The sequence below is a fragment of the Pituophis catenifer genome, unplaced genomic scaffold (genome assembly GCF_029215685.1).
Source record: "Pituophis catenifer annectens isolate HBS135680 unplaced genomic scaffold, rPitCat1.0.hap2 SCAF_1, whole genome shotgun sequence".
NCBI lineage: Eukaryota > Metazoa > Chordata > Lepidosauria > Squamata > Colubridae > Pituophis > Pituophis catenifer.
The window spans coordinates 27,352,404-27,424,492 of record NW_027256881.1 but is presented as its reverse complement, the minus strand read 5'-3'; the positions used below and the strand labels follow the sequence as shown (position 1 = coordinate 27,424,492).

General features: G+C 40.7%; 2 protein-coding genes across 4 annotated transcripts; one reads left to right on the top strand and one right to left on the bottom strand.

The window, feature by feature from the left end:
- The first annotated feature begins 39,062 nt into the window (after nt 1-39,062).
- Nucleotides 39,063-54,373, top strand: CTSB (cathepsin B). Of its 2 annotated transcripts, none has more exons than XM_070932215.1 (10): nt 39,063-39,166; nt 43,287-43,439; nt 44,832-44,917; nt 45,880-45,994; nt 46,897-47,015; nt 47,760-47,845; nt 48,856-49,002; nt 50,167-50,283; nt 52,487-52,615; nt 54,128-54,373. In XM_070932215.1, exons 2-10 carry the CDS (start codon nt 43,314-43,316, stop codon nt 54,223-54,225), a joined length of 1,023 nt encoding a protein of 340 aa, XP_070788316.1. In that variant the 5' UTR covers nt 39,063-39,166; nt 43,287-43,313; the 3' UTR covers nt 54,226-54,373. The 2 variants fall into 2 exon arrangements, with proteins under 2 accessions (XP_070788316.1, XP_070788317.1); XM_070932216.1 differs by lacking the exon at nt 39,063-39,166 and adding an exon at nt 41,348-41,372.
- Nucleotides 54,374-57,319: 2,946 nt separating this feature from the next.
- On the bottom strand, nt 57,320-71,015 carry FDFT1 (farnesyl-diphosphate farnesyltransferase 1). 2 transcript variants are annotated; one of them, XM_070947422.1, is made up of 8 exons: nt 70,865-71,015; nt 67,970-68,067; nt 66,843-67,026; nt 65,126-65,254; nt 64,329-64,520; nt 61,205-61,381; nt 59,308-59,460; nt 57,320-57,966 (listed from the first exon to the last, which is right to left on the bottom strand). In XM_070947422.1, the coding sequence occupies exons 1-8, from the start codon at nt 70,964-70,966 to the stop codon at nt 57,745-57,747; spliced, it is 1,257 nt and encodes a 418-aa protein (XP_070803523.1). In that variant the 5' UTR covers nt 70,967-71,015; the 3' UTR covers nt 57,320-57,744. The 2 variants fall into 2 exon arrangements, with proteins under 2 accessions (XP_070803523.1, XP_070803515.1); XM_070947414.1 differs by lacking the exon at nt 70,865-71,015 and having other exon boundaries at nt 67,970-68,427.
- Nucleotides 71,016-72,089: the final 1,074 nt, after the last annotated feature.

Below are 72,089 nucleotides of genomic sequence, written 5' to 3'. Positions count from 1 at the left end.
ATGTGTCCAGAGTAGGATAATTTGAGTCTTGTCCTTTGTGCTTCAAAGGAGAACTGTGAGTTGATTTGTTCGATGATCCATAGATGTGTTTCTTTGGTTGTCGACAATATTCTCAGGAATCTTCTTCAACAGCAAAATTCAAACACAGCAATACTCTTCCTATTCTGCGTGTTGAAAGTCCAACGTTCACTTCCATAGAGTGTCACAGTGAATGCCATTAGCAGTGGAGTTTATTTTATATAAGGAGGGGTTAAATTTGGGCTTTGCACCAGTACCAGCCCAATCTAGGAACAATCATTCCCCCAGTTTTCCTGCAAGTTTCCTTTCCAGACTAATTAAAAACCTTTTTTGTTGTTGTTGTTGTTGTTTTAATAGCAAAGGGGGATCTTTATGACAGCCTGACGTGCCGCGACAATCATGGACGTTGCCGGAGACTTTGTTTTCACCATGAACATGTGATCGGCACTTGCACAAATGGCCGGCAACGCTGCTGCAAATGAAAGGAACTATATGAGGTTGTGGAATTACAAAGAAGCAGCAGAAGGAACAATGACTAAAAGCACCTGGAATACTGCAGAAGATAAATATTGCCTCTGAAGCATGACTGTATTATAATGGGCCTGTCCAATGGAATAGGAAAATCATGACCGTTTGCTACCATGAAGTGAACTGTCCGTGAATAGTTTGAAAACCAGACACTGCTTCTCAATGGTTGTACTTCTTTATATTTGTGGAGAATAGGATAGGGAAAGATTTTGTGCCTCTCTGATCTTCCAAACAATTTTCAGGCAGAATGTAGAACCAGCAGGTGGCAGCATTCGTCCAGTTTATTTTACCCATCTGTAATTTGTTCAAATTTTTAAAGCAAGGTTAAGTCTCTGAGTTCAGCTGAAATTATGGAAAGCAATATCTTTAATAAAAGTCAAAAGCATTAATCAGGACAAACAATATTGTAAAGCAGAAAGGTGTGTGTGTGTGTGTGTGTGTGTGTGTGTGTGTGTGTGTGTGTGTGTTGCATTCAAGATTGATTGAAGCCATGTGGTATGCATCTTTTGTCACACATACAAAACACCTAAAAAAGTGTGGAGCTTCAAAGACATGATTCCACCATGCCTCCCCTTCGACAGCCCTGGTCTGCATCTTCTTTCCAATCTCCAGCCTTCCTACTCTAGACTCTAGATTGTGGACTCTAGATTTTCTACCTTAAATTGTCTGTTCTGGGGGAGTAGAGAAAAGAGGCTTTGTCATGACAACAATCATTCCTACTGCAATATCGTTCAACAATATCTTTCAACCGTACATTTTTATGCAACAGTTGTTTATTCAAGAAATCACTTCAACAATCAAATGATGTTGTATATGTGACTGAAATTGGCTAATATTTTTCTGGGCTTAGAAACTAAACTGGATTAGCTCTAGGTAGTGCTCCTGGGAATATCAAAACTGGAAAATTTTAAGAAGAAAATTGTCCTGGAAGAAAGCAATGGCAAGTCCGTTTCTATACATAGGCAGAGTAATTACATAGGCCTACCCATCAAATCACCACGTGGGTGAAAGAGGCTTTTTGAAAATGCATTATTCACCCCATCCCTTTGATGGTAAGTAAGTGGATGAGGTGGCCGAACGGTTAAGGTGAGGGACTATTAATCCATTGTGCTCTGCACGCATGGGTTTGTATCCCATCCTTGTCGGCATTGGGTGGGGAGGATCAGGGACAGGTTCCAAATCCTGTTGCTACCAGTTCACTTGTGCACATGCGCATGCTTGCGTGCAGGGTGCTTCTGCACATGTGCAGAAGCGTCCATGTGGTGGGCGGGGCCTCCCGCCACTGCCGCTACCGGTTCGCCCAAACTGGTGCGAACTGGTAGCAACCCACCACTGGTGAGGATGTTCATTATTCTGTGGCCGCTCTTCTTATCTCTCACTCCCATATTGAGGTAGGACTGGTAAGAACCACAAGAGTTGGACTTTGGAAGTCTAACAATTCAAGTTTGTATTACAATCTCTGCAGATAAACACAGGCAGTGCAGTTTGGTTCTGGGGCTATTTATTGATTTTAATTTATTTCCCAATGTTTATAGACTCTCAAATTACAAAAAAAAAATGGATGGTTCCTATTTACTGAGAAGCAAGGTCTTACTATACATAATATTGCTTAAGAGCCCAGTCTGTAACGTGAAGTTGCTCTATGGTGAACTCGGGCTCAAGATTCCAACCAGCTAGGATTTTCCCCATTTCATTCCATTTCCAGAGGAACTGTGTTGGAAGAAATATCCAGGTCCAGTTCCAAGCTGGAAGAAAGGCACTGGAGACAAAATGGAGTCTGGAGCTGATTGGAAAGAGAGTCCGTTTATTGATGAAGCAGAACCACATGAGTTCTGGACACCTGACCACATGGATTTGAGAGTGGGGGGGGTATTTATCCCTTCTCTTGGGCTTTGAACTTGAGCTTCCTGTTCCTGTGCAAGAACATGTATTCTATTGGCTGTTGTAGGGGTCATGGCTGGCTCCGTAGGTTGTCTGAGCTAAGTTTGGTTGAAGTTTAGAGGGTGGTGCAATGAAGGGGCTTGTTGGGCAATTCCTATTATGGCTGAGAGCTAACCCTACCTATGTTCAGACCTTGCTGCAGAGAATTTGCTTATGAATAGAGCTAGCTATCTCTTTATCTCTTAAGTGCTGACACCTGCTGAGGGCTATTAAGAAAGGTGGGGACTAGTAAGAGTGAGTCTGTTTCCTGCCTCTAAAAAAACATGTTTCCAGGGAAATATAATATTCTGCCTTTTTAATATTTCTCAAAATATTTTTTTTCTAGGAGTGGGGTGGATGCTAACTTTCTACAACTGAATGTCTAGCTTATATGAATTTGCAGTAAGTAATAGAAGATGTGATTCCTTTTTGGAGCTCCTCCATGCATCTTCAAAATATTCCCAAAATTTACTAAAACCCAACTGCTTTCCCTCACTACTGGCAGTTTCCATATACATCTAAGCAACAAAACAGCTTGTTTTCTCACTTAGCGAATGGTGCAGGAAGCACAGCAGTCAGCTTTTCTTACAATTGGAGAAAGAAAGATAAGAGGAGAAAACCCAACAGGTGTTAATATCTTGGATAGGGACACAAAGAAGGCATGGATGCTGTAGGTCAGGGGTCACCAACCTTTCGGACCTCAGGGACCATTAAATTCATAATTTTAAATCCCGCAGATCACTAATGTGATCTGCTCTAATGACTGGCTGGGTGGATGTGGCTAGGTGGGCATGTGACTGGGTGGGCATGGCCAACTCGATGACACTTGTGTCAAGAGGCGCCTCACTGGCCTCTACTCACCCCTCCCCTCCCAGCCACTCCTCGCCTGCCCACCTGGGTTCCTTAGGGCCCAACAGGAAGCAGTTGTTGGAGCTAAACAGTCACCATGAGAAAGAATTGGCAAAACAAATGGCTCAGTTCAAATTGGATCTGGCCGAGAAGGAGGCTCAGCAGAAGTACCTCATTGAGGACTACAAGCATAGGCTTCTCAAGCAGAGGGAAGACCTGCAGGAGTGCAAGGCCAGGTACTGGCACCTGGAGGCTCAGCGGGCTGAGATGGTCAGCCAATTCCAGGCCATGAGCCAGTCCCACGGGAACAAGGCCCTCTGGCTCTTCGCCACCAGCAGTGCTTCCCTCCAGTCTTTGCCAAAGCTCCACACCAGGAGGCTGAAGCAAACACAGAGCTGGAATTTCTGCCCCCCTCCAACCCACACAAAAAAGGCTCCCAAAGGGGGGGAGACTCTCTGTAGCAACACAAATGCTCATTGTACATATCCAGCCCAGAGGCCATAGTTTGAGGACCCTTGATTTAGTGCAATATAAAAAATGCAAATAGTTTTTCTTTGGACCACCAAAATTTTCTTGCAGACCACCAGTGGTCCACGGACCACCAGTTGGTGACCGCTGCTGTAGGTGGAGACCAGAATCCAATGTTGTGCATCTCAGTGTCACTTTCTAGTCAGTGCTATGATATGAGTGCTGTGTGAGGAATTGGGTATGTGTAGTCTAATGAAAAGAAGGACTAGGAGGGACATGATAGCACTGTCTCAATATTTGAAGGGCTCCTATAAAGACAAATGAGTCAAACTATTTTCCAAAGCACCAAAAGGCAAGACAAGAAACGACAGAAACTAACCAAGGGGAGGAGCAATCTATAACTAAGGAGAAATTTCCTAACAGTGACAGCAATTAACCAATGGAACAGCTTGCCTTCAGATGTTGTGGGTGCTCCATCACTGAAGGCTTTCAAAAAAGACTGGACAACCATTTGTCTGAAATGATAAAGGTCTCCTGCTCAAGCAGGGGGTTGGACTAGAAGACATCCAAGGTTCCTTCCAACTCTATTATTCTATGTTTTATGAATATACAACTTTATCCAGCAACAGATGTGGATGATGAGACTGTAGTCTAGTTATTTCTGTCCCAAAAGAATACTGCAGTTATATAATATTCACCAAAGGTCTTTCCACAATCTGATCCCCAACCCAAACCAAAGCAATCTCTTCGAAGACTATTCAATCAGTGTTCAAAACATGATCTCAAGGGGATGGGATCCACTTGGTACCAATTGGCCAATAAACTAACACAGAAATATTTCCTCCCTTCCACACCAGGTCACTATCTTCCAAGGCCATTCTACTTTGGGCAGTACTACAAAGTCTCCAATCCAGTCTCTGGCTGAGAAGCCTGGATCAGCCTGAACACCAATTGATCCAGTGGAGGGAGATTAAAGCAAAAGAAAACCAGTTCTCTCTATTCTTTCATGGTTCAACTCCCTGTGCCAGTCAAGTGTGGCTATAACAGCTGTGATTCTGAATTCTGTGTAGGCTTGCAGTTTCTTTGGGATAGGTTATACATGCTGTACCAGAACAATATTATTCCAGGACAGCACTAATCTCCATCCAGGGGGATAGGATATCAACCGATAGTCATGCCCCTTTGAGCATACTTATAAAGTACACGCATTAATCTATAGTAATGTGAAATTTGACAAATGGCATTACCTGATGCCAGCTATCAACACTTGCCGCCTTCCCATTCCTATTCCCATTCCCCTTACCCTTAACATCCTATGCCATGTTAAGGATACTGGTTGGTGACTATTTTCTCATCCATTAGTGGTGTTTTGTGAGTGAGGAGAGAAACAAAGTTGGAGAATTCATCAATACCTGTACTTAATACACCTGCAGATAAGGTGCACTACAAATAAGGAGAGCAATATGGCAGAATAGGGATTGCTGATGGAAGAGTCTGCTGATATAATTTTCTGCCTGGAAAAGAATAGGTGGGTGGCAGTTAAAGATTCATCCATGAGGAAGAGCCCAATGCCTCTTTTAAACATTCCAATAGAAACATCTAACTTGGTCTCAAGGAGTAATTTAAAAGAGGATTATTACTGTTGAAGTATGAACAACATTGCAATAGGACCAATTGATACTCATTGCAAATACAGCCTCAAGGATTATGACTCACCTAAGGCAGAATTTTCCCAATTGCATTCATAACTGTTTTCTCACTTCTGCAGCTTAGAATCAATAGTGATGTAACGATTCATATACTGAGCTATAAATCTAGCCACTTGGCTCAAGTTCTTTCCCTAAAGTACATAATTGCTTGTCCATCTCCTCCTTTCTCCCCATCTGCAACATGGGATTAACTACCATATTTAGTAGTTAATCATTTACATAATACCGCAAAAAGAGGGTGAAAATCTGGGTGCATCTTATACTCCAAATCTAGCCCCGCCCAGCTTCTCAAACGGAGGTTTCAGAGGCTGAAAAAAGCATCAGATATGAAGCTTCAGAAAGAAAGCCTCCAAACAGAGCTTCAGAAAAAAAGCCTCAGAAACAGACCTTCAGAGGCTTTTTTTTAAGGTGTTTTGGAGGCTTTCAGAGGCAGGAAAAAAAGTTTTTTCTGAAAGTTTCAGAAGTTTCAGAGACAGAAAAAAAAGCAGAAAAAAACAAAACAAAACAAGGCACATAGCTCACAACCAACCAACCTGTTGCCAAAATTCACCTCTGGGAACAGTTGATTGGGGGTATTCCGGGAGGCCGATCTACCTGCCAATCAGCTTTTTTCTTATTTTCCTCCCCAAAAACTAAGGTGCATCTTATACTCCTGTGCATTTTATACTCAGGTGCGTCTTATACTCCAAAAATACAGTATGTTGGTTTGTCTTAGAGAAGATGTAGGACACAGATACATCCAAAGCATATATATGCATTCTTATCTTGTGGAGGAAACAAAGGACACTAGAAGGTGTTGAGAAAATAATGCTCGACTTCATTCTACCTAGAGTTTGTTCCTATGACTGTGAGATATAGACCTCCAAGAAAGCAATTGTACTATCAAGTACATATTAGGAGAGACACCCTTACAAACCAGCCTGCTTGATTTCTTCAACCAGAAGATATGAGCCGTGCTCGACCAGACTAAAAGCCTCATAGTCTGCCTTCTATTCTCCCATTGTTAAAACAGATGTTTTTGGGAAGCCCCCCAAGCGGGACATGAGATCAGTAGTATGGCAAACTGACAATTTTTTGCTCAGCTTAGTTTGGAATCATTTTGTGGCCCTCTTGGCCAGCATTCAGCTGAAGCCTTATTAAAGTAGCCCAGGGTTTTCTTCACATACATGACATTCTGACCTATTCTTTTCATTGGCCAGCGCTCTCCCTCAGGAGTTTGGCAGAGCAAGAGAGAACGAATGAATGACGCTAGCCACAGAGCCAGCCACCATTACGACATGCTGGGATCGCACCAAGGTCAGCAGTCAAGATAAGCCTCCTGCTGGAAAACAAGGAACTACTGAAAAAGCAACTTTTGAGATTTTTCATCTGAAGTCTGGGCCAGTGATGTTCTGCAGAACAGGACATTATTGCCAAAGTAACCAAATCTCCAGCTTGTTTCCTCCAGCTTTGCTGTGCTAACGTTTTCTTAAGAACAGGCCTCTATATGTACAGGCAACATCAACTTTTCCCATGGAGAGGGGTTGCACACATGATATCGTGAGATTTCAGTGCTGCAAACAAACAGTGCCTCCATCAAATGTAAGGTGTGAGAAATGAAAGAAAAAAGGGACACTAGTTTTGCATCTGGAGCAAATAAAAGGTTTGGTGGAATTCTTGATGGTCTCTGAGCGTGATTGTTTTTTGTAGGCGTTTCATTACTCAAGTTCAGTAACAAAATGTCTGCAAGAAAACAACCTCTCACCTTGACTACTGCAACGCTCTCTACATGGGGCTCCCCTTGAAGAGCACCCGGAGGCTCCAACTGGTCCAGAATGCAGCAGCGCGGGTAGTGACGGGAGCAGCATGGTGCTCCCATGTAACACCGCTCCTGCGCGAGCTGCACTGGCTCCCAGTGGTCTTCCGGGTGTGCTTCAAGGTTCTGGTTATCACCTTTAAAGCGCTCCATGGCATCGGGCCTAGCTATCTTCGAGACCGCCTGCTGCTACCGACGACCTCCCATCGTCCCGTGGGCTCCCACAGAGAGGACCTCCTCAGGGTGCCATCAGCCAATCAATGTAGGCTGGTGACCCCCAGGGGGAGGGCCTTCTCTGTGGGGGCACCTACCCTCTGGAATCAGTTGCCCCCAGAGATAAGGAGAATCCAAGACCTTAGTGCCTTCCGCCATGCCCTTAAAACCCACTTTTTCCAGCAAGCCGGGCTGGCTTAAGAAGAAATTTTAAATGTTTTAATTGGTTTGTATTTTTAATTTTGGGCCAAATTTATATATATTTTAATTGTTTTTTAATATTTGTATTTTATGTTTTTTAATTCTGGCTGTACGCCAGAGTCCTCAGGGAGAAGGGCGGTATATAAATTTAAAATAAATAAAAAAAAAAAAAAACCAAGCTCAGAGAGCACCAAGCAGAGAGCAGCAGTTCTGGAGAACTGGTAGTGGAAATTTTGAGTAGTTAAGAGAACCGGTAGTAAAAATTCTGACTGGTCCCATCCCCATCTATTCTCTGCCTTCCAAGTACTAGCTGATTGGGAGGAAATGGGGATTTTGCAATAACCTTCCCCTGGATTGGGGAGGGAATGGAGATTTTACAGTATCCTTCCCCTGCCACGGGCACCAAGCCATGCCACACCCACCAAGCCACACCCACAGAACTGATAGTAAAAAAATTTGAAACCCACCACTGGCACCAAGGACTCCACAGTTCAATCCTGAGCTACATATATTCTCATCGATCATAAGGTTTTGTCTTGTGCAGTCTCTTCTAAGCTAAGGTGACCAGATTTTAACATTGGTAAAGAGGGACATTGTGGGCGTGGCTTATTTTGTGGGCGTGGCTAGCTGGTCATGTGACTGGGTGGGCGTGGCTAGCTGGTCATGTGACCGGGTGGCCATGGCTATGTGTATAGGGACTACTCAGAGGGCTGGAAAGTCATTTCTGACAGGTCCTCACACTTTTGACTGGTCCTCACACTTATGACCATCCTCACATTTATGCCCGTGCAGCATTCTTAACATGTCACTCATTTCACAACTGCTTCTCTTCACCATGATGACAAGATAGGGCAAAAATGTAAAATGTGAGGACAGTCGTAAGTTCGAGGACTGGTCAAAAGTGTGAGGACCAGTCAAAAATAACTTTTTCAGCCCTCTGAGTAGTCCATATGCATAAAAGGATACAGTAATAGAGAGGGATGAAGGAAGGGAAGGGAAATTAGAGTAGGAGTGACGGTAAGAGAGGGAGGAAGAGAGGAGGAGGAGAAGGAGAAAGGAAGAGTAAATAGGGAGGAGAAGAAGAGGGTGGGGGGAAGAGAAAGTAAGAAGGAAAGAAAAGAGAGGTGGTAGGTTTGAGGAGAAAGATTACTGTACAATAAAAAAGATGAAAGGGAAGAAAGCCAACCCCAAACAAATATAAAGATATTAAGATTTATTTTATTTTATTTTATTTATTTTATTTTTTAAATTTGTATACCGCCCTACTCCCGAAGGACTCAGGGCGGTGAACAGCCATAAAATAAAACATGTAGATACAAAATTTAAAATAGAGATAAAACTAATTAAATAAATTTGGCTGAGACATTTTAAAACCCCAATAAATTAAAACCAAATTTAAAATTCCATTTAAAAAGAGGAAAAGTTTAGGTCAGGCCAGCTTGATGGAATAAAAACGTCTTAAGCGCGCGACGGAAGGCACGCAGATCCGGGATCCTCCGTATCTCCGGGAGGAGCTCGTTCCAGATCGTAGGTGCCCCCACAGAGAAGGCTCTCCCCCTGGGGGCCGCCAGTCGACATTGTTTGGCCGACGGCACCCGGAGGAGCCCCTCTCTATGGGAGCATACTGGTCGGTGGGAGGCTATTGGTGGCAGCAGGCGGTCCCGTAAAGATAAAGAATGAATTGTTAAACTTTAAAGAATAAAAGAGAACAAATATGAATAAATAGCAATAATTAGAAACACACATACAAACATACAATGTATTTTCTTTGAACAGAATATTTGGCTGGTTCACAAATTTAAACAGTGTTTAGTCATTTCAATTAAATTTACAATTTCTATATTTCCTTTTTGCCATATTTATTCCTCATCTATTTTTTTAAAAAAACAATATTACCCTTCATCCTCATCTCTAATCTTAATCAAATTCAATTTTTCCCTTCTATTCTATATTATACCCCTTCCCATTGTCATCTATTTTTATATCCATCCTCACATTGGTTAATTATGTAATTATGTAATACAGTTGTTTAATACAAATTCAACATTTTAATATAAATCAATTAGTTATATAACTATCTTTTTTGTATATTAATCAATATGAACATGAATATTCCAATTGCAATCCAATTTCTTACAATTTTTTTTTTTTAATTTGATTTATATGCCGCCCTTCTCCGGAGACTCAGGGCGGCTTACAATGTGCTCAGCAATAGCCTTCATCCTTTTGTATAGTTATACAAAGTCAGCTTATTGCCCCCACAACTGGGTCCTCAATTTACCTACCTTAGAAAGGATGGAAGGCTGAGTCAACCTTGAGCCTTGGCGAGATTCGAACCTGCAGTAATTGCAGGCAGCTGGTCTTAATAACCAGCTTAATAACAGGGTGCCTTAAACCACTGTACTACCAAGGCTCTTAAATCAAATCAAATCAAATCAAATCAAATCAAATCAATTAATTATACTTACCAATAATAATAAACCAAATAATTTCCCCCATATATTCCTCCAAACCACAACTTAACCATTTCTGCTTTCAACACAGTAATAATTAATAGTATCTCAATTATTACAATTCCCTAGTTAAAAAGAGCTTTTTTTTCTTTTGTGTTTTAAAATCTTGAACTCTCCTCTTTTGCCCTAAATAATTTCCCATTGTTTCCCCCTACCTTTTTTGGTGAGGAAAAGGAAAATAAATCTGCTGCCTAATTTTCCAACGTTGCAAGCAAACAGCAAAGCCAACAGCCTGTTTTACTTTCAGTTTCGTTTTGAGCTTGGTTTGCACAAAGAGAAAAAAAACTGCTGAGCAATTTAGCAAGAGCAGAGCCCTGCGCAAATCAGCTGAGAGGGGGAAGCCGAGCTAATCAACGTAGGGCGGCCCTTTGAAGCCCCGCGGCAAGAGTTTAAACAGGTTTTTTCCCTCTAGCCATCAGCCAGGACTCAGGAGGCAGAATGAAAAATCGGGACTTTTTTAAAACGCCACGGGACGCGGGACAAATTGCTCAAAAGCGGGACTGTCCCGCCAAAAGCAGGACGTCTAGTCACCTTATTCTAAGTGTTATTATGTGTCAATCTCTCTTTTCACTACTTTAGGTTGCAGTGGCTATTACCCCATTCCATCATAGTCTTTTAACTTCACTGCAGGTAAAGGCCAAATTTCTGCAAAGGCATCATGTAATGCATGACCAGCGCTCTCCATAGTGCTTATTGTGATAGAAGCCAATTTTTTTATAAACACAGGTTTGGTGCTCTTCTGGAAGACCAACACATAATATGATCCACAATAGGAAGATACGGACAGCAACTTTTACTTATCGTGTTACTGTTGTAAAATAGGGATCAATACTGAGATAGCACAATTTAGAACTGTTTTAGATCTACTGAGTAGCACTTTGACACAGCAGTCTGGAAGAGCCCAGAAAATGTTCAGAACCACAACAAAGCTGGGAAAATGTGAATGTATGTGACTCCTGGCAGAGAAATACTTTGCAGGGAGCAGATTCTAAGAAGCATATTTCTGCCACTAAATAAAAACAGGATAAATTTTCCAGTACTATTTCAGTAGATGGTATTATAACAAGATAAATTTATCCCTAAAATGGAGGAAAAATAACTTTGAAATGATGATTTCTAAATTGTCAAACATTGTTTTATATCCATATGTAATCATCTCCTCTTTCAATGTACATATGGTCATATTGTAGGTCTCTGGATGCTTTTTTTACATGAATTTCCAACGCTTCTGTTTAGTGATTACGTGTTGTGTGGTTGATGGCACTCAGAAAACCCAGGAGATCCTGAAAAATTAAGATAATGGATTGTTTGTTATCTAGAATTTTAAACAGAGCATGAGACAATTGAGATGTTGTAGGGAAAAGTCAATATTGTTTTAAGGAAATTGCAACTCACCAGTGGATCACATTTTGTGCAACAAATTTCAGAGAATTGTTGATTTTTGCTGCACTCATAACCTATTATGAAACATGGGAAGAAGGTCTTCACCTGAAGAGGCCACAGTTCACATACTGAAGTGTGCAGGCTCAGTTCTTAATTTTTTCCAGAAGCAATGTGAACAAACCTCCGTAGACAATTTTCCTGTACAGCCACAATGAAATGGATACAAATATACAAATCCATGATGTTAAACAATTGTGCAGAAGAAACAAAGGATTCTGACACTCGGAAGCAGTTATTGATGACAATAGTCCTGTCTCTGACATTAAATGTTTAATGATGGAGAATCAAGATTCATGTTTATTTTCCTTCACTTTTATCCCAATTGTTCTCTCTCCAGAGACTGGTATAAAAACTGGAGATTTGTCACTGTCCAGTTCTGCCATTTTTATCAATGGCTCCTAAATACAGGAAATGAGATCACTTGTGACAATGTTTTCCCACCCTCTGACTATTCACAGATGAGGAAGGCAGTCACTGGCAGGAACATCCACCCTGCAAAATGCCCTATTCCACACAAAAAGAAATCTGCATAGAAATATCCAGCACATATGAGTTGAAACAAACCTATATGGCATTCAGGATTTTTTTGGGGGGGAGGAAATTGTCTATTACAGGAAGATTAAATGAAATGCCAGGCATGGCTGGGATTTCATTCCTTTTTCACTCTAATAGAGGAGATCTGTCTCTGTTTTGTAGCTTCTTTCCCATAACCCACCCACCCCCCTCCAACAGTGTGGCAGATTGGGAAATTATCTCTGGCTGTCCCATTTCCAGTTCATAATCTAGGTTTGTCCAAGCATAACTCTGCAGAGTTAAGGTTTGAGCTTTGGTACTAATGCAAACCCCTATGATAACTATGAAAGGTATAAAAAAGATCATCCCCTTTTACACATTCCAATTATTTAAGTAGCAAGAATTCCCTGAGGTATATAGCAGGGGTGTCAAATTCAAGGCCCGGGGGCCAGATTCGGGCCATGGGGTGCTTAGATTTGCCCACGGGGCTGCCCTGGAAACAGCAAAGGACTAGCCCACGATGCCTCTGCTGTGAAAACAGAGCTCGGGAAGGTCGCATGCGGCCCTCCCGAGCTCCGTTTTCACTGGCAGAGGGTTGCAGGAGGCCGTTGCAGCTGAAAACGGAGCTCAGGAGACTGTTTTCTGTGGCAGAGCACTCAAGCCACCACCTGCGCCCTTGACATGAGTGACGTCGAGCTAGCCATGCCCACCCTGGCCATGCCCCATGCCCCCCCAAAGGTCAAACACAAGCCTAATGTGGCCCTCAATAAAATCAAGTTTGACACTGCTAGTATATAGCATGTTTCTAATTTTTGCTCCCTCTACAATGAGGTTACAATCATATAGGATTTTGTAGCATTTAGACAAATACATGTGAAGGCAGGCTGAGCCTACGTGGAGGTACATCATTAACCACATGGACAAAGGTCCTGAAATTCATTGTTCCCCCATCCTCAAATATTTTCAAGAGCTCCTAAAGAAACAGACCTTGGGTCTTTTTTTCACTAAATCATTGCTATCTATACTTTAGCAAGCAAACAAAGTTAATGGTTTTATATCTTGAGAGACAAAATGGGAAAGAAAGATACAGAGATGAGGAGAGAAAACATTTCTCTTCTCCCAATGACTCATATTTACAAGAATCTTTGGCCACTTGCAAACTCCTTAGGCCCTCTATTGGGATCAGCTGTTTATCAAAAGAGGTGTTTGGAGATGGTGAGATTCCCCAATTCAGGATAGGATTGAACAAAGTATTATAACCTTTTAAAGCAGCCAATTCCTTTAAATTAGAAGGCTTGAAGTTCCCTTGGCTTGAGGACTATATTACTGTGGTTTCTTTTTTTAAAAAAAAGTTTTCTTTTTTTGTTGTTATTTAGTTATTATTGTTCTTGTTTTGCAGCATGTCAATAGTGACACTACAAGATGTGTGAAGCCAGGTCCATTTGTGGGAATTTTGTAGAATTTTAAGAAGTAAATTTTTCACTGAATCCCAAAACTAAAAACAAATGCAAAAGAAAAAAAAACTGAAAAAAAATGCCCCCACACTTTCTAGAAGGGGCTATTCCACATCTCTAGTTTAAGTTTATCTAGAATCAGAGGATAGGAAGGGATATCAAGATTTTTCCACATTCTAGTTGAGAAATCACGCTTTGTATCTCCATACTGCGTCCTCACTTGGATCTCTTATTCTAGGTTGTATGTCTATGGAGCAGGGGTGGATTTCAAAACCCGTTGCTACCAGTTCGCTTATGGGAGCACATGCAAAGCATCCAGGTGGATGGGCGGAGCCTCCTGCCGCTGCCGCTACCAGTTCGCCCAATCCATAGCAGTGGTGGGTTGCTACTGATTCGCCCTCAGATCGGGGGCGAACCTGTAGCAACCCACAACTACTATGGAGATCCTCAGTCATCCAGATCATAGTTGTCCCAAAGATGCTTTTTTTCAAAATCAGAAAGACCAGTTACCTCTTGAAAAAAGCACATTCTAGGGTTGTAGTTCAACCTAATATACCTGGGAGGCAGGTTAGGGTGACAAATGAGGTTTTGTCCAATGTTTCCAACTTCTGGACTTGTACTTAAAAAGTGTTTTTTAAAAGACAACTGGACTTTCTTGGGTTTTTTTTTTCCTTGAAAACATTTTGCTTCTCATCCAAGAAGCTTCTTCAGTTCTGAAAGAGAACTTCTGAAGAACAGAAGAAAAACACCTCATGACCTGGATGATTGAGAATCTCCATAAACATTCTGGACTTGTAGTAGCTCAGTATGAATAGAATTCCTTTCTAGTCTGCAACAAAGCTCCCACTTTTCACTCCAGACAAAACCTTCAAATGGAGAGAAAATAGAAAATCTAATTTTCCAGTATAATTCTTCTACCCGAGGCAAGACTGCAAGATAATTTTTTCTGCCAACTGTAGAGCAATTATAGTGTCTGACACTGATTGGTTCAAAAGAAATCAACCACTAAAATCAAAGAACTCTTGTCAAAAATAGATTGGTCACTGATGCAACTACCTGTATTTTCCACTAGATGCCACTATTTACATAATATGAACCCAAATGCTGACAGGAATTTCTGGCTAGATGTGAAGAACTAAAGGACTGCCTAAAGCACCCTCCATTTCACACAGTGCCACATTGCTAAATCAGGGAGAGGTGTTGACAAGCATAGATGTCAATAAACTGAAGGCAGCAGAAGATTGATAGCATCTCAGCATGGTATGAAAATAGATGCTGAAAGAAAGAATGGCTGGAATCTGTCTTTGCTACCCCAAAGACTATCTGAGGCTAATTCGTACATCACTGTGTATCATTCACTGACTATCAGAATCCAATAGAAATAACCATCATAGCTTTTTGATAGCAAGCTTTCAGCACTGTGAGATAGATGGTCTTTACCAACAAAGTCTATATTCAAATTCTTTGCTCAGTCATGAAGCTGTCTGGGTGATTTGGGGATGTCTGTAAGGGGTGTGCATAAGCTCACCAGCGTGCCTACCATCCCTGTCCTACTGTCCCCATTTATTCATACACATGTATTATGTATATAGTTATACCTGTTTATACTTAAAATAAAATAAAAATAAAAAATAAAACAGTCTGGATCGGTGGTGGGTTTCAAATTTTTTTACTACCAGTTCTGTGGGCGTGGCTTGGTGGGCGTGACAGGGAAAGGATACTGTAAAATCTCCATTCCCTCCCCAATCCAGGGGAAAGTTACTGCAAAATCCCCATTTCCTCCCAATCAGCTGGGATTTGGGAGGCAGAGAATAGATGGAGGCGGGGCCAGTCAGAATTTTTACTACCGGTTCTCTGAACTACTCAAAATTTCTGCTACCGGTCCTCCAGAACTGAACAGAACCTGCTGAAACCCACCTCTGATCTGGACCCATGAAGGCCTTTAAATGTTATAATTTACACCTTGAATTGTACCCAGAAGCAAACTGGCAGCCAGTGCAGCTCCCAAAACAGGGTATGACATGGGCTGCTCTATTCTTGTTTTTTCACCCCCGTCAATCAGCCTACCTATTCAGGATCTGAACAACCAGGGACTTCCATGCCTCTCCAACTTACCTTCCAGTAAGTGCTTATCCCAATGCTTCATCTTGAGGACTTTCCTAAGTTGCTCTCCATGTGTTCTGCTGTGGAGTAGTGACCTACTGCCAGAGGCAGCTGATCTTCTTGGGGGGGGGGGGTGTCCATACTCTTACCTTTGTCCATACCTTTATGGTTTTGCTGCCTGGTTCCTTGGCCATTCTTGAAGTCCACTTGTCTCAATGACTTTTTAAAAGAGCATGACGCCTTCATGGAGATCAGTTATTTCAAGCAAGAATAAAATGGATTGGCAGCCTTCCAGACACCTTGTTCTTTAAAAATATTTGAAAGAGCATCTGTCCACCATCAGAAATTAACATTTCATTTGTTGAACCTTTCATCTAAACTTGCAGGTATTCTTGTGCAAGACTAAACATTCCACTGAGAAGTAATTGGTGCATAGCACTTCAGTTGGGCTTGGTGTTTTAACTTTGAATGGTACAAGATTTTTTATTTCTAACAACCAATTCTTTAAGGAATTTTTGTTTATTAAGATGTTAATTTTACAGTGAAATTGGACATTAAATTTATGTTGGGGTTGCCGAATGGTATTTTTTTTAATTGTATGGGAGATAAATTTTGAGAAAATGACATTAAGTAATTCCTCTGCAAATTAGTGAACTGAAGTGTCACCACTTGCTGGAATCTTAATAGATTATCTATCCTGAGGAGGACAGTTACAAATTAGTCTCTCTTTCTTGCAAACTGGTAAAGAGGCCAGAAAAAAATGCCAATTACAATTGAATAGCATATTGTGTAAGGAGGAAATCTTTTACATATTATGTTGACTGCCAGCATAGCTGTAGACATCTCTTCCCTCTAAACATGGGAATGAAAGCATGCCATTTTTAGGGCCTTCGCAAGTTGAAAATGGCTATTCTTAATGGATTACATGGGATTGTTATATGACAGATAGAATGCTGTAGGATGACACTCTCAGCTAAGTGATTAATGGTGGGTTTGATTTTTTAAACAATGCTGTTCTGGGCTGTATTAAATCTTCTTCTGAGAAGATTCTCCATGGCTGAAGGGCATCATATGCAGGTCATTTGTATTGTCAGAGATGAGCAATTAATCTTCCTCACTGAGATACTGTGGTAATGACCCACCTCTTATCACTGTCAGAGAAGTCTGACATGGTGTTTGTTCTTTTCTAGAACTGACACCTACCAAGTATTTTAGCTACACCAGTTTCTTCCCTGTGTTCATAGCACACTGGTAGTCGTTGGGGTGTCCATTTTATTTATTTCCCTGCTTCTTGCAATATTTTAATCTCACCAGAAATCAGATTCCAGTATAAAGTCTCTGATCCCTGTCTGTTGACTCACAATAAACCTCAACCAGTGTACAGCCAAAAGCCGCTGTTCCTGAAGTCCAAAGTCCTTCAACCTCCACACCCAATGGTGGGATTCAGCCGGTTCGGGCCAGTTCGGGTGAACCGGTAAATAAATTGCTGGCTGGCCCCTCCCCTCCTCTCCCCTCCCCTTCTAGGAGTACCCACATGCTCCATTTTGGCTCCCAGGTAAGTGCAGGGAGGCCTCCTCGGCCCAAAATGTGGTGTGGGGGGTGAGGTCCGTCCACCCCCATGGCCCATTTTTGCTCCCGGGGGGTGCAGGAGGCCGAGTGCTGCCTATCTCACCTCCTGGCCACACCCACTATGGCCATACCCACCCAGCCGGTCATTAGAGCAGAGAACCGGTTGTTAAATTATTTGAATCCCACCACTGTCCACACAGAAATTTCCAAGAATTAGTCTTGGTTATACTCATTCATTATGTCAGTCCAAAAACTCCATGGTTTAACTTTCAGATCTACCAAACTTTTGCCAGGTTTTACCCCTTATTTACTTTAAACAACATTTTTGGAATTATGTTGATTGATTTTTAAAGATCATTTTAAACTGCTGTTTTAACTTCAAATCTATACTGCTTTAAAGAACTAAACAAACAAACTTGCATTTCATTGTTTTGCTTTCTTTCTTTTGAATGGAGTCCAATAAAACTTTTAAAATTAGAAAGCTAAGGCTACCATATTTCCAAAAATTTGGTAACCGTTATATAGAAACATAACATGCAAAAAATTATATACCACCACCTAGTGGCCATCAGGCTTTTTTGAGCCCAGATGTGGTAGTTCTAGCTCAAGGCTGTCAAACCCATGGCCCTCTGGCTGGATGTGTCATGCACTGGCCACGCCCACACCCAGTTTAGTGAAGGGGGGAAAGTCGTGATACATCACGTGATAATGCCATAATGACACGAGTTTGACACTCCTGTTCCAGTTGGTCGATGGTAATATCTGGCCAATCTCATCTGAGCTCAGAAGCTAAACAGGATCAGGCAAGGGTAGTACTCAGATGGGGAGCTCCATCAAGGAAATACTGATAGTTCTGCAGGTCCATTTCCACTGCAAAGAATTCTCAAAAAGGGAACTCAAGTATCTTCAGGAGAGATAAAAAGTTTAATGAACGAGATGTTGAATCGTTTTTTGGCCATGGTATTTGAAAACAAATCCCTCCCAGGAAATCTTTTCCTCACCAGCATATCTTTGCCTCAAAATCAGCTGGAGAAAATAAAAAAGAATGGATTTGGGGAGGGGTTTTAACTGGTTTGGGAAAAGTAGAATTCCCATTTCAGATGTTCCCTTCATTGTTGCCACCTTCCACATTGCCAGATGTTGCTTCGGCACACAGCTGAAAGTCAACACTAGAAGGAATTCTGCTTTATTCAGAAGTAATATGCCTATTATGAGCTCCACGGTTTAACAAATACTCAGAGTAAAGAACTCATGGTGATATAACATTGGCTATATATAGCCTGAAGATGCAGTGTGATATCTGATGGGTTGCAACGTATCTGATCAAACAAATTTGTCTTCTATTACTTCAGAAATTCAAATGCCAAAATGAGCTATTTTGACTGAACATTTGGCATGTTTTCTTATTACATGAGTTTATTTGACAATTGAACAGGTTGCTTCAGAAGGTAGTGGTCTCACCTACGTAACGTAAATTACTACTGAATTCCTAAGAGGTGCCCTTTCAAAGGGCACCTCTTAGGAATTCAGTAGTAAATCTTGTCAACTATAATCTATGAAGTCCCTTCCAAATCTATGGCTGTGTTTTTCTAATCCAGGATTAAATGAACTATGGTTTTTTTGTCTCAATTTGTACAACACACCGAACACTTGACACATGGGATTTGCCCAGTGGTGGGATTCAAATAATTTAACAACCGGTTCTCTGCCCTAATGATTTCTTCCAACAACCAGTTCACCAAACTGTTCAGAAAGTTAACAACCGGTTCTCCCAAAGTGGTGTGAACTGGCTGAATCCCACCACTGGATTTGCCCAATGTTAGGCTAAAACATGGTTATCCTCTTTGTGTTTCCCTATCATGCAAACAAGTCCTTTTGTTCTTACCTTATAACACAAAGTTGCATGTCTTTTTAATAGAGAACTCCATGGAAAGCCATGCAAACTGTTGCAACTGAGTACTATAAAACTTTATGCATATCGTTTAATTTATGGCATATTATTAAGATACGAAGTAGCTTTGAACACATTCAACCAATTATTTGAAAGGCTTCTATTCTGCCTTGATTTCAAGTTACCTGACCCCTGAACCTCAGAACCAGGGGTGAAATCTAAAATGTTTCCCTACCAGTTCTGTGGGCGTGGCTTGGTGGGTGTGGCAGGCAAAGGATACTGCAAAATCTCCATTCCCACCCCACTCCAGGGGGAAGGATATTGGAAAATCTCCATTCCCACCCCACTCTGGAGCCAGCCAGATGTGGCATTTGCCAGTTCTCCGAACTACTCAAAATTTCTACTTGTCAGAACCTGCTGGATTTCACCCCTGCTCACAACCATCACCCCTGTTCTGGTTACAGCAGCCTGCCTGACTCCATGGCCAAGAAGGAACACAGACATAAATTTGACATGGGGATGCATGGGAGGGGATGGGGTAATGGAAGAGCAGGCCAGTAGAGAAATAATTTTCTGAATGGAAACTTATCAGCTTGTTCCTGTCTAGGGCATTCAGTTATCAGCATTGCTATTTTGGTAAGTAAGAGTGGAGCCTCCCCTGAATCCATGCCAGATTGTAAGGAACTGGATGGGGAGGGGGAAAGGAGGTGGAAGACCAGGAGGGCAGTGGGAAGGGGAGGTCTCTGCCGTCAGAAAACTGGGATTCCTGCCAGTATCCTGGAGGGTCATAAAGACAAGAGTCAGTTTTGACCTACTGGTTCTACTTCAGTCCCTGGGTTGAGCAGGATGGGTGAAAAGCTACACCAGTGGAGATAAGAATGGGAAAGGGTAGCCAAACTCCCACGGCCTCTTTTGGCATCACTTTGTCATTCAGGAGATGACATGGACAAATGAGTCTGTGAGTAGCCTTATCTATAACATAGTATTTACTGAGTACAAGGTCTAATTCAAGCATCTTTCTTATTGTGCCTTCCAAAAACTTGCAACAAAATTAAGCATGGAGAGCTTAACCTTTTGTTAAATTGGACATGTTGTTTTAGTGTTTTGTTTTGTTTTGTTTTGTTTTGTTTTGTTTTGTTTTAAAAACCTAACAGGTTTCTAAACTATTGAGGCAAGCTCACAACATAATGTAAAAACCATTCTGCAATGAACCAAGAAAACCAATATATGTGTTTTACATTTAAATCAGAGATCATTTGAAGAAATCCTTTTTGTCCCTCTTGAATAGAATAGAATAACAGATTTGGAAGGGACCTTGGAGGTCTTCTAGTCTAACCCACTACTTAGGCAGGAAACCCTATACCATTGCAGACAAATGGTTATCCAATTTCTTCTTAAAAACTTCCAGTGTTGGAGCATTCACAACTTCTGGAGGCAAGTTGTTCCACTGATTAATTGTTCTAACTGTCAGGAAATTTCTCTTTAGTTCTAAGTTGCTTCTCTCCTTGATTAGTTAGCACCCATTGCTTCTTGTCCTATCCTCAGGTGCTTTGGAGAATAGCTTGACTCCCTCTTCTTTGTGGAAGCCCCTGAGATATTGGAACACTGCTATCATGTCTCCCCTAGTCCTTCTCTTCATCAAACTAGACATACCCAATTCCTGAAACCGTTCTTCATATGTTTTAGCCTCCAGTCCCCTAATCATCTTTGTTGCTCTTCTCAATAAAGGAGACATTTTATATAAAAAGGAAATGTTGCAATTATATATATTTTAATAATCACACTGCACACAGCTCACCAGTCTCAATTATTACAGCTATAATTTGAATTAATAACATGAATACAACCACAAGTGTATTATTAGGGTTGCAATTCTATATTTTACTTTTATTTTATTGTATTACATTTATAAACCAGCTGACTCATTACAACTCTGGGTAGGGTATGATATACAATTTTTAAAAATAAAACAATACACACGAGTACATAAAGAATATTCTGTGGGAAAGCTATCATGTGATACACCACACAACTCACAAGAGGTTCACCATCACTGTAGTCCAGAGCTCAGGAAAAGAGCCAGGACTAAAGGGATCATCCAACAAGGTTAACATGGGAACTTATAAATATTTTTGAGGGTGTCATTCTATGGGACAGTCACCATAATAGAGAAAGCCCACTCCCTGAATCCCAGCAGGTAGCATTGTTTAATCAATGGAATCTAGAACAGGCCAACTCTCTTAGATTGTACAGGATAGTCCAGTGATGACTAACCTTTTTGCCATCACGTGCCAGGAGCAAGGGGAGCGAGGGGGGGGTCGCGTGTGCGCATGCCCACACCCATAATTCTATACGCCCCGCCCCCACACATGCGTGCGCAACCCCCTCTCCTGGCACGTGATGGCCCAGTGGGCCCGTTTTTCTCTCTCTCCAGGCTCCAGAGCCTTTCTAGGAGTCTGGGGAGGGCGAAAATGGCCTCCCCCCCACACACACACACACCCAGAAGCCCTCTGGAGGCCAGAAACGGCCCATTTCCCTGCTTCTGGTGGGCCCAGAAGGCATGAAAATTAGGTGGTTGGCGCATGCATGCAGGCTGGAGCTGAGCTTGCATGCCCACTAATATGGCTATGTGTGCCATCTGTGGCACACGTACCATAGGTTCGCCATCATGAGAATAGTCTCTCAAGGACCTATGCCATTAAATTTTACAGATGATGATCAGCACTGTGAACTGCACATGGAAGCCCATTGATAACCAATGTAGCCCCCAGAAAGGGGTGTTTGATGGACATATCAAGGCATGCCCATAACTCATAACTGATTCTAGGTCAGTTGTCTATGGAGATTCTAAGTCAGGGGTCTGCAACCTTAAACACTCAAAGAGCCATTTGGACCCATTTCTATAGAAAGGAAAACACCGGGAGCCAATAATTTAGCAACCAGTGTGACTGGGTGGCATACCTTCTCAGGCCAGATAAGGAATGACTGCAAGGAGAGGGGAGGGGCCAGCCAGTGGTGGGATCAGCCAACAGGGAGCCACAGCAGAGGGTGGAAAGAGCCGCATGTGGCTCTGGAGCCGCGGGTTGCTGATCCCTTTTCTAAGTCATCCAGGTCATAGTTGTCCCAAAGGTGTTTTTTTCAAGAGGCAACTGGACTTTCTGGTTTTTCTTTGAAGATGTTTCGCTTCTCATCCACGAAGCTTCTTCTAGACCAGTTAGAGTTTCTGGGAGGCCTTCAAGAGTAGCCCCACATACAGTGCATCATGATGTGTGCTTGAGTGTGTATATGTGTGTGTGCATGTGCGGGTGCACATTTAGATCTGTGCTGTGAGAAACTTTTAAATTTGGTTTCCATTTAACTACCCAGGCCCGAATCTCAGTTTATAGATACAGATGGAGTTGGGAGGGTAATATTTCCTTGACCCAATAAGTCTCATTTCTGAGTTGTCTTGAACTGTTTCCTCCAACACCACTATGTCTGCTCTGCAAAATACAGGAATTTTGGTGTCTCTCTTCATTGTAAACTATCCCTTCCAGGCACTTTTCCTTATCTTCTCTCACTTTCCTGTTTTTCTTCCTATATGATCACCCTTAAGCTGCACAAAGCATTCTCATTGGCTCCAACCAACACATTTCCTCTAGAGATGAATGAGTTCACTGATATGGCCACCGACAGGCAGTCTCAGGACAAAGTTCTAGTGATTCCTCCATCAACATCCCATTGGCCACTGACGGAGTCTTGAAGGAAATGGGTTATGACCAAAGGCTACATCAATAGGAAAGCCACATGAATTAGGTCAGAGGTCTGGGAACTTAGAATAGCTCTGCAAAAAAACAGGCCTAGGCCCTTGAGTCTAATGCTCACATGTTCACAGCAGCTACAAAGATGCTCTGCAGATGGGAAATGTACTTTGCTATATAGTGTTATAGCCTCATCAGTTTGGAACCTATATGAATCTATCTTTATACACACATATAATCAGCTTACAGATTTCATTAGGAACCTAAAGGGACAAGATGGGTGTCCTTGACAATAATCTACCCATTTCCTGTACTGAATGCTTGCAGATGTATAGACCAATTCCCAGAATTCTGGATGGGGAATTCTGGGAGAGGAAATCCACAAATCTGGAGGCTACCCTGCACACAAGCACATATGCACACTGTATGATTGTTTGCAACGACTATGATGGTAACGGAAAATGAATCACAGCTGTCACACTGACCACTAGATGTCACTACTTACTAACCTGAAAGAAAATGATATCACAATACATGTAGTCCTTAATTTAATTTACATTTGTTTAGTGATCATTCGAAGTCACAACATCACTGGAAAAAGGCGACATGACCGTTTTTCACACTTACAACCATTGCAACATCTCCATGGTCAGATGGTCAAAATTTGCATGCTTGGCAGCTGGCATGTACTTATGACGGTTGTGGTGTCCCAGAATCATGTGATCCCTTTTTGCAACCTGACAAGCAAAATCAATGAGGAAGCTAGATTCACTTAACAACCATGTTACTAACAACTGTAGTGATTCACTTAACAACTGTGGCAAGAAAGGTCGTAAAATCGATCAAAACTCACATAAGAACTGTCTCACTTAGCAACAGAAATTTTGGGCTCAGTTGTGATCATATGTCAAGGACTACCTGTACAGTTTTAACATCCCCAAGAGGTACTCAGCTACCATTTGCAGCACCAAGTCATTCATGATTTCAAGATACAAACTGGCTTCTTCACTACCAGTTGCCTTCTTCACTGGTGTATAGATATCCATGAAACTTCAATATTATAAGAATGAAAATATATTAGCTAAAAGTAATAAACTTTATTTATTTATTTATTTATTTATTTAAGAGCCTTGGTGGCACAGCAGACTAAAGTGCTGTTCACTAGCACCAGCTGCCTGCAATTACTGCAAGTTCAAATCTCACCAGGCTCAAGGTTGACTCAGCCTTCCATCCTTCCGAGGTAGGTAATATGAGGACCCGGATTGTGGGGGCAATAAGATGACTTTGTATAAAAAAGAACATCGCTTAGGGGGCTAAAAGCCCTATTAAGCAGGTATATACAAAAGTATGAAGGCTATTGCTTAACACATTGTAAGCCGCCCTGAGTCTCCGGAGAAGGGCGGCATATAAATCGAACCAATAAATAAATAAATAAATAAATATTTATTATTTATTTATCACATTTTTTTTAACCATACATCTCCCTCAGAGAGGGATTCCGGGCAGTGTACAGATGGTGTAGAAAGTTAGCACCCACCCCTCCTAGAAGAATGAAATATTTTAGGAAATATTAAAAAGGCAGAATATTATATTTTTCCTAAAGGAGAAACATGTTTCTAAAGACAGAAACTCAGAGCTTCAGCTCCCTGCCCCCAGCAGATATTTGGTGCCAGGTAGCTTATCTACAAAACAAATGACCTTCAGCTCCAGGATAATGGGATTATCCTTCAGGGCAAAGCCATTCAGCCACAATAGAAACTGCACAACAAAGCCTTCATTGCATCAGCCCAAACTTCAATCAAGCTTGAAGCTACAAAATCAGCTTTGACCCCTGCATAGCCCCATGGGAGTCTGACAGCAACCAATAGAATACATGGCCTTGCCGCAGGAACAGGAAGCTCAAGGGCAAGACCCGAGAGATGGTATAAATACCTCTCACTCTCCACTCCATGTGTTCAGCTGCACCAGGACCTCAAGCCCATGTGGTTCTGTTCATCAAGGAAACCTGTTTCCAAACAGCTTCCATGTTTCTAGTGTCTTTCTGCCCACTTGGAACTGAACACCAAAACATAAAAAACAGTATATAAAATGTAAAAAAAAAAGTGCAAGAATGAATTAAAAATCAACATGAAAGTAAATTAAAACACAGCCGGAAGACTTACAGGCCATTAGCCAGCCCTATGGCTGCATAGTCCTATGTGAGCCCCAAGCAAGGAGGGCCACAGGGCCGTATTTTTACATTTTTCTGGAAAGCCAGGAGAGTGGAAGCCCATCTCACTTCTGGGAGAAGAATGTTTCACAGGGAGGGATCGATGGAAGGTCCGGTCCTCTTCTTGGATCTCGCCAGTTGGAATTCTTCTGAATCAGCAACATACTTTCTCTGCCTGACAGGACAGGGCAATGTCAGGACAGGGCAAAGATGGTTCTGCAGGTAACCTGGCCCATGGGCTTTATAGGTCACAATCAACACCTTGAACTGGACCCAAAGCAAATGATAATGCTCAAAGTAAATTCTTAAATACAACTTTAGTTCAGTGTAACGATTTGTCCCTCCTGTATCCTCCCTCTGCTCTGCTTAATGCACTCTACTACATATCATTTGCCAATCAAGGATCTATCATTATTTGATTAACTTCTTGCCTTTCCTGTAGTGGTAAGGTCTGCCAGACAGACAGAAATACAAGATCAACAAATAATTGAGGCAGGATTAGAGTGATTTTAGTGCCATAAATTGGCTACATTTACTTATTTTAAAATGGGATTCTTTTAATCCATGGCTTGCTGAGCAAACTCCAATAGTTTGCACAACAGCCTAACTGCAATTGTTGGGGGTCACATCACAAGCATAACTTGATCTATCCATATAATGGTAAAGTGAGATTTGTAGATGGAGCCATGTTGCGTTTGACTGCCTTAATATTTTGTAATGGGCTGTATCACCAACCGATCATTTAACAGGGATTTTATCTTATCACAATCTTATCACTAAGATTGACCCCACCTGATCGCTCAACAGGGACTTTAATACTGTAGAACAGCATAAAGATCTGGAATATCTTAGCAGCCTCTTAACCTATCAATTTGAAGGAAGAAAACTAGAAGAGAGATGGGCAATAGATGAACAGCTTTCAAATTTCAAAATGCTTTACAATAAAATATCATACCTACCAACAAGGCCCTTGTCTCGGTCCTGTTCTCCTTTTCAGATCAAATTCCTGGGATCAGATTTTTAAAAGTCGAATCATGCGTCATTAGCATCAGGGTCAGGATTAGGGTCTTGAGAAAGGAAGTAAAAAGAAAGAGGACAAGCCTGAAATCTGAACAGACTTTAGGCAGGTAGTTATTGGGATTTGAGATACATAAAATAAAAGCTGGATGTTTTAACATGGATTTGGGTTTCTTTGGGTTGCTTTTCCTTCCCAATATTAGAGTTTATTTGTTGCTATGGTGTAGAGCCAAGCAGGCTCAACCAGTCTGGGACTCAAATCCATTCTCAACCAGAAAAAAAAATCACTGGCTGACATTGAGCTGATCACCCATTTGATATGGAAAATAATGGTGCTAAAACAGAATGTAATCTCAAAAATTAATCAATCATATAAGGAATATATTAAATCCTGTATACTGCTCCTAGACTTCACACTGCATGGGAAAGTGGATGTGTACACATGCCCCCATTCTATTATCTTTACCATACATTGGGCTAGTCTTTTTCTTGCCATCCATTATAAAACAAAACATGCTTATTGCTTTTCTTATCAATCATATCTGACTGTTTTCTATTTGTCCATACCGAAAAGCATGATTAATGTAATAATGTGTGCTTGTGTCCGTCTGTAATACTGGGCATAAAGATTTTTTGCTTTGCACACAGTTGTGTTGGATTATGCGTCAGTTGTTTTACTTATTTTTCTGATTCACATGCCCATGTACCCAAAAGTATTTCTCAGAACTGCTGTGTTAGCGTTGAGTGCAGCAATGTCACAAGTGTTAACTATTTACAATGGAGCCAGATCTAAAGAACAAGTCAGCAACAATGGAGTCTTCAGTTGAACCTTTGTCAGCTGAGGGTGTCTTGTGCTCCAGATTTCTTGCTCTCAGTTCCTCTCTACAGGCTTCCAAGATCTGCTTAGTCACCAAGAGAAAAAGGAGGCAGGATCATCAGCATTTATCTTCTCACATACCAATAAAGATCACTCAGAAATGCAACATGTGTGATTGTAATACTGCCCATAAGTACTGAATGTCATGTAAGGTCTCCAGGAGACATTTCCATACTGAGAGACAATTTGTTTTGCCTTCATGCCTAGTTTGTGCTCTTAAGTGAAAACAATCAACATGCGTCTCACTTGGTTGCATTTCAAATGAGTTTTCCAATTTTCTTTCCAAAGAGCTCCTTTGAAAAGAAATCTGAAAACTTTTCCTTCTCCGATTTCATGATTCAAGCAATTTCTTGATACTCACAAATGTCTTGGACTCAAATTACTGGATACAGGCCAGATTTCCTAGCTTGGGTAAAGAAACGTCTGCAAGAAAACAAGCTCAGAGAGCACCAAGGACACCTCAGATTTCTATTTTACCACTTCTCCAGTTGCTCAACCCAATTTGCGCAACCCTCTTCTTTTTTTCACCGCCATGGGGATTCCCTGAATTTTATTCCCAAAGTAACAAACTTGTGAACAAACTGGACTGGAAGGAAGTGGTTTGCAAGGGCTTGCTTTGGTTCTTTTCCAAACTAGAGAAAGAGGAAGTAAAAGAAGCAGAGTTGCAGTTAGGGCTAGATCCAGGGGTGAAATCCAGCAGGTTCTGACAGGTTCTGGAGAACCAGTAGCGGAAATTTTGAGTAGTTTGGAGAACCGGCAAATACCACCTCTGGCTGGTCCCAGAGTGGGGTGGGAATGGAGATTTTGCAATATCCTTCCCCCAGGAGTGGGGAGGGAATGGAGATTTTACAGTATCCTTCTCCTGCCACACCCACCAAGCCACACCACGCCCACCAAGCCACATCCACAGAACCGGTAGTAAAAAAAAATTGAATTTCACCACTGGCTAGATCTAAACAAGCAGAGGAACCAAACAGAAAATGAACAAAATGCCCGCTTTTCAGTTCCTTTTTAAAGTTTCTCACGCGCTTTTATAATAGTTGTTGAAGATGGAAATAAACTTCAAGGCAATAAAATAGAAAGGAAGGTAAATTTGACATACAGTATTTTGTTTATGTTTCTGGAAGCTGAGCCACAATCCAAACCAGAATTAAATGCATTAATCAGTAGCCTGAAATGTACTTTCTTCAGGGTTGAATCTGCAGTTGCCAACTGAAGGGGGCAAGAAGGACATTTGTCATGTGCATCATGTCACCATGCAAATGTTGCAAATTACATATTCTCCAAGATGTGACTGACACGTTCATAAGATTCTCACCATCTGTGCAATGGCATAATATACTAGATATGACAACATCATAGCTTCTATCAAAAGTCTGTGGCTGGCCTTATCTGCTTCTGCAAGGATTTGATTTCAGTAGAGGTTTTTTTTTTATTTTAATCCCACTATCTATCTCCTTCAACTAAGAAACTAGTTAAAATGGAAGGGATTTAATTCACTTGCTAAATTGTGGCATGTTAAGTCTTTAGAGTAAAGTTAAAATCCAGAATCTAAATAAAAATATGGACAGCCAGGGTACCAATAGTATGGCTAATCTCATGCTAATTTACCCTAACCTAACATGGATTATATAGATTGTTCAGTACAATTCCTTTGATTATAAAGCAAGAAGACCTGCAGAATAGGACTTCTTCATTGCATCATTTCAAATGCTTTGGGCTTTATTGACTTCCCACTTGTGGATGCACCTGGTAACATGTTTGTGATATAATAGAAGATGATTGGGATGCATTAAAAACATATTTCTCTTTCCTTTGCCTTTTACAGTCTGAGCACAGATCCTTAGATAGTTTCTTGCCCAGAAATTACAACTATCTTAAAAGTGCATAATTTAAAAAATGCTATTTATTCCAAAGACTGCTATAAAATGCCTGGGACAGAGGTGGGTTTCAGCAGGTTCTAACCAGTTCTGGAGAACCGGTAGTGGAAATTTTGAGTAGTTCAGAGAACCAGTAGTAAAAATTCTGACTGGCCTCGCCCCCATCTATTCTCTGCCTCCCAAGTCCCAGCTGATCGGGAAGAAATGGGGATTTTGCAGTAACCTTCCCCTGGATTGGGGAGGGAATGGAGATTTTACAGTATCCTTCTCCTGCCACACCCACCAAGCAATGCCATGCCCACCAAGCCACACCCACAGAACTGGTAGTAAAAAAATTTGAAACCCACCACTGGCCTGGGAGTTAGATAAAAAGTGAGCCATCTGCTGGGAAAATAAACACTAATAACAGATAATACAGTTCAGACTCTGCCTGATGTAAAATTAGGATGGCCCACAGAAAGGGTTCCTTTGCCACAACCTGCTTACAAAGCTTCTTGCTGGGAATCAGTTGCAAACATTTCAAGAAGACCGAGACTCTAAAGGCATTGTTGGAAAGGAGCCAAGTTTTGCTTTTGTTTGTTGTTTACTAAATTTATATAGCCACCCATCTCTCATACATGAGATTATGGTATCTTAAAATCAGAAGGAGCATTTTATTAAAAGATATAAACTTTCCTGATTTACAGTTGCCTTGTATCTGATGAAGATTAACTTACAGAAAGCTTACACCTTTTAATAAAAATTATTACTCCATATTGATTAAAAGGTGAATGTTTTCCCTCTCTTAAGCAGGAGAAGGGGTCAAGCACTCTTAAAAGAAATCAGAGAACAAGGATGCAGTCTGAAAAATACTAAAGACTGGGGAGAAAGAGAGGAACATCTGAATTATTTTACCTACAGAATTTTAGGATTCTCTAGTTTCCTCATTCAGTGCTGTAGGAATGGTGAACTTTGGCTGTTCTGTTGGATATTTGTGTTTTGAACTATCTTGTGATTTGGCAGATAGACAAAAGGTTGGAAAGCATAATGGGATTCAATTACTAACTCACTCATTCAGTGGATCTACTGTAATTAAGGCTATGTTTGGATACAAAAATAAATATTTCAAAATATCAACAAGCTCTCACCTTCTCAATGTATGTGTTGCTTTCCATTTCTTTTGTTTATAAAATTGTCAATTGTTGATATTCTGTAGTTTATAGAGCAGGTGTTTTTCAGAGCAGATATTTATAGAATAGAATAGAATAGAATAGAATAGAATAGAATAGAATAGAATAGAATAGAATAGAATAGAATAGAATAGAATAGAATAGAATAGAATAGAATTCTTTATTGGCCAAGTGTGATTGAACACACAAGGTCTCAGTGTACATAAAAGAAAAGATACATTTGTCAAGAATCATAAGGTACAACACTTAATGTTATAGGATTTATTCTCATTTCTCTACTGTTCATTGTTCTGTTTCCTATAATTTCATTTGGTCATATCCTTTCACTCCGTATGTTTTAAGATATGAAGAGAGCAGGATAATTTTTTTACAATGTGTCCTAAAAACAGCCATAGAGTAACCTTCATCTGAAATTATTAAACTTAGCTGCTACAAAGTGCTTTCCAATTTAACAGCAGGATATTATTCAGAATTAATAACTAGAAGGAAAGCCCCCACACCTGTTTTTCTGATCAGGCACCGATGCTACATTGGCTCATTTGCAAAGGTGGGGCCTTATAAAGGATTCTAGAGGTCACTTTGGGAAAGATATGAAAGAGCTTTTAAAGAAAGGCTTGGATAAGAGGTTGAAGGAAGAGTAAAAAACTAAAAATAACCCCATCTTGATTTATTTTATTTATTTTGTTTTAGTGTGACATACACATATAAAAACATGAACAGGTTTTCAAGATTCTGTTATGATACCATACAATAAAGTAGCATTCCTAAAATCTCTGATAGGTCTTTTTTTAAAAAACCTGGCTTAACCTGAAGGACTGACAAGTGTAGGGACACTTATGAAATAGTCTATTCCTGGATTTGAACACCCCCCCACTCCCTCCCCCACACAAATGTCCTGGCCCAAGCTACCCATTGAGTCAGACAAAGCACAGTGGTAAAGAGATAATGGTAACAGTGACAGACATAGCTGGATTGAAAAAAAATCCATATGATCACAAAATGGCAGCAAACACAGGCATCTAATTCTTCACTGCCATCAAGTGATTTTATGAGTGAGATTTGTAATCTAAGATACAGTACTTCTACAGGAGAGGAAAAGGAAGCCTAGGAAATTTTTAAAAAGGAGTGGGGGAAAGCGAGTCCACCAGAAAATGGAAGTGGACCGAAGGCAAACTTTTTAAAAATCCAGAATGTCTGGCATAATTCTTAACATCTGGCTACTCTGGTTTCCAAGATGCAATGGCTGATTGCACATAGACTGCTTAGACCAGTGTTGGCGAACCTTTTTGGCACTGAGTGCTGAAACGGGGACACCAAGGCGCACGTGCTGGAAACCGGAAGACCAGTAGCCCGGTGCACATGCATGCGCAGGGAAGATGATCTTCCTGTTTTTGGTGCATGCATGTGTACTGGCCACCTGGGCTTCTGGTTTCTGGCATGCATGCGTGTGTGAAGACCAGGTGGCCGGAGCACATGCGTGCGCTGGAAACAGGAAGATCATCTTCCCAGCACGTGAATATGCACCAGGCGGCTGCTCTTCTGGTTTCCGGTGCTCCCGCGTGTGTGAAGACCAGCTGGCGGGTGCGCCGGAACACGGAAAAACAACGGACGACAGCTTGTGTGCCCGGAGAGATGGCTCTGTGTGCCACTTCCGGCACGCGTGCCATAGGTTCACCATCATGGGCTTAGACAAATACTTGTGCAGTGTTACAGTAGCTGCTTTGACTTGTAATATTCTGAATGACTGTTCAAAACTGTACAACTTGGCACAGTTTAAATAATGTATAAATAAAATTTAACAATAGCTCTGATTTGTTCTGTTATCGACAACTTAATGGAGATTGAATAATGAAGGGTATTATTAGGGTAGATGACCCATAGAGGTACAAGGTAGTATTTTGGGGGAAAGTTGTGGGCCACTGTGTGTATGCCACATGCAATGACATCCCCAATTGACCTATGTGCTGGTATGGGCAGTGTTTCTCAAACTTGACAACTTTAAGATGTTAGCTGAAGAATTCTGGGAATTAAAGTTCACACATCTTAAAGTTGCAAAGGTTGAAAAACATTATTCCAGGGAGATGTTTGCAAATTCGATATGTTTGGATGTAGTTCTTTTTTTTTTTTCAAAAAACTATACCTCCATTAAAAAAAAAAAAAGTTCTGAAAACTATAAAAAAAAATAGAATCTGGGCCACATGCAACCTATGAACTAATGGAACAAATTCTTGGTTAATGAGCATCATCCGTTTTATGTCTAGATTACCTAAAAGATAACTCAAACCATAACATTCACAAAATCCCAATCCAAACCCTAATCTGTGGGCCGGATCTGCGGGGCCTCCCTGGAAACAGCAAAGGACCAGTCCGCAGTGCCTCTGCCAACGAAAACGGAGCCTAGGAAGGGCCGCATATGGCCCTCCCAAGCTCCATTTTCACTGGCAGAGGGCTGCAGGAGGCTGTCGCAGCCAAAAACGGAGCCCAGGTAGGCCGCATGTGGCCCTCACAAACTCTGTTTTCACTGGCAGAAAGATGCAGGAAGCTGTCGCAGGTGAAAATGGAGCCCAGGTGGGCCACACGTGGCCTTCACAAGCTCCGTTTTTACTGGAAGAGAGCTGCAAGAGGCTGCTGCAGTTGAAAACGGCCCTCACAATCTCCGTTTTCACTGGCAGAGGGCTGCAGGAGGCTGTTGCAGCCAAAAACGGAGCCTGGGTGGGCCACATGTGACCCTCACAAGCTCCGTTTTCATTGGCAGAGTGCTAGCAAAACAAACTACAGTAGTAGCAAAAGTGGCATTTGATCATATGAGTGATGTCGAGATGGCCACGCCCACCCTGGCCATACCCCCCCCAGCCCCCCAAGGTCAAACACAACCCTGATGTGGCCCTGGTAGCGCAGCAGACTAAAGCACTGTTATTAACATCAGCTGCCTGCAATTACTGCAAGTTCAAATCTCACCAGGCTCAAGGTTGTCTCAGCCTTCCATCCTTTCTAAGGTAGGTAAAATGAGGACCCAGATTGTGGGGGCAATAAACTGACTTTGTATAAAATATACAAAAGTATGAAGGCTATTGCTTAACGCATTGTAAGCCGCCCTGAGTCTCCGGAGAAGGGCGGCATATAAATCTTTTTTTTTTTTTTAAAAAAATGAAATCGAGTTTGACACTCCTGCCCTAAGGGATCAAATTAGCTTCCATCTGCCCAGAGCAGCAAGTGTCCCCCTATTACAAACCAGGCTTATTCTCTGTGCCCAATCAAGTAAAGACTGAATTCTTCTAATAATGCAGTTCTTCTTTCTATTATTGAAAAAGGGAAGCAGCATCAACAATGCAGTTGCTCAATCTAAAATTAGGATATCAGATACAGAGCAAAACCAGCAACCAGCCCCAGCTTTTTCCACATTACTGATTGTTTCTCCATTCAGTTTAACATCTGCATAGATCTGCAGCTGACACTGTTTATGGATTGGAGAGAAACCACCATCCAATGTGATTTGTCTGCCATAGGTCCCCTGCCAAATTAAGTCACCTTCAAGAAATCATGTGATCCATAAGCAAGTTGACAGCAAAACCAATTTTTATAGAAGCACTAGATGCCAGGACAATTAGCTAAAAAGACATGAGAGTTCAAAAGTTTTACTGTGTTTTAAAATCGAAATTCTGCTTTGCAGACATAGTCTAATTGATCTCTTGGGGATCTATCTTCCCTTGATCCTTTATCTAGAGCCCAATTAAACCCAGCCCATTTCTGCAGAAGTAGCTGGTAGGAACAGATGTTTGAAAGAAGAATAGAGATGACAAGACATTTACAAGAAGTCTTCAGATGTTGAAATGTTGATCCATTTCAAAGTCTGCAGAATTCTTGTAAATATCTTGTAATCTCTATGACAAGGAAATGCATGCTTGGATTATTATTTTCTTGGGCTGTTTCAGTTCATATGAGTAAAGAGATGAAAGTGGTCCTGTAGTCTTACTGCAGGCTAATCTCCTTCATTTTATCCAGTGAAATCACAGACCATTTTTGATATTTAGGATCCAATTTACATTCTTATATATTGGACAATTGTTAGCCATAGTCCAGGAGTTCATAAAAGTTGGCAACAAAATATGAACAGTATGGAAATTTTTCACTCTTCCAGGGGAAATGACTCCAAAGCAAACTAAGAAAATGGGCCTGGTTCATACAAAAGACTAGATTTCCCAAGGAATGCCCCCCACCTCACTTTCTAGCCATGTTTTCTCAATTGGCCACCCCTCTCCCTAAAGTATCCACCACAAACTCCTCAAATCCCAAATATACCCGCTGTTAGGAAAGATTGGACAGCGTCCATTAAGGGCTCAGCCACACATCTGGCTTGCTGCATTGAGAAGACAACTCTACCAATCAATTGACAAAGGCAAGACTTTTGACAATTGAGGGAACTGTAAAAGGCTCCATGTGACCAAGGCTCCCCCATCGTTCACACATTGTTACTTTCACCCTGACAATTCTGTTCTTCTGGGACTGAAAAATCACAGAATAGAATTTTAAAAGAAGATGACATTCTTAGAAAACTAGACCTTAAAAAACATGATACAATTTCCAGACCCTGGAGGAAATGAAGGGACTATTTATTTCCCAATCTAGGACTGGCCTGAGGATGGGTAAACACTCCACCAAGGGAGCTGCTTTTTCCCTTGGAGAAGAAGATATTCAGAGAGATAGCTCACCAGCTCACCATGTGGCACGTGAGTCCATCAGTTCAGAGGCTGTAAGCCTCCCTTTCCAGCAAAACTGAAGACACCCATCTATCTAGTTGCAAAGTCTAGTTGCAAACAAAGGCAAAAAATAAATAATAATGATGAACAGCCAACCCAACTCCACATTCACTCAGGGAGTGATTGGCTATTCATCTTTCCACAAATAGATGACAAGGATGGGAGGGAAACCACAAATTATTGCCTTGAAGCTACTCCACATTATATGGAGTGAAGATCACAACAGCAGCAGAAAAATGTAGGTTATGGATTCAGTGCTGCTTATATCACTGTCTCATCTCAAAGATGGGAGGAAAGCACACTGAGGAGAGCAGAAAGTGTCACCCATCAAATGTGGCAGAATAAAGTCTTTTTTATTCATGTGATGGTTAGATGATGCCACAGGATACTACAAGTGCAGATAAGGCCTTGATTTCTTTGGTCACATAACCCAAGAATACCTGGGTTCACATAATACGCTAAGGCAAAACCAAATAGATAAAAGATGAGACCCTGCTCAGAACATGTACCTATTGACATACATACAGTATATGGGGTAAAAGATGCAATACTTTTTAAAAAGTTTGGATTAACTTTGCCTTCTCGTGGGAAACAGCTTTGCAAGCAACCAAAACATAATTTGTTTTCTGTTAGGAGTTCACAAGCAACCTATCAGCCATTCCTCATGAAATCATGCCAATGAGTTCCCATGTACTTAGCTTTTGATATTGTGTGAAGCCATGATGTTCCTCATCTGAATAAACCACAATTGGCTGGCTTTATATAAAATCCTAAACTTCAATTCATTACCCTCCACATTGTAAAGTTAGAATTTGACAAGTTGATATGAGTTGCTAAGCTAGATCTAAATAAATCAAACTGTGACTTAACACCATTATTATCCAAACCACACTTCTATTTAGAATTAAACCGTATTTCATTTTAAAAGATGCACTTCTTCAAGACTCTGGCTGCACCTGGATTTTGACAGGCATGCTGGTGGCCTTATTACAAAATTTGTAATAAGAACAAAAAATCAGTACATTTTTTTTATTTAGTTCCATTTAAATTCAACAAAATACAATTCACATGATTATTCCCAGTTAAACAATTAAACTGTGTTTAATATACTTTTATTTCAGTCATATTAAACATTACAGCTCTTTAGCAAAGTTCTGGTTGGTTCAGCTTCTGGGGAATCATAAACAAAGTCAGGGATTTTGAGTCATGTGCCCTTTGACTTATATTTTTAAAAGATATGCTGCCTCACAAGGTGGCTGACATTGTAAAAGTATAAGAAGAAAAAAAAAAAGATTAAGAAGAAACCAAGCAACACAATAGCATTTTTTTTAAAAAAAGAATGAAGTAATTCCCAATCAAAACAAAGGCAGAATTGATTGAATCTGGATCTTAACAGTAGAAGAGGCATCAGGCAATGGACTGGGAGATAATATTACAAACTATTCAATCATGTTTTTCCTCAGACCCATCTGAAGTATCATCAAAAAGATAGTATATACACAGCTTTTGTATAGCCAAAAAAAAAAAAAAAAGGTCACTGATTGAACAAAGCCAAAGTGTCCTTGTAGTTCAACACATTATGTAAACTAAAAGCAGACCTAAGTATTGAATGGCACAACAGGATACATTAACCAGGCTGGTGAGCAGGCATTGCTTGAAGTTCCCTAAACCTATAGCCAGATAGAGATGACAGGCTGAATAAATGTGTACAGGCTTTTTGTAGGCATCAGATTTACACCTAAGATTTTGGGACAAAGGAACAATATCTGACTTTTTTTTTTTTAAGTAATAATCTGGGAGCATTTCACTTATCTGTTAATTAACAAGCCAGCGACCACACTCCAAAAACTACGAGGAGCCAGGATACAGAAGTGGTTGTAGCTAGATTAAAAACGAATGTAAGTCTGTTTTAATTTAAAATGAATTTAATAGTTATTTTAATTATTGTCCCTTGCATTTAATAATTCCCTCCATGTATCTTAATTTTAAATGTGGCTTCTTTAGGAGACCCCTGGAATCTCAGGCAGGGCAATTTTGCTCTAGCCTTAAATAGAATTACAGGTTCTCCTTGACTAGGCAGAATAGGCCGAAGTATAGAAAACTGTTCCTTATATTTTCAAAATATTGTACACTTCCCAGGTTTTCCTTCCCAAAAAACATGGTTGCAATAGAAGCTTTTGTTTAGGTCCTTGTAAAATCTCAGATCTCGGACAAGGAAATTGTGCAATGAAAGCTTCACTTAGCAGTGATACAAGCTGTGGGTGGAAAACATCCAGACTGACGAAGAAAGCTCTGAGTAGTTAGGGACTTTTCTTTTTCTTTTCTATTTTCTTTTTGATATTTTGGTTAGTTTTAATAAGGAGGGCCTATGTACTTAAAAGTAAGTAATGGACACAGATTTAGAAACCCTCCAACAGAATTCAAAAGATCTAGGATCCAATTCTCTATTCAGCTGACAACAGACAGGATTACCTTAGAACAGGGATGTCAAACTCAAGGCCCAGAGGCCAGAACTGGCCCATGGGGCCACCCTGAAAACAGTGGAGGACCAGCCCGCAGTGCCTCTGCCAGTGAAAACGGACGCCCTCCCGAGCTCCGTTTTCGCTGGCAGAGGGTTGCAGGAGGCTGTCACAGCCGAAACGGAGCTCGAGAGCCAGTTTTCGCTGGCAGAGCGCTTGGGCCACCACAGGCACTCCCGACTCGAGTGATTATCGAACTGGCCACGCCCACCCCGGCCACCCAAGGTCAAACACAACCTTGATGCGGCCCTCAATGAAATTGAGTTTGACACCCCTGCCTTAGAAAGTCCCAAAGGTGCTTTTTCAACAGGCAAGTGGACTTTCTGGTTTTTCTCTGAAGACGTTTCACTTCTCATCCATTCAGCCTCTTGGATGAGAAGTGAAATGTCTTCAGAGAAAAACCAGAAAGTCCACTTGCCTGTTGAAAAAGCACCTTTGGAACAATCATGACCTGGATGACTGAGAATCTCCATAGACATTTACTTTAGAAAACCATTGCCTCACACCCCAATTTTATAAGGTTGTTGTGAAACTTAAAAGGTAGTTCCATCCATGTTTACCTGGGAATATATTACTATGAGAGTCCTTGGTGCTCTTTGCCCTTGGTTGTTTTCTTGCAGACCTTGCAATTCCCAATCTAGTTTGGGTAATGAAATGTCTGCAAGACAACAACCAAGGTTAGAGAGCACCAAGGACCCCTCATTTCAACCCTGAGCTACAAATATTCTCCTTTATATAGTACGGTAGGTTAAATTTAACTGCTACCTGCTTACAATTGCACTTTGACAAAAGAAAGAAAATTCAGGAAACAAATGATTCCTGGGGAAATATATATATATATATAGTACAAACAAACAAGAAAGTTTATATATTTTTTGCAGGAAGGTAACACCCTATATTTATCGAAGCAGTCTTGGAGGAACGGGGTTGTCAAGAAATGCAGGGATTGGAGTCATAGGATGGAATTGATGGGGCTGCATCACACATGTGGGGTTTTTCTTGCCTTCTTTTCATTAAGAGGTTTTTGAAAAACGTTTGTTGGGATGCTTACAATACCCAGTGTCTGTGGGCTGCGACTTTTGGCAACACGGCAACATTTGGCAGAAATCAGACAGCGCTTCTGGTGGTCGTACATATTTGTCGCTGCCACTTAAAAGGGAAAATCCACAAACACCCAAAAGGTTAGGTAAGCATCGGGACAAAATTGGGTTTTTTCCCCCCTGAAAAATCCCAAAATCGCAAATCGGCTCACTATTGGGTTTTTTTTTTTTTTTTTTTAAAGAGACACTAAAAATCCTAGGCCATCTTTTATTCCCGTGCAAACGTCGAGAGGATCGCAAAACGCAGAGAAAACCAGAAAGCATGAAACTGCAGGAAGAGCTTTGCTTCCGAGTAAACCGGAGCCCGATCTCAGCCGCCGCATACCGGGACGCCCTGCCCAGGGCAACGGGACTGACCTCTAGATTTGCATCGGTCCCAACCAGGCAAGGTGGAAAGCACCACGGTCGTCCACCCCCACCCTCCGCTCCACCCCACCCCCAGCGAACCACCCGAAAATAGATTTGCTGGGGGAAACGGATCAGGTGATTCAGGGGAGTGGGAGGGAATCACGTGCCCCGGGATCAGGCGCTGCGGTTGCAGCTGGCGGAGCGGAGCGGCCACGTGGGGTGAGTCAGCGCGGGGAGGAGCGGCGGAGGGCAGGGCTGTGGAGACGCGGCTTTCGGGGTGGTGGTTGGGGACCGTAGATAAGGCGGGCAGAGCCGGCGGGCGAGCTGCTGAGGCCTTTGGTGACTCCGCCAGTGCTGCTTCAGGTAAGGAAGGGCTTTGTTTTTACGGGAAACCGTAATCCAAGGTTAAACGGGAGCTAAGGTTCTCACGCTTTTAGGAAAGAGAGAGAGGGCACAGCCGATTCGGTGGCTTCCCCCCACACACACCAATCTGCCCCTTAGATAATTGGGGGGGGGGTGGAGCCCGTTGTCATCCAGAGCCAGTCGTTGTCGACGCTGATTTTTAAAAGGTGGCCAAAGGGATGGGCCGGCTGCGCATGTCACGTTTCCCTTGACTTTTAAAAATAGTTGTTATTATTCTCACCATCGACTCCGCTAAGAGGACTTTGGTTTGCACGACACTCGCGGCTAAAAATGAATAGCTGTCTTTGCCCGAATAGAGCTATTTCCTGGGTGATTTGCTCGAAAAGGAAGTTCTTTGATTTCTGCTTAAAGAGGAACAGGGGAATTGCGAAAAGATTTCCTGCTCCTAAACTAGCTGTGACGAAAGAGTCTGGTTGAACTGCGGATGAGATCGATTATGGATCTTGCAAAATCTTGATCAGAATCTTGGAAACAGCCTGTTTTTGTGAAGGGGGGGGATTTTGCATAGTTGCCCACCAGTTTTGCCCCAGATTCCACTTCATCATGGGCCTTGGCTGTGGGTTTATGTTTGTGGGTGTGAGCTTTGAAGTTGCTTCCTTTCTACCCTATTCAGATTATTTCAACCATATGGATTGACTCATGGAAGGGATTTCAGTTCAGGATAACCATCCCCCATCCTGACCTCTTCAGATGGGAGTATAACTCCTGTAGTCCCAAATCAGCACAGTAATTGGGTGTGGGGAATGGATGAGGAACAAGTTCATTGCTATGATGGACTCAAAATTGAAATCAAAACCAGCCAAGATTGCTTGTAAGGAAATCCCCAGTGACATTTATATGCTGGTAAAGTAGCTTACATTGAATTAGCTGAAAAATGTAAGATGCCTCATTTATCCAAAAGGTTCTGGATTTTTGGGGGATCAGAAGTACAAAGGGGGAAGGGGAGATTGCATCAGTTCTTCATGGTATTTCAGAAAGAGCTGACCCCTTCCCCAGAAAGAGCTGGGGAAGCTTTCATGCATCCTTAAACTGGCAGAAAACTACTGGGGGTAGAATTTGCTTCCTCACTTATCCTGCTTGGTGCCAGTGGGATCATCCTTATTGACTATATGTGCAGAACAGATTAAAAAAAACCCATAAATGGACGCCATGGCTTTGCTTCCCTCTCCTTCCCTCCCATCAAGTGCTACCAGCCAATGTGAAACCATACATCAGCTAACCAGCTCAGTTGGGGGGAGGGAGACCTGGCCGTAGAGCAACCAAAGGGTGAGTGCTGGTCAGCTACTGTTTATTTCTGAGTCAGATTTGGTGCAGAGAGTGAGTCTGGTTTACAAGAGTTTCCTGCCCTAAGGACTGCTAATTGGAAGTTGGATTGATTCCACCACCCCATCTAGGGATCATCTGACTGCTGTTGACAAAGCAGAGAAGTGTGTCAGTTTGTATTAGGTGTAAACACTATTAGGAGAACAGTGGGTAATATTACTTCAACACTGGAGCAACTTAACCCTTCAAGTGTGAGTTAAGGATTAGATGGGCAATGCCAGATAGATGTGCAGGGAAAAAAGCTGCTCAGGCATGCTTGTGTTTTGGTTAGGTGCAAGTAGTAAAAGGAAAAGTCCTTAGGATGACTCTGATAACAGAAAGAGACTCTTGCATTTTGCTTTTCTATAGAGACTTGAATTAGGGTTATGGATGTCCTACTGAATGGGGAAATAAAGGGAAATTGAGTTAGGTGCAGTGGTGGGATTCAAGTAATTTAACAACCGGTTCTGTGCCCTAATGATCTTTCAGTAAGTAAGTGTACTACAGTGATGAATGTGTTGCATGCCATAATTGGTGCATGGAGCCATGTCTGATTACAGTTGGCAAGAAACAGGTGGCATTTCCCTCCCCCCCTTTCTTTTTTTGAGGTAAAATAAATACAACAGTAGGAATTCTGTAATAGTTTGCAGAATTGTTAGGCCCATTTTCTGCTGTTTTTAACAAGTTAAAGGGCTTACAATAGCATCTAGTTTCCTTTCATGTTTCCTCTCCACTCAACACCCACTTCATTGTGTTTTGAATCATTGGGTCTATCGTTAAAGAATTCAAGCAACAAGAATAAGTAGAAATTGGCATTTCACCTACAAAAGAAGACGTGAAGGAAGTAAGCATTGTAGCAGCATTGTAGCATTTTCCAGTTTGTTACCCATGACTTGTTTACTTAACTGTTGGCAGGATTTTATTTTAGGACGGTTTGGGTATAGTTTGTTTTTTGTATCAGCTGATACAAAATCAATAAATTTCAATATCTTGAAATGCAGGAATTTGGTAGAGGGTTTCATGACAAGTTTCTGAATCAAAGAGTTGATATAGTTGTTTGAAATTCTACAAGAGAAATAAAAGGCAAATATTGGGAACATTTTTCTCCCAGCAGTAAGATTTTGTGTTGGATAGAATAGAGTTGTTTAAAATAGCTTGAGGATCAGCCAAATCGTATTTGTTTTCTGAAACAGGCTGCCTACTTCAGAGAGAGCTAAAACTTGGACCATATGTTGTACAAGTGAAGACTGATATAGCAATACTTATAATGCCCTGATGCTACAGGTAGACCTTGACTTACAACATTTCATTTAGTTACAACGGCATTGAAAAAAGTTACATAAGGCCATTCTTCACACTTATGACCATTGCAGCATCCCCATAGTCATGTGATCAAAATTCAGAACTTGGCAACTGGTTCATATTTATGATGGTTGCAGTGTCCCGAGGATCATATGATCCCTTTTTGTGACCTTCTGACAAGCAAAGTCAATGGGGAAGCCTGATTCACTTAACAGCCATGTTACTGATTTAACAACTGCAGTGATTCACTTAACAACTGTGGCAAGAAAGGTTGTAAAATGGGGCAAAATTCACTTAACAAATGTCTCACTTAGCAACAGAAGTTTTAGGTTCAATTGTGATCGTACGTTGAAGACGACCTATATAATGCAATATTTAGACATGATATGTAGCATGCAAAGCCATAACCTAAATAACCTTTATTTACTGAGAAAGACTACAAATGTCTGTACTTTCATGGCGTGCAAAACCATGAGTCATAATTTTACAATGTGCACTGACCAGGTATGTGCAACTTATAAGCCTCAAAATGCCAAGTTTGGTTTCACAGTTTGAATAAGATGCAACATTCAGTAAGTTCTTGGTGCACTGCCATAGTGTAAATGTTCCATCTTCCTGGAGTAAAAATCATTCTCATTGATTTCCGGGGGGCGGGGGCGGGTATCATCAAATTGCTGCTATATGTTGCACAATTCTGTTTCAAATTCTGTAGTTTCACCCTGGAAGGGAATAGGTTTACATTTCTCTATCCTGAGTCACATCAAGAGTGAATGTAGCAATTTTTCTTTTATGTCTAATTATTCTTTATTTCCTGGTTGTGCAGATGTTTAGCTGATACATTGGTAAGATGGGCAGAATATAAATTAAATAAATAAATATATTGCATTTCCATCTTGGCTACGTTTTTCCCATTGGGTTGTATTCAACAGTGTTTTTCTAAGCTTGCGGGCAGTCCAAATTTCTATACTGAATCAGAACCAGGGGAAGAGAGGACAGGGCCTCCACAACCTAGCTTTTAGGATGCAGATTTAAAACATTGGACCTTCTGGCAGTTGAAAATGGGGTGGGATATCTTTCATTATGAACTCTAGAGTGATTTGGAATTGGAATTGGACACTTTCATGAGTTCACAGCCTTTTGTGTATTTGTGGAGTATAACATTAGACAAACAGACATAGATTGGTTCATTCTGTGCTGAAAACCTGGTAATTTTCTTGTTCATATAGACATGGCAGTGCTTGCACAGAGCTGGATTTGGAGAGCACATAGTGTTTGTCAGGAATATATCAAGTCAGATAGATATATTTCCTCAGAACCAACTGCCAGTCATAGACGGCAACTGCAGAAGCCCAGGAAAAAACATGACTGCTTTACTCATGTTCCAAATTTGGATCTCTGTATAGGACTAATTTTGTCAACAATGCAACTGTGTAAACTATTAATCTCTGTCTTCCAGGTAGCATCTTAAGCATCCATTATCAAAATGTGGTGCTCTGTGGTAATTCTCAGCTTGTTTGTGGTCCTCACAAGTGCCCGTAATGTTCCATACTTCCCTCCTCTCTCTCCTGACTTAGTGAACTATATCAATAAACTCAATACCACATGGAAGGTGAGTAAAGTTTGGAGTAGGGTCCAGCTATGCAGGGGGGTGGGAATTGGTAGCTGTCTGTCTTCCGAGTTACAGCTTGGCAAATTTAATATTAATGGACTGATTTCACTTACAAAGGCCATTTCACTTACAATTTGTTGACCTAGCATGAAATAGATAAGTTGTTGCATTTTCCTTTCTGGGCGATTTTATTAACTCCCCACCCCTCACCATCCTACAGTTGTAGAAGCAAGACCCTAGTTGAGCTGGTACAGTACAGATGCAGCTTGCTGGGTTGCTATTCTGTGGTCAACTTCTTAGGAAACTATCTCTTGGCCTTGAAGCTTCAGTTTCTATATGGCCAGTAGCCTTTTGTTAGAGCAAGATTTTTAAACTGCAAGTTGGCTGGCAAATACTATATTTCCCCCTGACTCCAATGTGCCAGCTGGCAGGGGACTAGAAGATGGGCCTTTTCACAGTAGTCCCTGCTCTGCGGAATATTCTCCCCTCAGAGATTAGGAGAGTCTTTCATAAGGTTTTAAAATGGGTATCTAACCTTTGTAGACGTCAAGTCCCAAAATTCCAGGGGCAGCCATGTCCATAAGTCTTAAAGCTGCCAAGGCTGAACATCCCTACTTTAAAAACTTAGCTATGTACTTAAGCTTAGGGCTCTGAATATATTAAGGACCCCTTTTTTTGGCTTTACTGTTAATTATCTCAGTTGCTGTATATATATTTATTTGGTATATATTTAAATGCTTTTTTAAATTATTTTTATAGTTTTAGAATTGTAAGCTGCCCAGAGTCATTGGTTATGGCCAGTTGTAGAAATTGAATGAATGAATGATTAAATAACAGATTACTCTGAAATTAAGGCAAGTCCCAAATTAATTAAGGAAAAAATTGAAAGCAATGTTTAATAAAGATTTGATTTGATTTAATATTTAGAGCCAGTTTGGTCTATCTAGCAGGTAAGGCAGAAACCGGGAGACTAGAAGCCAGGAAACTGAGTCCTAGTCTCATCTTTCTTAGACATGGAAGCTGGCTGGGTGACTTTAGGCCAGTCACCCAACCCAACTCTCCTCATAAGTGGTGGGCATGGGGAAAATAGGAGGAGAAAGGCATATTAAGTATGTTCACTGCCTTGTATTATTTATTAAAAGTAAACCAGCAGGGGCAGGGAGAGATAGTCTTTCATCCAAGTAAAGGCAGTATTTACTGACACATTAATCAGACATATATTTTATCTCTGCCTGCCATAAAGAAATAGTGTGAGTATGGAGATTGTGGAACCATGAGTTCATCTTTAGGCACATGTATAGTTATGTTTTTAATTAGTAAAAGGTAGTTGTGCTTGGCGTAAAAGGTCTAGATTATATTGTATTTTATTGTTATGTTTACTTTTTTTAAAAGGCTGGACACAACTTTGCCAATGCTGACATGAGTTATGTGAAGACGTTGTGTGGCACCTTCTTGCATGGCCCCAAACTGCCAGAGAGGTGGGATATTTATCTGCTCTGTTTCTAATCCTGCTGCATATGTGTTCTTGAACTTTTGGACTCTGCAGATAATGACTATCTTGCCTTCTGATCTCGGGAATGGTTTCCTGGTAACAGTTTTATTAAAGTTACTATTGGACATGAAAGAAAGAGCTTAATTTAATGATAGAACAACTGTTTTTATGCAGAAAGCTTAATAGCTTGTTGGGATTGGGAGACACCACTGCTGAATTTCTGAACTGTTGTTACTTCTTTTATATTTAAATATTGATGTAGTTGAAGGCCAGTTTGGTGTAGTGGTTGAAGCATCACACTAGAAACTAGGAGACCTTGAGTTCTACTCCTGCCTTAGGCACAAAGCTAGTGGATGACCTTGTGTCAGTTACTCTCAGCGCTATAAGGAGGCAATGGCAAACCAGTTCTTGCCAAGAAAACTGAAGGGACTTACCCAGGCAGTCTTCAGGTATCAGATACGATTGAACAGGGAGAAAAAAATTGAGCTAAATAGATCCAGCAGTGTGAGTTGATATTAGAGAGCTTTCCTATGTTTTTATTATTTAAAAATAAAAGACCCAGGAAACGAGATGTCTTACATAAAAAAAAAAAAAAAATAGTTGGCATTTATATACAGGCAATCATTTTCAGAACCTGAATTCTACAATAATGATCTGTTGATAGTCTTGCTTCTTAGTGGAATGAATCAATCTGGACAGTAGTAGTTCCAGGTCAAAATATTAATACATTCATGAGGGCTAAACTTTGAAGTTATTAAATAGATTCCATTTATATACAGTGTGAACTCTGAATCATATGCATGCTAGTATTTTGTCAATATGCTGGAAGCAAAATTGAAGCTCTGACATAAGAGATTAAATCCAAGGACTTTGACTGACAAAGACATTATTTAATTAGAGCATAGTTCAGTCTCTGTTTCATTCAACTTCTTCCCTATTGCTTGAAAGGTTTGAATTTGCTGGTGAGTTGGTCTTGCCACAAAGCTTTGACTCAAGGCAACAATGGTCAAACTGCCCAACCATTCGTGAAATCAGAGACCAAGGCTCTTGTGGTTCCTGCTGGGTAAGTAGAGAAGTGGTATACCCATATTACCTTTGCCATAGGCCAGAATTCAGCAGATCTGGTCGTTCATACCCAGTTCTCCATCTTTAATAGAAGCTTCCAATACATGAAAAAAATGCACATTGGCTAAATTCATGCATAGCACTACTATATTTTTCTGAGTATAAGATGTATCTTTTTCCCCAAAAAAAGAGGGTGAAAATCTGGGTGTGTCTTATACTCCAAATGTAGCCCCGTCCAGCTTCTCAAACGGAGGTTTCAGAGGCTGAAAAAAGCATCAGAAATGAAGCTTCAGAAAAGAATCCCCCAAACAGAGCTTCAGAGGCTTTTTTTCTGAAACTCTGTTTCAGAAGTTTCAGAGGCAGAAAAAAAAAGCAAAAAAAAAAAAACAAGGTACAGAGCTCACAACCAAGGAACCTATTGCTAAAATTCACCTCTGGGAACAGCTGATTGGATGTATTCCTGGAGGCTGATCCACCTGCCAATCAGCTTTTTTCTTATTTTCCTCCCCAAAAACTAAGGTGTGTCTTATACTCTGAAAAATACGGTAATTTATGCATGGCATGAACTGGTTCATTATGGCTTATGTGTGATCTCAGTTATTGTGGCATACTCAGTAAATTACAATTAGGAGAAATCATCTCTTAAATTAACACAATGCATATATGAGTTCTTATTCAACCCTATGACTCTACTTGTGTTGGAACCACCTATCCATTATAAAGCATCAGTGTACATATGCCCAAAGAAGTCCAGAAGAGTTTTCAATGAGAAAAAGAGAATGATGTAGTAGAGTGGTAGTAGTAGTGGGGGCGGCAGCAACAATACTTTTGCTTGGTGGTGGTTGGACAGTCTACAGATCTCAACAGTGCCAGACAGAACTTTTGGATTGTCTTTTGTAGGCTTTTGGTGCAGTTGAAGCCATGTCAGATCGGGTTTGTGTCCATACTAATGGCAAAGTGAATGTGGAAATTTCTGCTGAAGATCTGCTCTCTTGCTGTGGGTTTGAATGTGGGATGGGGTAAGTTACTTCCTACCTTGTCACTTGTCTTTTCTGTGAACAGCTTTTTCTCCTGCTAGATAGGTTCACATATTCAGGAATGACACCAGAAAGTTCAGTGGGAACACACACATACAGTATGTTGAGATCAGAAGTCTTTTTGTTCTGGAAGATTGATTTCTAAGAAAGCCCTCAGACCACTCCAGAATGGCTGGAACAGGGTGGTCTGAGAGTAAAAAGAAATGTCTAATATTTTCAGATCGTTCTATTCCCAACACAATTTATCTTCTACTTCATAGTAGCCAAGTAGCCACTAATCAGGAGTCAAGCTCAACTTGAAAGATTTTTTTTCTTCTGAGGCTGTATGATACCATGAGTACAAGATCACCACAAACACTTTACTTGGTGCATGTCAAATTTCTTCCTTATTTCCTTAAAAAAATCTTTTAATTAAAAACATTGCAGAAAGCTGTTTTGCCTTCTAGTTTTAACTTTTAGCATTATTTTTATTTTAGGAATGCTTCCAGGCCCTATAGAAAATTTAAAAAGTGGGTGCCTGCTGTACAGTACTTTATGGAGAAATCATTGTAGAACAAAAAGTTGCCTTTCCCATCTCTGTTAAATACTTCTTTGGGTATCACAAAGAATAATCATGTGAAAATATCATGTGAAAAGACTGTTCAGTCTTTCAGACTGTAACCCTCAGTTAAAATGTATTTCCCCTAAGGAGTTCTTTTGTGATAGTTGTGCATCATTTTCTTGCAGTTGTAATGGAGGTTATCCTTCAGGAGCATGGAGATACTGGACTGAAAAGGGCTTGGTGTCTGGTGGCCTTTACGACTCACATGTTGGTGAGTTTTCTTCTGAGCAAGATGCCCGTGACCCGCAATGAAGGGTGAAAGTCCCTCTTGAGTGGCATATTGCCCTTGACTTCCCCTTGTAATTAGGTTGCTCACTTGGATTCCATCATTATTTCTATTTACACACAACCTGAATTTATTCAAAAGATCTTCATTAGAATAATAAGAAAGGGGAGCTTGATGACAGATGGAAGAATTGGAAGTAGCAGGCAGACAACTTGGGGGTTGGAGATGGGAATCTCTGTGAAATACAGGTAGCCTCAACTTACGACCTTCAAAGTTACAAGAGAGTCCTCTAAAGCTAGTTATGACCAGGTTTTTGAACTCCTGATATTGCCTTCCCTCCCTCACATCTTATTTTGGGCATTCAGCACTCAGCCCCCATTTACAGCTGTTTGCAGCACTTCATGGTCATGTGACTGTGATTTATGACAGTTTTGCTGGGACCTGGCATTTACTTCGGGTTTCCAGTAAACCCAGCCCAGAGGGAACAATGTGTTCACTTTACGATTGTTATATTTGCTTTACGAGTATCACAAACTGCTCATAAAATTGGGCCAGTTGCATGATAACTCATTTTACAGCTGTCATGACTTAGAACTGTGGTTGCCAGGCTCAGTTATTCATAAGTTAAGGACTACCTGCATATTAGTTCATATTTTGGACTGAATGCAGAGAGCCTGGTTCAAATTCCCAATCAACCATGATACTGACAGGTGACTTTGGGCAGGTCACCAGTTCTTGCAATATATTTGGTCCCAAAAGGTCACTATGAAGATAAAATGGGTGATAGAAATGGGAGTTCTCAAGGGAAAAGCAAGATGAGCTGTTATCTGAATTTAGTGGTTTATAATGTACAAGTGCAGGGAACTACAGAATGAAATATTTTTGCATGTAAGTGAAATTCTGTAGCTTAGTATGATTTATTTTGACTTGAGCTTAGACTAGGGACTTTAGCCAACTGCCTCTTAAAAGATTCTTTTCTGCATTGTATCCAATAGGCTGTAGACCATACTCTATTCCACCCTGTGAACATCATGTCAATGGGACTCGGCCCCCATGCACTGGAGAAGGTGGTGACACCCCTGAATGCGTCAAAACATGTGAAGCTGGTTATTCTCCTTCATACAAGAAAGACAAACATTATGGTAATGCGTATATTAAACTGCATATTCTGGTTTATAGGAAACTCACAGGCTTTTAAGTTCAAAATATTGAAATGATAAAAGTTTAATATTCTGTTTTAGATACAATAGATTTCCAAATGCAGTCAAAGATTAGAAATGTAACTTAAAAATTAGCAATGCAAACAATAGGATCAGAATGAAATGTTATTATTATGGTTGGCTACACAGGCAGCTACATATTATTTATAAGAGGAAACAAAGAATTAAATTATCTTCTGTTGTGGGGAGAAGAGCCATAGCTTGGCATGTAGGCTTGCATATGGATATTTTGAGTAAAGTCTGCAGCCAGGATGTAAACCCTTTTCCAAGCTAAGTGTTGCATTTGATCTTTCAATAGCACAAGTAGGCAGGGCTAAAATTATTTCTCCTTTTGTACACTTAGAAAATAAAATTATTTGTACATTTTTATTTTAAGTACCTCCACAGGGACTTAGTACTTTCCCTTCTGTCACATTGTTACAGTTCTGTAACTTTTTGAAGATCTCTGCCCAGGAATATACTCAAGGCTTTAGTGGATGGTTATTAGGCTGAAAGCTGTGAAGCCATGACTGGGGGCTATACGTGTTTATAACTAGTTAAAATTTTATAGCCAAGTTAAAGATTCCCTATTGCCACCCTAGGTTGGTGTAGCAGAGATGGGTGGCATATAAATTTAATAAATAAATTGCAAATCAGTATATCTACAAAAATCAGCTGTAGCATAAAAAGTACAATGTGCTTTACAGGCTGGATTCATATATGGCACTGCCAAAATTGGTAAACCGGGGTTTCTTAAGTGGCAGTTGACGTTCAGAAAACTTGGATCACTTTACATAATACACTAATTTAAATCAGACAAATTATATTCTTGTCATAAAGTAATTATTTTAAACCTGTTCTTCTCCGATTCACTGAATGACGGTTAGCATCAGATTTGAATTTTGTGGAAACATGTTTGTAATCTTTGTAATGAAAGAAATTAAAGAATGCATGTTAGAATACGCAGCAGATGCATTCCTTCTCAGTTATAGTCAGGAGTAACAGAGGAGCATAATAAAAATAATGCGGTGAAAACTCATCAAGTTTTGAAATAAGCAATTGGAATACTTTCTAACTTAAAGATCACTTCCCATTCCCCCTGGCCAGGAATAACTTCCTATAGCGTCCCTGGCAATGAGAAAGAAATAATGGCTGAGATTTACAAAAATGGACCAGTGGAGGCAGCCTTTACAGTTTATTCTGACTTCCTCATGTACAAATCAGGTAAGCGTTTTTCTCTGTAACTTCTTTTTTTTTTTTTAATTTGATTTATATGCCGCCCTTCTCCGGAGACTCAGGGCGGCTTACAATGCGTTAAGCAATAGCCTTCATACTTTTGTATATTTATACAAAGTCAGCTTATTGCCCCCACAAACTGGGTCATTTTAGCTACCTTAGAAAGGATGGAAGGCTGAGTCAACCTTGAGCCTGGTGAGATTCGAACTTACAGTAATTACAGACAGCTGGTGTTAATCACAGTGCTTTTAGTCTGCTGAGCCACCAGGCCCTAAACTTCTTAAAAAAGACATCTTTTTTTAAAAGAGCAATTTTCATTGTTTAAACTGTTGAATAGCTAAGTAAATTACAATTGTGTGGTTTTGCTTTAATTTCCGTTATAATGGTTTGATCTGATAGAACTGGCATCATTTCTGATTAAATGTGATATTTGGAAGGTTTCGGGCATAAAAAGTTGCTTGAATTTAGCTTATGTTTGCAAGACTTAAAGTTTCAAAATACACTTGAGATCTCAAGTATTCCCAAAGTTGACATTCAGAGTGGGATTTGGGAAAAGACCTCAAAATATGTGTGTGTATGTATGTATGTATATACATATATATATTACAAACTATTCTAAAAATACGAGTTCCAGGTATATATATGTATATATTAAGTGTTTTTCTATCGAGACACCTGGTCGTCTTGCTTATTTCTTTATCAGTGAAATACAAATTATATATAGATATAGATAGATATAGATATAGATATCATAATGGAAATATCAGCAACATGTCATTGGTGAATGAAGCCCAGCTTACCTTTGTTAAGGTTCTTCTTAGATCATGTCCTCAGAATGTGTTAAGTTTATCTTTAGTAGGTATTTGTTGAATTCACATTTTCCCCTTCATAGAATTCTAGAGTTGGAATGGATCTGGGAGATTAATTAATCCAATAATTTGGAACAGAATTATTCTAAGAGTATTGGACAGATGAGTGTCCAGCTTCTGTTTGAGGACCTTCAGTGAAGGACAAAACGATTAGTCCTCAATTTAAAACCATAATTGGGACTGGAACTTTTGCTATGTGAGGCAGTCATTTGCACCCAATTTTATGATTATTTTACACAGCGGTTATTAAGTATATCACAATTAAGTGAATCATGCAATTGTTAAATCTATCCGGCTTCTCCCATTGACTTTGTTTGTCATGAGCCAGCTGAGGAGGTTGCAAATGACGATCATGTAACCCCTGCAATTGTTGTAAATTCATGGTAGTTTCAAAGTGCTTGAATTTTGATCATGTGACTGCAGGGTTGCTGCAACTGGCTGTAGGTGCAATGACCACTTTTGACGTGGGGCCTAATCAAGGCAAAGTTGAGGTAGTCCCCAACTTACAACAGTTCATTTAGTGACTGTTCAAAGTTAGAAAGGCATTGAAAAAAGTGACTTATGGCTATTTTTTGCACTTATAATAGTTGCAGCATCCCCATGGTCATGTGATGAAAAGTCACACTCTTGGCAATTGACTCATATTTCTGACGATTGCAGTGTCCTGGAGTCATGTGATCTCCTTTTGCGACCTTCTGACAAGCAAAGTCAATGGGGAAGTCAAATTCACTTAATAGCCACGTTATTAATCTAATAACTGCAGTGATTCATTTAAGAAAGGTTGTAAAATGGGGCAAAATTCATTTAACAAATGTTTCACTTAGCCACATTTTTGCCCAATTGTGGTTGTAAGTTGAAGACTATCTGTAGAGTAGACAGTTACTTCCTGTGAGTCTAACTCTGTTCCTCAATACATCCCCAAGTTGCATTTGCCTTCTTAGCTGCATGAATCCTTTTCATGATATTCCTATGACTCTGTAAAAGCTAGGAATGTGAAATGAAACAAAAATCTATTATTTTGAATTCAGAATAGATTTAACAATTCCTGAATTTTTCAAGCTTAAATTGGCTCCATTTTGAAGCAGCCCATTCTGCACCTGAAATATATATTTTTGAGCTGCCCTTCACCAGGTACAGCTCTAATCTGAAATGTGAAAGTTGGGATTCAAATAAAGTTGCCAAGCAAGACACGCTCACAAGCCATGATATCTATGGTTTCTTCACAAGTTTAAATTCCAAGCAGAATATTAACTGAGTGGTGATCTTAACGGGGAAATCACAGCGTTTATATTTGGGAATAGTTAACAGTTTTTCTCCTGCAGGTGTCTATCAGCACGTCTCTGGTGAATCAGTTGGTGGCCATGCAATCCGAATTCTTGGCTGGGGTGTTGACAATGGCACACCTTACTGGTTGATAGCTAATTCCTGGAACACAGACTGGGGTGAAAATGGTAGGTGATCTCTCTTCCTTTAGTGCAGGGGTCTCCAACCTTGGCAACTTTAAGACTTGTGGACTTCAACTCCCAGAAAGCTGGCTGAGGAATTCTGGGAGTTGAAGTCCACAAGTCTTAAAGTTGCCAAGGTTGGAGACCCTTGCTTTAGTGGGTCAATTATCTTTCAGGGATGCCTTTGCTGTAGAACTGCCAGGAGTTGTGGTTGAGCAACATCTGGAGGTCTAACATGCTCCTTTCTGGTTGACATGTGACATCATGTTCTTTGTCATGCATATCAGTACAGGTAATCCTCGAGTTACGAATGTAATAGAGCCTGCCAACTACATTTGTAACTCGAGGATTCGTTAATTGGATCACCTTAAATGAACATGATCCCTCCCTGCTTTCCCCAATGCGTTTGTTGATCGAATGCTGTTTGTTAAGTGCACATGAGGTTATCTCAGGGTGAAGAAGACTATGGGGGAGGGGTAGTGCTAGAATAGGCCACCTGCTTCTGACCATGCAAGGCCTTCCACCCACCCAATGAAATATCTCATGCTCTGCTTACAATCCCCTGGGGTTCCCATAGTTGCTTCCCCCCTACTCATCCTGCCCGCCGGGTCTCCACAGGCTCTGGGCCTGCTTTGCTAGCTCCCCCCCCAAAGATTACACTTGCTTCTTCCCACCCCATTTCCAATCACTCACTTACCTTTCAAAGATCTCCAGAGTTCCAGAACAGGTTGATCCACGTGGCAGAAAAGAAGCCATCTGGTGAAGCTATAAGAATGCAAGATCCAAGGAAAACAGCTTCCCCAGCATCTGAGTAAAAGATGGCAGCTTTTCTGGCATCCTTGCATCCCTGGCCGGCAGCGCAGGCACTTTCTGCTTGTTGCTGGGGAGCTGGTTTAAATGAGCAGCTTCAAGTATTGGAGCATTGAGGTGGCCACCAATCAACCTGGAGCTCATTTCCTTTGTCTCATTGCCCAATGAAATCCTCCAACTGCAAGCCCAATGAGACAAAGGAAAGCAACTCTACATTGATTGGCCACCCACTCTACTTTCACGCTCCTGTCCCTGAAGCCGCTCATTTTCTGCTATATGGGTCAGCCTGTTCAGGAACTGTGGAGATTACTTTGAAAAGTAATCAAGCAATTGGAAACAGGATGGGGAGGAGCAAGTATATCCTGAGGGCTAGCAAAGCAGGGCCAGTTCCTAGGGAGACCCAGTGAGGTAAGATGAAGAGTGGGGGGAATAGGCAGAGGGCACATTGCAATGTCTCTACAGGCTACCATAAGGGTGAACCAGCATTGTGGTGCTCCAACATACGTAACTTTGGAAACAGGTTGTAAGTATATTTTTGGGGGAGGTGTTGTAATTTTGAACCATTGCTAAGTGAACTGTCATAAATTGACACACACACACACACACACACACAAATATGGCTAGGGGACAAGCCGGTTGGGCTGGGTTTGTTTCGTTTTGTTTAGTATTGAGAATTTTTTGCAATATTTTTCTCTCAATATCTTCTAGGCTATTTCCGAATCCTCCGTGGGCAAGATCACTGTGGAATTGAATCTGAGGTTGTAGCTGGTATCCCTCGCACAAGCCAGTACTGGAAGCAGCTGTGATCATCCTGCCAGCTGAATGGCACATAATCATACTTATAAAGATAGAAGACATGGTGGCAATCCTTTGCTCTAAGACATTTTAGACATCAGGATTTTTTTTTAAACCTTTAACATTTTTTTTAAAAACAATACAATACAGATGTCTCTAGCAGGCTCTCTTTGTGTCTAAAGCATGAGGCTTTCTAATTTTCGCTCAACAATTTTTCATGACTGGCAAAACAGAATGGCAAGGAAGTTGAGATGAAACTGGCTGTTTTAAATGAAATACCTCTAAAGGAATCATAGTACATTTCACCAACAGAAGGGCATGATTAGAAACAACCAACTCCTGATTAAGATGTTGAGGTTGCTGTTTGCAGTGGTATTTTAACTTTACCTTCCACATATTGATGGCACCACCCATCAGATAAGAGTGTAGGATCATGGAATCTCAGGGTTGGATTGTTTTGAGTTTAATCCTTAGAAAACATTATTGTGCAAAGTGGTACAGAGGATTCCCCCTCCCTCTTCTTTTTCACACACACACTCACTTTCAGGAAATAGAAAATAGAAAGGCTAAAATAGGCCCTTATTTACTATATGGATGGTTGAGGTCTATGCCTATATTTCAAAGAAATTTTAAGAGGATGTCCTCATGGTAGCGGCAGTCCTAATTCTTCTTTTCATAAATTCTCAATGTCAATAAATGCCTCAATAGTGAAAAGATAGGAGGTAGAGGGAGGGTCCTTCTGAAACTTGACCAAATAGTCAAAACAGACAAAACTTCCGAATCTGATGTAACTCTATGCATTGAACTTCAGTTCCTTGATAAACTAGGTGGGATTATAGGACCATGAAATTTCAAGTTAAATTTAAATTAAATTAAATTGAATGTTAAATACTTGCAGAAGCAGGAACACACATGCAAAGTTGCAGAAGCAGAAACACACGCGTGCACATAGAAAGGTTTTGTGTGTGCCTATCATTTAAGCTTGATTCCTGAAACTATATGGGCAATTGCACTAACTCGTCCTGCACATATGCATGAATTATTTTTTTTTATAATTGTAAATAATGAGGAAACATAAGCAGCAAGCATAAAAATTGTGCACGTAAAGGGGCTGTAAAAATGGTTCAACACTAAATCAACCTCAAATTAAAGGAACTTCAGTTTGCTACCATTAGTCTTACTGAGTTCGGTGGGTCTAGCCTAGACATGATTGAACTGGATTTGATGTTATTAGAAGCCATAAAATGGTTTGCTTTGCCTAGGTAGGTGACCAGTCTGTTTCAACAAACTATTTAAAACAAACCATGGGTTAGATGAACCCAACCTAAAATTGAATCTGACCTATAGGCTTTATGTGATTGGTTGCTGGCTTCAAATACAAAGTTATTGTTAAATGCAGAATATTTTATACACTTAAGACTTATGACCAGAATTTCATCAGTGTACTTCCAATTCCTATCTCTAGTAAAGTCTCTCTCTCTTTTCTACAATGTATGCGTTCATTCTTCCCCCTGGTGGACAGAAAGGATTTTATTTCTGGTTTCTTCTGTTGGGGTAGTGGAGGCAAAACACATTTGAGTCGGTACGTTTTATAGCATATCTTCAATACAACTGCCTGCTTCAGTTTGGAAAATAGACCCAATGCATGTTGTGCCATAGCTAACTGATAAAACTTTAGCAGGTGACTCTTTCACACACCAATACATTTTATTGATCTTTGAGGTTCTAGTTCTGTATTCGAATTCATGAGGATAATATGGGTTGATAAAGCCCCCCTCCGACTCCAGTGGTGGGATTCAGCCAGTTCATACCACTTTGGGAGAACCGGTTAACTTTCTGAGCAGTTTGGCAAACTGGTTGTTGGAAGAAATCATTAGGGCAGAGAACCAGTTGTTAAATTATTTGAATCCCACCTGTGCCCCCTCCCTCTATATATGGTATGTGTGTGTGTGTGAGAGAGAGAGAGAGAGAGAGATCTCGAATGGATGGTGTGTGGATCTTGTGCTACAGTATCTTCACTATGTACCTTGAACATTTGATGATTTGAAGCAATAATGGCTTTATGCACATCACAAGGTTTTAATCCACACGTTAGTGACACTAGGAGTAGAGCTCAACTTGGATGTATTATCAGAATTTGCAAAAGCTCTACAACAGGCCTCATAACTATTCCTTACTGCCATGGACATATACTTTTCTAGATTGATTTCTTCATTTTTGAGATTTAACCTCATGAATCTCATTCTAAACCAGAGATGTCAAACTCTATTTCATTGAGGATGGATGTGGCCAGCTCAATGTCACTTTTATTGGGGGCACCTGTGGTGCCCCCAATGTGGCCTGAGAGCTCTGCCAGCGAAAACAGACTCCCGAGCTCAGTTTTCGGCTACAATGGCCTCCTGCAACTCTCTGCCAGTGAAAACGAAGCTCCAGAGGGCTGCATCTGGCCCTCCCGAGCTCCATTTTCATAGGCTGAGACACCGCAGGCGAGTCCTTCGCTGTTTCCAGGTCGGCCCCACGGACCAAATCTAAGCACCCCACAGGCCGGATCCAGCCCACGGGCCTTGAGTTTGACATTCCCTGTTCTAAATCATTTGAACAGATACTTTTTTAAAGCTCCCTCCTTGGGCTTCTTTGGGACGTGGCATTACAGTTTGCATGGAGACAACAGATCTGATGGGAGAGCCAGCAAAACAAAATTGCAGGCCACGTGCTTAGGCAGGTACCTGGGATGAATCTGCAAAAGGAAGCTGCTATGTGAAGATATTGGAAGGATGCTTTGGCCTGCACCTTCCAAAATTCTCACAACCTTACTTCGCATCACAAACTAGAACTTCTCCAACGCTACAGAAGATGTTAAAAATATCCAAGATTCTCAGTGCTGATCTCTGCTTCAGGAGTGAGCAGCTTTACTGTAGAAGAGCCACAGTTTTGCCCTATCTCAGATTTATACAACTTCCCTCTCTATTGGCTCCCAAAATCCCCTGCATATTACAATATAGAAACCTTTTCCAAGAGGCACAATAACATTTATGGAAAAGAAAAAAATAAACCATGTAATAAAGATAACTATCTCCAAAGTTAATAATGCAACGTAAGACATAGTACAAGGCTTTGGAAGTTTTTTTGAACAGAAAATGCAGCGCCTGAATTACAGCAGGACATAGAGAAGTGGTTTTATCACCACATTTTTTACTGTCAAAATTCACAAACACTTTGAAACATCAGAGTTAAAAAACACCCTACATCAAAAACAAATGCAGAGCCAACCGCAGAAAAGAAAATATTAAGTAAGACTCAAAACAAAATTGACTGTAGCTAGTTTAGCTGGGGAAAAAAAGGAAATGTCTCCATGGGAAACTGTTGAGAGGCTTCAAAACCAGCAGCAGATGCTTTTAACTGAAGGCTTCCAGTTTAGTCAGCTTGCAGTGAAACATTCACAGTCCTGTTCCTTACATTCCTGGGACTCCAAAAAGTTCTCCCGTTTCAAAATATTCCCCTTCCAAATGCAGCACAAGAGATCTCCGCCCTCACTTCTCACCAGTGTGCACATATTCCTCTGCTGCTTTTGAAACAGTGTTCAGATACTGCCAGCTCAAGGCAGCTAAAATCATAATGCAGGAAAAATAGAAGGGTGAATAATGGGTCCGGGAGACCAGGGTACCACTGGGTGAGCTCATGGATTGGACAGTGTTGACGATCTGTTGAGTTTTGGCAGAGGAAGGGTCTGTGCTTGGGACCTTCTGGTAGATCTAGTGAGACAGACAGAAATCATTTAAGATACCATAGCTAAAGAAAGATAATAGAAATCACAGATAAAATTGACTAATCGGTAAGTTAAAAGAAGTATTAACTTCAGCAAGACCTCAGTTGTTGCAAATACAGTCGTTACAAATAACACATTACAGATTGATGGAATGATTCCATGTGGCTTTTCTACTAAAAAGATATTTATGGATTGTTTGACTTTCTGCCAGTTGGTGCCATCTCACAATCTAATTTGTAATACAATATTATATTTGGGCTTTTTAGATCATCATTAGAGCCCCATTTTGTGTTTCCATAGGATGAGCTTGGCATATCTATAATTTTGTTGAAGAGAAGAAAAGGAAATTGCACTACTAGATAAAGAACAATTGTTAAACAAGCCTGTACAACAGGGCTCTGTGAATTTGTGGTACTCTGTAGTTTTTTGCCAAGCCAGAGCTTTTGCTCTGTTTCCATTACACACCCGTGAAACAGTCACTCCCCTCTCTTTCTTACAAACAATTCCCATGAGAAACCAGCAACCCTTTTCCATTCCATTCTTTTTTCTCTTCCGCTCCTTATTAGCTAGTGAAAAATATGAGAAGCCACATCTGGAAGGAAAGGACAGATAGCATGGAGGGGATTCATGGGAGAAAGGACTTCATTATACCAGTTCAGTCCTTTCTGCTCAATGACTTTTCCAAATCCCTTGTGCTCTACATGTTGAAATATTTCACATTTTAGTTTTTCTTTTGAAGGAATTCATAGCAACAAATATATAGAATATATAGATGGTCCTTGCTTAATGACTACTTGTCAGCACTATTCAAACATATAATGGGGCTAAACAAATGGTGGTTCTTAGCCATCCTCATACTTATGTTGGTGGCAGAGTCCCCGCAGCCACATAATTGCCATTTGCAATCTTTGCCAGCTTCTTACAAGCAAAGACAGTGAGGAAGCTGGCAGGAGGTCACAATAATAGCGACATGACTCCTTAATGATCTGCAATGATGTGCTTAATGACGGCAACTGCAAATGCTCAAATTTCCATTTACAACCATGTTGAGTTATTTTCCCCTACCCTAGATTCAGTCTTAGCATGTTTTTGAAGCAAAGCCATCTCCTGGATATCAAAGCCAGATTATCCTAGACTAAATCCAACCTCCGAAGCTTTACATCATACTGTGCAAAATTTGCTCTCCCACTTTACAGAGTTTCAAAGTGAAAAGGCAAATGCTGGTGACTGTCATATATCTGTACAGGAATTCATGCTAACTCAACAATGTTTTCCCACTAAAAGGCATTTACATCAGGAACTGAATATCGAGGCTCTCCCAACTCACCTCTTCCATATATTGGTACATGATGGTTTTGACAGCGTGTATGTTAGTAGCATCCATCATCAATGTGACTGCTTGTCCTTTTCGAATCTTCACCACACCTTTGAAGATCTGTTGGTTGTTGTAGGCGGCTGCCAAGGTGGCTATAGCCATCACCTGGGCAGGAAAGAGGAGATAAAGGCCTTATGATCAAGCGCAGCAGGTGTTCATGCAGTTGTGCACAACCAGACTCCAAAGAAAAACACAGAGCTATTTTTTAAAAAAGGAGATTGTTATTTATGAAGATTAATATGCTGATTAAAGGCTTGATTATTTTATGAAATAATCTAGAAAGTCACATATGTGAGAAGGGCAGCTATATAAATGTGGTAAGTTTTTTCCCTTCTGTCCAGTTGTGTCCAATTGTTGAAGATTGCCTGGACAAGTCCCTGTAATTTTCTTGGCAAAGTTTTTCAGAAGTGGTTTGCCATTGCCTCCTTCCTGGGGCTGAGAGAAAATGACTGGTCCAAGATCATCCAGCTGGCTTTGTGCCTAAGGTGGGAGTAGAACTCAGTCTCCTGATTTCTAGTCTGATACCTTAACCATTACAACAAACTGGCTCTCTATATACATACATATATACATACATACATACATACATACATACATACATACATACATACATACATACATACACACACCCAATAGCTATGGCCAAAGAACAGTGAATGAATAATATAATGTTCAACACTACCACCTACAGAAAGGAGTGCTATGTTCCTGGACAGATTCCTTAGGGCCTACATGGACATCATCATCAAGTGTCTCAAGAGGAATGCACCTTCTTACAAGAAGTCTTATATTTAATCTTGTTTTGATAAAACTTCCTAAGTAAGGCAAAACCAAGCATTTTTCTTCACGTTGGAGGAGTCTAGCCACTTTTTTAGCAAGTTACATGAATCAAGTGTTACATTATACCATAAGTACATTTAGGCCTAAAAGGTTTTATACACACAGCAGCTATTTTTAGTTATCTTTACAAGGGTAATCCAAGCAATAGTGAAAAGCAGAAAAGATAATCTACAAGTGCCATACAAAAACATATACACAATGACTTTTTCCATCCTTTTTCATTTTTTAAAGACTCAGTATGACAAATGAATAACCCAATAGTTTTTTTGTCATACCGCTATGACAATGGGTACCCATCACATGATGAATGTCATCAGGGGTGGGTTCTACTTACCTTTACTACCGGTTCGCAACAGGAGCGTCCACACTTCTGCGCATGCGCAGATCACCCGTGATGACATTGTGGCGGGTGGACAAAGCCTCCTGCTGGTTTTACTACCGGTTCTATAGAACCGGATCGAACCAGGGGCAACCCACCATTGAATGTCATGTTATCCATGTCTATTTTAAAATAGCCTAATTAATCTTCTAATCCAGTGATGAACAAGTTCATTATCTACTTCATGTATGCTTATCAGAGTTAAAACTGATTATTTACTGCCTTTTTCCAGGATATTTTCTAGTCTACAACCCTAACCTTTCTAGCAATCTCTCAACCAAAATACATTAAGTTTGAAGTTCAAAGCTTTTTAAGATCTTCCAGGTTAGGCTTGATCAGGCATTCTAGGAGGGATTGTTGACTGGGGCTCACTCATTTGAAAATCAGATCAGTCCCCCTTTTTATTGATGATCCAGAAGATGGTTAAGACAGAGTTCTTCCAAAAGGCATTTAGTAATTAACTTTGCTATTACTCCTACTCCTAATTATTATTTTATTTACTGTGAATGTTTTAACTGAGTTTTTGAACTATGGTTGCTTTGTTAATTGCAAACTTCCAGGAATCCTTGATAGATTTGGCAGGATGTAAATGTAATAAGTACACAAAAGTAAAAAGGCAACTCAATTTACCTGTGGAATAGCACAGAAATTGAACACACTTTGATTCTTCAAGCGGGACAAATATGTCAAGACATCAGGAACATGATGTAAGGCGTTGGTAATGAGCTCATTCAAACACTGGACGGCTTTGTCAATGTTCTCTGGTTTAGCCAGATCTGACAGCTTCTTCACATACTTGCTCCAAACCTAGGAACACCAAGAGGTCAAGGTTGTTGAGGCCACTTTTGCAGAATTTCAAAATTACTGAGCAGCTGAGATTTGCTGGTTTTCTCACATTAGTTTTGCAAGGATTACACTTAGCCAACATGTCTTGTCTTTTTTTTTTTTAATTGAAAAAGTTTTACAATTACATTTTCTCCCCAGTTCCCCCCCCCAACCCTCCCCTGGCCTCCCTAACCCTCCCTAACCCCCCCCCAACCCACCCCTCCCCCCGGACTTCCACAAAATATAATCCAAATCAAAATCCCTTTTATAAAACTTGAACCCCTCCACCCCCTCTTTATTTTTCACATCTTCACAAAATTCAATTATTCTATCTCTATATAATACTTTCAGTTAAAAGCTATCTGATATTTCCTAGTTTGATATTTATTCTGCACATAATCTATCCACTTTTTCCACTCCCATACATAAGTCTCTTGTGAGCGATCTTTTAAGTATGCTGAAATCTTCGCCATCTCTGCAAAACTGGCCATCTTCAAAGTCCATTCATCAATAGTAGGCATAGCTTCATTTTTCCAATATTGACCTATCAGTAATCTCGCTGCAGTTATCATATACAATATCAACTTTGTTTCACCCAATGTAAAACCCTTAACTATACCCAATAAAAACAATTGTGGAGAAAACTGAATTTTTTTCTTCAAAACATTCTGCATAACCCACCAAATTTTTATCCAAAAAGCCTTCACTTTCTTACAAGTGATAATATGTGGCATCTAGGCAATCACATCTCCAACATTTTGGTTGAACATTAGGGTACATGCACGACAATTTCTTAGGGTCTAAATGCCATCTATAAAACATTTTGTAAAAATTTTCCCTCAAATTCTGCGACTGTGTAAATTTAACATTCTGAACCCATATTTTTTCCCATGTTTCCAACATCACTGGTTCTGCAAAATTTTGTGCCCATTTTATCATGCAATCTTTAACCAATTCAGTTTCTGAATCCCTTTCTAACAAAACAGCCAACATGTCTTGTCTTGAAGGCTATTTCAGCAAATCACCGATGCCTCCAACTAGCAATGAAGATTTCCAACAATGTCCCATCATTATGTAAAGTACAAGATTAGATCATAGCAACACAAAATCATCCTTGTCATGTCTAATTAGCTATTCCACCCAATTAAGCTCAAAATGCTATGCTTAATCCAAGAGCAAAATTATCGAATCTTTTGTTTACCCTCTATAGCTTACATGCTCTAAATCAGGGATCCCCAATCTCCAGTCTGTTGGGAACCTGGGCAAGTGCACGAAGCTGCATTTGTGCAAGTGACGTGTATGCATGCAAATCATCCCCTTTCCCCACCCACCCCTGCCACTGTTGTTCACAGAGCCTGAAAGGTTGGGGACCGCTGCTCTAAGTCAATATTTCACAATTTCTTCAACTTTGAAATGTATGGATTTCAACACTCCAGCTGACTGGGAAATTCTGGAAGTTGAAATCTACACTTCTTAAAGTTGCTGAGACTGAGAAACACTGTTCCAAGTTGTCATCTTCCCACGGTAACTGAACAATCAGTAAGCAGTCCTTTCTTTATATTTTAAAATAAGAATGCCAATTCATATTTCTCCCCACTTGTTTCCATATGACAGACTGCTCATTATTTTTCTTCCCTACTTTGATTTTAAAATATAGATAGTCCTCAACTTCTGACTACAATTGGGATCGGAATCTTGATCACAAAGCAGCTGTTCAGCAAGATGTTCAAGTGACCACGTGGCTCAGCAACTGCAATCTTGACTCTTCCTGTCATGGTCATTAAGTGATTGCATGGGGGTGCCTCAGAGGCTGCAAGAAGCTCTGGGAGGCTCATAAAAATTTGGCTGGTGCATAGAAATTTGCCATGAGCCAGAAGGCCTTGACTGGCCACAAGGTTCACTGTTGCATGGAAACCTACCAGGGGCTTGGAAGCGTAGGCCTTCTTCCCACCCCACTACATGTGGGAAATCTTGTTCACTAGCTTTCTAGTTATCCCTCTCATTGATTGAACCCAGGTGTGTGTGTGTGGTGGGGGGGGGGACAGCCATGGGGAACAGGGAGAAGCAACCACTAGGAAGGCAAAGACTCTAGGACCAAGGCATCTTAGCAAGCCCTGGTAGCCCAGTTGAAATGGCAGAGATGAGGGGGAGAAATAGGTGTGCGTGTGTGGGGGTGGAATTACAGCACCCTTAGTCATAAGGGTGGGTGTGTTGCCAAGTGCCCAAATTTTTATAAAGTGACTTCAGGGATGTTGCAATGGCCGTATCTTCAGGCAGATGCCATAATTCTCTTCATTCAGCACCATTGTAATTTAGTCAGTCACTAAACAAATAGTCATAAGTCAAGGACCATCTAAATTAGTAGCTATTCTGGGAGGTATTAGGAGACTACTATGATCAATCACTGAGTTTTCACAAAGTGGCTGCTAGAACAGCTTCTGAAAAAGGTTACTCTGACCCTCTGACCGTTAGAGAAGGCTCTATGATCTATCAGACTGTCAAAGCAGCAGTCGGTATGCCCATCTCAAGGACTATAGTACACAAGCCTATTAGCAGCCATAATTTAGCAACAAAAACAGCAGTAACAATAGTTATAAAGAGAGACAGAAGATATTTCCCTGCTGCAAATAGCAGTAGGGAAGCATTAGCTCTGATTGCAAGAGACAGAATTCAATTTTACTCCACCAATCTTAGGGACAATGGGAACACTTTAGATGTGAATGAGACCACTTTATGTGTAGATATATGCAGCCTCAAATCCACAAGCTATCACTGCATAGGATCCCTGGGCAGAAAAATTGCCCACATATTCTACATCAATTAAACAGCATAAATCAGGATGGAACTAACAGTTTTTGCATGCTGTACACATTCATACCATTGAGTTAAAAGTAATCTTCCTCACATCTATCATGCTTTTTTCTTTTACCTCTTTGGGCCAGAATTCTCTGCCATCAAGTTGATCCTCCAGATAGTCCCTAATGATGTTGGTTTTCTGCAGAAAGAGTCCCATGGAGTTGGCTAGTTCTAAGTCGTGGCCAACAACAGGATCTTCTAATTCTGAGGCAGAGAAGAGCTGGGAGAGGCCAATCCCCACCAGGCCAGCAGCATAGTGGCAATACTGTAGGTTGGAACATTCAGAGCTTTATTAAGATGTTTTTAAAAATCTAATTCAGTCCATAAAAGCTGCAGCTGCCAAAGTTTACAATTTCACTGTTTGCAATGTAAACTGCTGGGAACATTCGTATAGCCACCATTACAAATGGTGTTGTTTTAGAGTGAGTTTAAGAGCCAAAAGTTCAGCCTTTAAAACCCCAGAACCTTGCCAATATAATTTTTAGGGCTGTTTGCTTTAAGAGGATGAGGTCATATGTCACTCAAAGTCTGCAACAGATCTTGAATGATGAAAGTTATTTATGCCAGCTTTATGGTAATGAGTGAACTAAATCCACATTGAAGACCAACTCCACTTCCAAGACACCTAAACTGCAGGGATCATCTCCTTTGATCTAAAGAAACATCCCCCAACATCAGTCTGAGTACCACTTTTCCCTTGTCCTATAGAAGCTATTCACTTTTATTGTTTCTCCTTAAATATTCTGAACTGTACATAAAAAACCTCACTGAATAGAATACTTTGATGGTCTCTGTATTGTAAGATTAATGGTTATAGCTAACATACAGGTCTGCTAGGAGAATTCATACTCCCCCTCCCAACTCACTCACCTTGTCCCACTCTTTGTTAGAATTCACCTTCTTTTCCAAAAACTCTGCCATACCAATACCCATCTTGTGACAAATGTCAGCAATCACATCTTGATAGACTTTTGCCAAATTTCGGAACTCCAGGGAAATCTAAAGGCAAGAAAAGAAATTGGATCATAAAAAATTATACATGTGTCTCTTCCTGCCCCCCCCCTAAAAAAAACCTGAATTGATAAGGAGTTCAAAAATGCTAGCTCGTTTTAGGTTCCATGCATGTAAAGTTAAAAACATTTCAGCAGTCCTTTAATCTTGAATTTACAACAATCATATATATTTCCTCTGAGCAATACAGGAAATATCCTTAGAAAAAAGATGCTTGGGCAAGTTACAGTATTTCTATCCAGGACAACCAAAATCAATGCACTCAAATTTAAAGCAGATCATACTACTTCCAAAGAAATAATGGCAAAATGATTTTTCTTACTTATATAATTAGTTCTGCAAACTTCATTAGCAAGGATACATAACTATTTGAAAGCTATTCCTTAATTGTTGCTGCTTCCTTTCCCCTTGAGCGCAACAGCTACAAAAGGCTCCAATTATTTAAAAAGAATACTTGTTTTGGAAATTAAATCAGTGTCAGAGTTTAATTTACACAGATTACATTACATACCATGTTTTTGGCACTGTGCCTTGAAAGTAAGTAACTGGCAGCATCAGACTAAAAACCCATCCAGTGACCAGCCACAGATATTCAGGAAGCTCCTAAGTATAAACATGTACTTCAACTGTTTCCTCCTAGCAGTTGTTATTTAACATTTACCTGGGATTCTGAGGCTGGCAATAACCATTAGACCAAGGGTGTTAAAACTCATGGCCCACGGGCGTGATGCTGGCACGCCCACGTCCGGTTTAGAGAAGGGGAAAAAGTCGCAATACGTCACGTGACGATGCCATCACAATGCGAGTTTGACAACCTTGCATTAGACTAAAACCAGTGCTAGCTCAATTCTTCATCAATTTATCCTATTTACTTATAAACCGATAATCCTACTACAGCAATGGTATAAATATCCATCTAAATCCTGTGATGAAATATCTCTCTCTTGTGAATTCTTATGGATAATTTTTTTTTAAAGAATTTAAGATTTTTTAAAATGATTTTTCAGGCATCATAGTAATGATAACACAGAAATATACAGACATATTTTGGGAAAAACCTTAAGTTTAATTTGTATTGTGCCTATCCAAAGGTTTGTTTTGTTGTTTTCTACCAAAATTTGGCTTGAAATGAAAAGGAAGCACATGTAATTTGCCATAAAATTTCTCAGCAGAATCCTAAGCAATCCTGATAGCCACCAAAAAAACTATCTGGGAGGCCACTTACTTACTCAGATTGTTAACTCTGCTCCACATTAATGTGAAAATACATCCACAATGCATGTGAACTCAAAGGAAAAACTTATTAAATGTACTCAGTTATGTATGCGAAGGGTCTGCACCAGTGCCAACACATCTAACAGAGTACCATGAAATGCAAATGTACATATAAAGGCAACTATGTAGTGGACAGTTCTGATTTCATTTTTTCTGAAAGGGCACCTCTAAAGTTCCAGGACAGGGAACTTTCACATTTCCAAACAGATGCTAATATATCTGATTTTACTAAAGTCAGGGGGAAAAGAGCTTTAGAACAGGGATATTTTAACTGCATAAATGCATGAGAGGCACCACTCACGGTTGGAAAGTCTTCCAGCACTTGTCTGTCCTTCTCTCTGCTGTCCATAAATTTCCAGTCTGGCTGATATAAGTAGGAGTGAAAATTGTGTAAGATGGGGACCTTATCTTCAAGACCGATAGTCATGTCATCTTCTATAGTATCCAGAGCTCGGAGAACCAAATATAAGATGCACACTGCATGGCTACAGAGAAAAGGAAAAGGATTGTTTGTGACTTAGATGCCAGAGGAAAGAGAAAAATAATTTGTCCTGTTCAACTTTAATCAGTATAAAACTCCATGTCTCATTTGTTAGAAGAAAAAAAGCACAACATACTTGTACGGAATATCAGGATCAATTCCCACTTAAGTCTGATGCAATTCAAAACAACTGCATTCAGTTTAAAGCCATACATTGAGCATTTAACCTGAAGCAACAGAACAGTTTGTGATGATGTTATTGTTAGTTGTGAAAATAACCGTTTGTGATAGCTGAATCTTATTTTTCCAGGCACCCACAAAGGATTAATAGTAAGCATATGTTCTTCCAAGTCAAAGTACCAGGTACGAAGGAAAACAAAGAAACAACCTGCTAGGATTTGGCTCTGATCCAATTAACTGTTGACTTCAGCTAGCAAACCCGGGGATGTCCCAAAATTCTAAAAGGCTTTTCTTCTTATGTGTAGGATTAAGAGATAATAAACTAATTTATTTTACAGCCTATGGTAGTGGGGAAGCTTAAAGTCAATGGATAATAACTGCAGCCACAGCTAACTTTCAGTGGATGCATATAACTTATGTTTCTGACTTCTATCCTAGGCAAGCGCTCTAGCGTCTCCCGTTGAAGCTAAGCCAACACCAGTCAGCAAAAACAAAGCTGGTGCAAATCTGCAGAGTCTGATCTTGTAAAAAGTAGAGTAATCAGCAGCCCTTCCCTATCACAGTTGAAACTTTTCAAGTCGTTTTCAAAACTGCAACTGGATTCGTTTTCCTCCTCCTCCTCAGCCGGGAATTAGAAGTGATGAAGATCCTCAGTATCAGATTGGCGAATATTGCCCAAAATTTCCCAAAGTCATTCCGTTATTCCCTTTTCCCAGCAAGGAAATAAGAATCACCACCACCCAAAAAAAAAAACCCCAACTACTCACCGCAACTCCCCATCCAGAGCTTGGATGACGGCGGCGAAGCTGCGGCTGGTTTGGTTCAAGTACTTGTAACACACCCGGAGGCTGTCGCTGAGCGAGTCCTGCAAAAGGAGCAGAGGCGGAGGGGCCGCCTGAGCGATCAGAAAGCGAGGCCGCGAGCGTTGCGGGAGACTGGGGGTGCCGCCGCAGGTGCGCAACCGGCCACCGCCAGTCAGGCAGGAACTCGACCCGCCGCCGCCTGCACGCGGTGGAGAAAAGGCCAAAGTGCGCTTGAAAAGGGACGTCGCGGCCTTGGAGCTGCAGCTGGCCATGGAAAAGGCATACAAGGCCGGAGAGGCACACGGCTAGCGGGCCGCCCCCTTACGCCCCTCGCAGGGCCGCTCGAGCCTGGGGGCTACGGAGCATCGAAGTGGTTCCGGGGCGCCCCGAAGCGAGACACGCCCACCGCGCGCGCCCCCCCATTTCAGATTCGGAATGTTTGTTTTTTTCTCCGAGCGCACAGGCCCCGCCCACCAGGCAGGGCGAAGGGGGAAGGGCCGCGAAATATCTGCATGGAGCGGGGCCGCCTTCCAGGCCGCGGGAGCGAATGCTGTTATCGGCACATCGGGAGGGGAGGCTCGAAGCGCGCTTTTGCCCAACCCTTCTTTCGGGGCAAATCAAAATCCCGCTAAATTCAAAGAGCCTCCACGTCGGGGAAACAAAGCTTGCCTCCTGCCGAGTTCGCATCACGTATAGGCTAATTTAATACCGCAATATTTTTTTTTATTGAATAAACCAACCAGCAATCATAAATCATGGTTTGCAAACCACAATGCCAGCCCTTATGATGAATACTGGAATTCCACATCATGTTACCTAAACCATCATATGCTTTGTTCGCAGTACTCGGTGTGGGGTGTTTGAAGTTAGCCGTTGATGGCCTTTCCAGCCATGAATTGAAACAAACCTATCTAAGCAGTGTTTGTGAACTGATCAGCAAGCCTATGGCAGAGCTATGGTCCTTCAAGAATTGCTTGTAAAGGTGAAAACTAGGGCATGCAAGGAATAATTGAAAAGGCTGCCATGTGCAAGCTGTTTTCTGTTGAAACTGACAACAGAATAAAATGCAATGTGTTGAAATTAAAGTATATTACCACTGACTTTGGGAGAAATTTCAGAACACTTAACGGATAAGTCATGGAATGAAGCTACCTGAAGCAGTGATAGTCTCTCCTCTCCCTTGATGGAAATTTTCAAATTGGGTCTGGATAGTCACTTAATGGGATAGCTCAGTAGATCCCTATACTGAACAGAATTGTACTAAAAGGCCTATTGTTCCCAACTCATTCACTCCATGATTTTATGCTAGCACCCAAGCACTCACTGGGTCCCCTAATCCAAGTAGTGCTGACTCAAGGGGTTCCTGTAACATGTTTAACAAAGGCAAGCAAATGCATTTCTACAACACATTAAGCATGGTTAACCTTGACCAGCAAACTGTAGATTAAGTAACTCAAAAACTAATAAGAAGTGCACTGTAGGAACATGGCTTTGAAGTGAACATTCTATTTTTATCTTCCTACTTCCTTGGCCACTTTTTTCTAGCAGCAGTATAGTTGCTGAATCTGAAAACAAACAAAACCACTAACTTTCCTACAATACTGTGGCAGAAGAGAATATTTGTAGCTCAGGGTTGAACTATGGTGTCTTTGGTGGTCTCTGAGGTTGATTGTTTTTTGCAGGCGTTTCATTACTCAAACTAGGCAACATTATCAGTTTCTGGGCAACTATAAATGGCATAAATTGTCATCCACAGAACCTATAATGTATGCTAAAATTGAATTGCAAATCTAAAGTGTCTTATTGTTTTGGCTTCCCCAATCATCTGGGAAGGAAAATTCAGTAAACATCCATCCTCTAATTTTCTGTAATGTGTCATTTCCTTAGATCTAATTAGAGAAACATAATAGACCAAAACAACAGCAATCATCTCTAATAGAGATTTAATCAACTTTCATTTTAAAAACTACATTTATTTCTTCTTCTGAATATTATTGGGTACTTAACCAGTGCTTTAATCAGAGGCATGAATGAATTGAACAAGAAGAATTAGATCTCATTTTCTTCTATGACTTTTATTCTTGCTTTCCTTTAGCTACTTTTTTTAAGCAAAAATAAAAATTACATTGGGAACCCAGCTTCACATAATTCTTAATGAAAGCAGATACACACACATACCCACACACACACACTCCACACAAGGATAAACAAAGTTGTCTAATATTTGTTTCCTATAAAATGTTTTGAAAGACATTGACAAGCAAATGAACTTTTGATAAGAACAATTCAAGAGTGCTAAAAGCTAATCACCTAATAAATAATGAATGCTATCAATATTTTATGGCAAAATTTTCACACATTTTATTTCCTTATTTATAAAAGTATAAACAGATGACATTGTATATACCTTGTTGCAGGTAATGATGTGTTTATATGTTCATTTCAGTGATTCTATTTTAGAAAAATTATTTATAATAAAATGTATCCTCTAAACACATCTAAAATAATATTCCAAGTCAGTGTATTCATATACTGAAAGCATTTTCATCATCTCATTTCCTCCAGTATTATTTAATATTTATGAAGAGTAATGACCCTGCTATGGAATTATTTTAATAAGATATATTTTAATAAGATATATATTATAAAGCAATGGTTGCATGAGAGCGGAGGGACTCTTTCCCTTCTCATGCAACCATTGCTTTATAATCCATTATCATTCTGCATTATTTTTTTTCTCCAGTTGCCTTATCCATTAAAAAAAAGAAAGCCTCTTGATCTTGTGCCTCAACAGAAAACAAAGAATAAAAAATAATAACCACCAAAGGAATAAAATATGTAGTAAAAAGCCCCACTCACTTGATCCATCTTGGGCATCACTGTCTTGTATCCACCCATTTTAAATTTCACCAGATTGTAGATCTCCTCTGGGTAACCCAACCATCTCTTTAGCAGCTCCATTGACTTTCTGCGTTGACCTGGCAAGGCAGGGATAGTGTTGCTGTTGAAGAAAGACTTTCAAGAGCAGAAGATTCCTTCTCTCCTTCTCTTGCCCCCCCCTTTTTTTTTCTAACTGCGCCACCTGCCTTTTGCTTTTCCAATAATTCCTACCCCTCGTCCCCACTTCTAATTTCTGACGTCACCGTCCCCCCTCAATTTTTTTTCTCTCTCTCTCTCATTTGGCTGCTCCTGTTTTTCTTTTCCCCCGTTAGGGGTTTCCACAAGCGAGGTAATCCCTCCCCTCCTCCCTCCGCTACAAGCCACCTGCAATTCTATTCCACTTCTCCGGTGGGGACGCTTCAACCCAAAGGCATCTTCCGACCCACACCGGTTGCGGTATGTTGCCTGTCTGCTTGCGTTAGTCCCCTAGCAGCAACCAATCAGCAGGCAGCGCCCCCGATTCGATAGGTTGATAGGATGCTCGGTAGCCGCGCGGTCCTCGCACCAGGAAGACGGCAGCCAATGACACCATTTCGGGCTGGTGTGACGATCCGTCGCTTTCTCTTGGTTGGTCAGTGCTCGGCCATAGGCAGCCTAAAAAAAAATATGGCAGGATTGATTTCGAAGTCGCCGGGTTTCTTAAAGGAGCCGGACGATGTTTTTCTTTTGTGCACGGAAGTTCTTAAGACATGTCGGCATCCTACGAATCCGGTTTGGTTACTGCTGTTGTAGTAATAGCGGTGATTACTCAAGGCGGTAAAGATAAATCTCAAGGTTTTTGCAGTCCAGATTTACATACTACGTGGAACAAGAATTTCCAGATATACAAGGAACCTTCAGTAGAGGCAGGACCCCAGAGTTCATATTGCAAACATCAGATGGAAAATCAAATAAGCAAGGTCATGCCACAAAGGTGTGGGGTTTTTTTCTTCCCCTGTATCGTTTTTCTTTGTGGAAAGACCTCAAAATGTGGATGTATAGCCACTTCATCTGTCTACTGAAGAATTTGCATAATGGGCAGAAAGAAGTCGCAGAATGGAATCTGGAGCAATTAAGTGGTCCAACATTAGGCTAAGATTGATTATGTGCCATCAGGTCACTTTAGACTCCTAGCAACTGCCTAGATTTTCTCTATGATGAAAGA

Excerpts from the sequence above, each read along its gene's own strand:
- CTSB (XM_070932215.1), top strand. The coding sequence starts at position 43,314 with ATGTGGTGCTCTGTGGTAATTCTCAGCTTGTTTGTGGTCCTCACAAGT. Across the intron at positions 44,918-45,879 it reads GGCCCCAAACTGCCAGAGAG|GTTTGAATTTGCTGGTGAGT; the intron begins GTGGGATATTTA and ends ATTGCTTGAAAG. Across the intron at positions 47,016-47,759 it reads GGGTTTGAATGTGGGATGGG|TTGTAATGGAGGTTATCCTT; the intron begins GTAAGTTACTTC and ends ATTTTCTTGCAG.
- FDFT1 (XM_070947414.1), bottom strand. The coding sequence starts at position 68,277 with ATGGCCAGCTGCAGCTCCAAGGCCGCGACGTCCCTTTTCAAGCGCACT. Across the intron at positions 67,027-67,969 it reads GCTCTGGATGGGGAGTTGCG|CCATGCAGTGTGCATCTTAT; the intron begins GTGAGTAGTTGG and ends TTTTCTCTGTAG. Across the intron at positions 65,255-66,842 it reads TGCTGGAAGACTTTCCAACC|ATTTCCCTGGAGTTCCGAAA; the intron begins GTGAGTGGTGCC and ends TCTTGCCTTTAG.